This window comes from Dermacentor andersoni, chromosome 1, assembly GCF_023375885.2.
Source record: "Dermacentor andersoni chromosome 1, qqDerAnde1_hic_scaffold, whole genome shotgun sequence".
In the NCBI taxonomy this organism is placed as follows: domain Eukaryota; kingdom Metazoa; phylum Arthropoda; class Arachnida; order Ixodida; family Ixodidae; genus Dermacentor; species Dermacentor andersoni.
In genome coordinates this window covers 185,078,228-185,150,316 of record NC_092814.1, presented here as the reverse complement: position 1 = coordinate 185,150,316, position 72,089 = coordinate 185,078,228, and positions in this window count along the sequence as shown.

The following is a 72,089-nucleotide window of genomic DNA, read 5'->3' as shown; positions in this document are numbered from 1 at the left end:
CGGTCCACGAGATACCAGCATGGAGGCTCCATTCTCTATGGAAGAATTAGAAGCTGCTATGGCGCTCTGTAGGTGTTCGTCTTCACCAGGGCCCGATGGCATAACATATACTGCTTTGCGCCACCTAGGCCGAGAAGCACGAAGAGAACTCCTCAGCCTTTTTAATAGTTCATGGCAAGATGGTGTCGTCCCACAGGAGTGGAAACGCAGCCGCCTGGTACCGCTACTAAAAGCAGGAAAGTCGCCACTCGAACTGGCATCGTATCGGCCTATAGCACTTGCAAGCTGCGTCGGGAAACTCATGGAACGCATGATCCTCATGCGTCTCGAATGGTACCTAGAACACCACAAGATTTACCCTGATTCTATGGCGGGATTTCGACGAGGCCGTTCATCGATTTAACAGTCTCGGAAGAGAACAGCAGTTTACGATAGGTAGCGAAACACTGGAAGTGGTAAGGGAATACATCTACTTAGGGCAGGTAGTGACCAGGGATCCGGATCATGAGACTGAAATAACCAGAAGAATAAGAATGGGTTGGGGTGCGTTTGGCAGGCATTCTCAAATCATGAACAGTAGGTTGCCACTATCCCTCAAAAGGAAAGTGTACAACAGCTGTGTGTTACCAGTACTCACATATGGGGCAGAAACCTGGAGGCTTACGAAAAGGGTTCTGCTGAAATTGAGAACGACGCAACGAGCTATGGAAAGAAGAATGATGGGTGTAACGTTAAGGGATAAGAAAAGAGCAGATTGGGTGAGGCAACAAACGCGGGTAAACGACATCTTAGTTGAAATCAAGAAAAAGAAATGGGCATGGGCCGGACATGTAATGAGGAGGGAAGATAACCGATGGTCACTAAGAGCTACGGACTGGATTCCAAGAGAAGGGAAGCGTAGCAGGGGGCGGCAGAAAGTTAGGTGGGCAGATGACATTAAGACGTTTGCAGGGACAACATGGCCACAATTAGTACATGACCGGGGTAGTTGGAGAAGTATGGGAGAGGCCTTTGCCCTGCAGTGGGCGTAACTAGGCTGATGATGATGATGATGATGTAGAACAGCAAAAATCTTGGAAACGATTATCAGTAGCGCTCTTTCTGGACGTGAAAGGCGCTTACGACAACGTTTCCCATCAACCCATTCTAGACGCACTTTTGACAATTGAACTAGGAGGGCGAGTATATCGATGGATCAGAAACTACTTGACACAAAGGTCCATGTTCGTACGTACGGAAGATGGTCCCACTACCGACCACTACACATACCGAGGAGTTCCCCAAGGTGGGGTTCTAAGCCCTATTCTTTTCAACCTCGCGCTTCTTGGGCTGGCCGAATCCCTACCGGAAACAGTGAGTGTCTCAATCTACGCCGACGACATCTGCATCTGGTCATCAGCGGTCACTCGTCTGCAGGTTCGAGCAAGGCTACAGAAAGCAGCAACACAGGCATCTCACTACTTTCACACACAAGGCCTTACCATCTCTACAGAAAAATGTGCGTTAGTCGCTTTCACACGAAAACCAATGTCTCATTATCCAGTGTGCAATTATGGCCAGCCTATCTCCTACAAGAAAAATCATCGGTTTTTGGGTGTCATTGTGGACCGGGACCTCTCTTGGAGCCCTCATGTTGCCCACTTGAAGAAGAAGCTCACATCTATTGTTCATGTCTTCAAGTTTATCGCCGAGAAAACATGGGGATCCTCAGTGGGCTCCATGCTACAGTTATATCGAGCACTTTTCATCGGATTGCTACGTTACAGTTCTCCCGTGCTTGCTAAAACATGCAAGTCAAATCTTCGAGAACTACAGAGCGTGCAAGCACAGGCACTACGTGTTTGCCTAGGACTTCCGCGGAGCGCCTCAACAGCAGGAACCATTATAATGGCTCGAGACCATCCGATCGCGACTTACATTAGCATCGACACGCTTAGGGCCCATGTTCGTCATGTTTCACGCATGCAATCAAGCTCTCTTGCCTGCCTGCCAGAACGACGACCACAGGCGTCCTTCTCCAACGAGGTCAGCATCCATCGTGCCTGTCTACCATCGGGCTTCACACCCTCAGCACGTTCAACCTCAGCTTTGTGGTGTTTAGAACAACCTCAAGTGCGTCTCACGGTTCCAGGGATAAGGAAGAAGACCGACCTGCCTACCTTGGCCCTGAAGCAAGCAGCTCTGGATTGTTTGAACACTTTCTACTTTGACCGAGTCCACATATATACGGATGGCTCTTCCACTCAGACCAGCTCCACCGGCGCAGTGGTTATACCATCACGATCAATTAGCGTCCGATACAAGATTTCTCATATGACAACATCGACCGCATCGGAGCTTGTTGCCCTCCGAGGTGCCGTTGATTACATTAACAACCAACCCGCTAATCGGTGGGCAATATTCTGCGATTCGAAGGCGGCCTTACAATGTCTTCTGTCATCTCTTCGTCGCGGGTCGTTTGAACAACTAGTGTCGGAGATACGAGAAATGCACCATCGTATGATAGCGAAAGGACACGACGTCGTGTTTCAGTGGCTGCCTGGCCACTGCGGTATCTCCGGCAACGACCTCGCTGACGAAGCTGCTAGGAAAGCACACGAAGGAGCAACCCTTGTTTCTGTACCTTTATCGCGGACCGACGCAGCCCAACACCTAAGCAAGGTAGCACACCGTATGACATTAGAGAAGTGGCACACACCTGAATTCACCCAAGAACGATTGCATTCCCTCGACCCCTCTATGCAACTGCGGCTGTTACCAGGGCTTCTGCGAAATGAAGAAACAATGCTGTGCCGCTTACGCTTGGGCGTCGCATTCACCAATGCATATACGGTTTTGATTGGAATGACTGATAGCGCCAACTGTAATGCCTGCGGTGCCGAGGAAACTATAGAACATCTACTGTGCTACTGCCCATCTTTTCAAAACGAAAGACATGACCTCTGCACAGCTCTCAATCAGCTAGATAGAACACCGTTCACCTTGAAGAAGATCTTGGGTCCATGGCCTCGCATATCGCAGCTACAAAAGGCCACAAAAGCTCTGCTGCGATATTTGAAGGCAACTGGATTGAGTCAGCGTCTGTGATCCGAACTGAGTGACCGAATGATATACCCAGTGGACTTTCTCTTCTTCTTTTAATCTTTCCGTCCCCTTTTCCCTTTCCCCAGTGTAGGGTAGCCAACCGGGCTCAGTCCTGGTTAACCTCCCTACCTTTCCTTTATCATTTGCTCTCTCTCTCTTCATTACGCTTGTGGTGTCTTCAACAGCCTCAGGTGCGCCTAAGTATTCCGGGTGTAAAGAAGAACGCCAATCACCCAACAATAGCTCTGAAACAGATGACGCTGCCATTAATGAATGAGACCATACGGGGACCGAATACACATTTATACTGGTGGTTCGGTCTCACCTACCAACTCTTCAGGTGCCGTTGTTATTCCGGCTACGAAAACCACAATCAAATTCACACTGTCCCACATGACAACATCAACGGCGGCAGAGCTTGCTGCCCTGAGTGCTGCTGTCAAATATTTCCTGCAAGAGACACCTCAGAAATGGGTCATTTTTTTGCGACTCTAAGGCAGCACTTCAGTCTGCATTTTGCCATATATCATATGACTCATGAGCAGCTGACATATGAAATAAAAAAAGATCACCATCAAGCTATCGTTAAAGGGCATGAAATTATATACCAGTGGCTACCTGGACATACCGGTATTGCTGGTAATGACCTCGCCGACGAAGCCGCCCGGTCTGCCCATCTGGAAGCCCGACCAATTCCAATCCCCTTCTCAAGAACCGACGCTGCAAGAAAGCTTCATATTGTGGCTAAAGCTATGACACACAAATACTGGTCTTCTCCCAACCTCCTGAAGTGTGATCTTCATAGGCTGGATCCATCCTTAAAGCTAAAAGTGCAATCAAGAATTTCCCGCTCTGAGGCGTCAGTATTGTGACGCCTCTGGCTCGGAGTGGCATTTACAAAGGCCTACTCGTTCCTCATTGGAATGGGGATACGCCCATGTGCGACTCTTGCGGAACCACAGGAACGATTGACCACATCCTATGTATCTGTCCCCAATACGACGTCGAGCGCGAAGTTCTCCGGACAGCACTGAACCAGCTGGATTCTAGGCCATTTTCCGTATTGAATACCCCTGCACCCTGGCCCTTCGCGGCGATTACACAGAAGGCCACGACAGCGCTCTTAAAATACCTCAATTCGACAGGTCTTGGGAACCGTGTATAGACATGGTGCAAACCATCCGCTGTGCGCGAAAGTGTGCTCTCTCTCTCTCTCTCTCTTTCTCTCTCTCTCCTCATCCCCATACCCCCTTGCCCCAGTGTAGGGTAGCAAACCGGACGTGCGTCTGGTTAACCTCCCTGCCTTTCTTGTCTTCTATTCTCTCTCTCTCTTTCTCTCTGGGCCTACTTTTGAAAACGCTGCTTTGAGTACAATCCCCCCCTTAAGCAACGACGATCACGTCGCCGACGTCGTTCAGGAACCTCCAAAGCCTCTGTATCACGCGAGCCTCGTCCAACATCCCCACCCCTTCTGCCACCCAGGCCAAACGCAGTCGGCTCTAAGGACAAAGGAGCTTCGAACAGCACTGTAGCTGACGCTTGTCCTGAACTCCCGAGGCTACACGCACCTGCTGAGCGAGATAAGACTTCTACAGTACGGAACACTTCGTCTGTTCCTGATAAACTAACGTTCCAAAATCAACACATTGTTGTCATGCTCAGCTCTCTGGTAAGTGCTATTCAAGTTCTTCTGGACAAACTTAAAACACCAACAACAGCTCGAAGTGTGTTGCAAGTGCTGGATCTCATCAATCCAGTTCTGGCAAGCCTTCAGACTATAGGCTTGAAAACCTATATAGCAGGACCGTGGCTTGTCGACAACAGCGATCTTTCCGGGATGATGTCATAAGCGCCTCCATATTCCAATGGAATGCGAGAGGTCTGAGGTCACGTATTTCGAATTCGCGGCAGTTCGGGCTTGAAAAACCGCTTTCCTATGCTGGTCATCTGTGAACCGAACTCATCATCTACCATAAGAATATCAGGATATGAACCTTTAGTTTTAACCACGTGTAGCCACAGCAATAAGGTCCTGGTTTACATTCTCAAGGACCTTACGTACTTCACCCAGCCCGTGCCGCCAAACGACGTTAACCAAAACGTGTGTGTAACTGTGAAAAAGAAGCTGCATTTTACACTTATTTAGAGCGTCTACACATTTCCACAACAAGTCAATTTGATTGCATTGATTGCAAAAGAGTAAAAGATATTGTGGCTGCAACTCCAGGTCCTTGGATAAGAACATGGGACTCCAACCCTCCCCACCAGATAAGGGGAAGCTCCAGGATAAAATTAAGGCGCAGGTCACTTACCTACTTTGCATCAAGCCACAGCCTGTGTCTTCTAAATGACAGAAGCCCGACATTTCGGTGAGGAACAACGTACTGCAGCTGCCTAGACTTTACATTCGTGTCACGTTGCCTGATTTCAGGCGTGCAGTGGTTCACTGATATTGAAACCCATCAAAGTGATCATATTCCAACCTATTTGAGAATTGATATAGAATAGAAGCCTCATTAGCGGTTACCTCTCGCCAAATTGACGTTAAGAGACAGGAAGATCAGAGATCAGAGAGCAAATGGAGATAGCCGATATTCTAACTGCCATTAAGAGAAAAAAAATAGAGCTGGACAGTTCCTGTAATGCGTAGGTGAGATAACCGGTGGACCATTAGGGTTACAGAATGGGTGCCAAGAGAAGAGAAGCGTTGTCGTGGACGGCAGAAGCCTAGGTGGGGTGATGAAATCAAGAAATTCGCAGGCGCTAGTTGGAATCGGTTGGCGCAGGACAGGGATAATTGGAGATCGCAGGGAGATACCTTCATCTTGCTGTGGACATAAAGTAGGCTGATGATGAAATTGACTGGTCAGTCTTTGAAGATCTTGTAGAAGACAGACACATGCAAGAAACATATCGCACGCAGGTTAGAAGGCAGAATTGCAGACGCAATTCAAGATTGTACGCGTTACTTCACACATTCATCGAAGCGTACAGAGTATGATATCGAATTCGAAAGACTTCGTGCACTACGTCAGCAAGCTGAAAGGAGGTGCAAGCACACGAAGTCAATTCTCGACCTCAGAGTATCTCGGCGCATGTGAAAGAAGATATATCACCGAATGAATAAGCTAGTGAATCAAAGATGAAAATGCTTTTGTGAGTCGCTGGACCCCCGCAAGCCACTGTCCTGGGTGTGTGGCGTACCCTACGGGGTGTTCGCTCATGTCCCCAGCAACGACGCACTTTTAACGCCCTTGTTCTCCATCAAAACCGCCATGAAATAGACATTGCAGAGGAATTTGTGCGAAAATCGCCGGCGGCACAGTTTTACTCCCTGACATGGTTTCATGCGACAATTCTGGTCCATGAGAAACAAGTATGGACGCTCCATTCTCTATGGAAGATCTAGAAGCTGCTATGGCGCTCTGTAGGCTTTCTTCTGTCACCTAGGCCCGATGGAATAACATACACTGATTTGCGCCACCTAGGTCAAGAAGCGGGACGAGAACTTCTCAACTTTTTAATAGGTCATGGCAATTTTCGTTCCACAGGAATAGAAACGCAGCCGCCTGGTACCGCTGCTAAAAGCAGGAAAGTCACCGCTGGAGCTCGGATCATATCGGCCTGTAGCACTCGCCAGCTGCGTCGGGAAGCTCACGGAACTTATGATCCTCATACATCTCGAATGGTACCTTGAACAACAGAAAAGTTACCCTGACTACATGGCGGGATTTCGACAAGGCAGCTCATCGATTGACAATGTCATTATAGTGTCACATGCAGAGCAGCAAAATCTGGGAAGCGATTATTAGTAGCACTTTTTCTTGAAGTGAAAAGCGCTTACGACAACGTTTCCCATCAAGTAATCCTAGCCGCGCACTTTTGACAATTGAACTAGGAGGTCGAGTATTTCGATGGATCCGAAGCTGCTTGACACGCAGGTCCTTTTTTATACGTACGGAAGATAGTCCGACTACCGACCACAACACGTGCCATGGAGTCCCACAAGGCGGTGTTCTAAGCTATATTCTTCTCAACCTCGCACTTCTTCGACTGACCGAATCCCTACTGGAAACTGTGAGCGTCTCAGACTACGCCGATGACATCTGCATCTAGGCATCAGCAGTGACTCGCCTGCAGGTTCGTGCAAGGCTAAAGAAGGCAGTAACAGAGGCATCTGGCTATCTTTGCACAGAAGGCCTGACCATCTCGACAGAAAAATGCGCGTTAGTCGCTTTCGCGTGGAAAGTGATGACTGGTTATCCAGTATGCATCAATGGACTGCCTATCTCCTACAAAAGAAATCATCGGTTTTCGGGTGTTATTCTTGACCAGGACCTCTCCTGGAACCCTAAGGTTGCCCACTGGGAAGAAGCTCAGATCTATTGTACACGTCTTCAAATCCATCGCCGGCAGAACAATGGGATCAACAGTGGGCCCCATGCTATAGTAATATCTAGCACTTTTTATCGGATTTCTACGCTATAGTTCTCTCGTGCTTTCTAAAACTTCGAAGTCAAATCTTCGAGCCCTTCAGAGCGTACAAGCACAGGCACTACGCGTTTGCCTCGGCCTTCGGCGGAGCGCCTGAACAGCAGGAACAGTTATAATGGCTCGAGACCATGCGATCACGACTTACATTTTCACCAACACGCTTAGGGTGCATATTCGCCACATTTCACTGATGCAATCAAGCTATCTTGATTGCCTGCCAAAACGACGACCACAGGCGTCATTCTCCAAGGTAATCAGCCCTCAACGAGCCTCCCTACCATCGGGCTTCACACCCTGGGCACGTTCATCCTCACCCTTGTTGTGTTTAAAACAACCTGAAGTGCGCCTTTCCGTTCCGAGAATAAGAAAGAAAACTGACTAGATCCCCATTGAATAGATTCTGAGCCACGCAACCGTATGCCTGAAAATGAGACCACCGAAAGCAACTAGCCCAATAACGCAGACCGATACGGCTACTTCTCGTCCCTCCGCCAGCGAGGATCTCAGATTATCTTTTAGCCTGCAAAAACCACCTTCATCTCCAAACACGTACATTCATTCTCGCGTGTTCTGTGGTCATCCCTATAGTGTATTGACCACGAAAGAGGAGCAGAGGAGCTGATTTTGCGTAGGCTTTCTTTGAGTGTCGCACTATATAACGACCTCACATCATGGAAAGGTAGAGGCACCGAAGTGACCCTGATTAACTGAACCACCCGACCAGCCGGTGGCCCTTTTGCTACCGCAGCGATCAGCCGGGGGACGCACAACACATTACATGTACTTGCCAGGCAACCACCATCACTCACGCCGTGCCACCCAAGCCAGGATTAGCATTATAGATTAAAATGGCCTGAAAGAATGGCTAAATCGTCCATCATATCGCACGCTCCACTTCTACATACAGGTAGTCAATTTAAACTGTAGAGACGTACGATACCTTGCCCCATCCCTCGAGGTCACGCCTGTAAATAAATTCGTATTCACCACAACCACCAGTGTGGTTTGGCATACTAGCAGCCAAATCACGCTAGTGCACTATTAACGGTGAAACCGCCAAATCACGCTAGTGCACTATTAACGGTGAAACCGCCAAGTGTGCACTGCAACATCCAGCACTAGTGGCTCAGCTTAAAGGCGAAAACACGTCTTCTAGGATCAGTCACGCCGAATCATAACAATTAATATTGTTCGAAATTTAAAATTATCAACTTTCGGTTTCTCACACTTTGAAGAAGCCATATATGTCCTGCCGTTTCTGTTAGCGGTGCGGCTACCGCCGCTGTGCCGTAGTCGAAGACGTGAATTAGTATATAACTACTGCCGAAGCCAAGTCTGCCTAAGCGCAGCGGCTGATTTAGGCAGGGAGAAACGAATGTGTGAACTACTTGCGGCTGTGCCGAGCAATCATGCAACGGTCAATTGAAAGCCTGCGCTTCCCCGCTTTCCCCGTCCGCCGAAGCTCGCTAATATGCGGACCCGCATCGTCTCTAGCCAGCACTTGCCTAGGCGCCAATCGCTCGGCGTCAACTTGGTCGCAAGTACTGTAGTACACCGCAGACATGTCGGCAATACTTCCCCTGCCAAGTGACAAGAGGGACAAAAAGAACAAAAACATTCTCAAGTGAGAAACTAGTAGAAAGTATACCAGGAAAGGCAACGAAGAGAATAACGCATGTATGTACTTACATACAAGCGATATGGAGCGAGGCTCACAATCAGCCCAGAGCAGACGGTCGGGCTTCTGTGGCTTTGTCGTGCGAAGCAGGGGAGAGCGGTGCTGTTAGCGGCGTGCGCTTGCGGTCCGCTTTGGCAACGCGTCGCACGTACGCGCGTGATGTACATGACGAGCCACGAGACCCAATCACTCACGGCCGAAAACCGACCAGCCGAGTGAAGTGCCGCGCCTTTTGTAGCCTATCCGCGGAAGCGCTGTACGGCGGGCAGTATCAGTCCCGGCTTAGGCCACGCGGCTCGGGACGTCGGCGAGCGTAATGCGCTTTCCGCGCGGCGAGCCCTGCGCGGCATGCGCCACGCGTCCGCTGCGGCCTGTTTACGGCACTCGGCGGCCTACGAGCGCGCTGGCGGCAGGGTGCCGCTGCTCGCCACGCGATATCGCTTGACAATTACCGTGGTCGCTTAGCCTTCCTTTCTTCCCTCGCCGAGCGCTCGCCCGGCGAAGCGCGAAACGGCGCTGCCTCCCTTACAAAGCACACGTGTAACGCGCGGAAGCTGCCTTGTTCGCTCTATATGCGTAGTACTCGCAACCGTTGTGCCACGCGGAGGTGATATGTGCGGTGCGTGCATAAGAATCGGTATGGGTATGATCAGCAGGAGAAGCAAAACGATCCCTGCGATGGCGTCATATTCTTTTGGTGACAAAAAGAAAAGTTATGCACACTGCCAACTTGGGGTTCTTTTTCATTTCTTTGCCACAGTCACAGTGGACAAGATATGTTTCGAAGGTGTCGAACAAACCCTGTCACAAAGCGCCTGTCTGCCTCTCCCTAAATTAAAGTTACAAAGCGCGCATCACGGTTATGCACCCTGTGCGTGCTTAATGCATAAAACCGCGTGCCGTCATCGGAAAAAGTTGGCATGTAGTAAGCGAGGCATAAACTGTCACCTTCGAAAAAGCGCATTCACTTGTGTATTATAATAGTGCAGCATTCTCGCTAACCCAGGATTCGGAATCCACGAGTCTTTGTTTAAATAGGATCTTTCAGAACATGGGTGCAAAAAAGAAAAAAAAATGGAGCCTAAGTGACGCGGACGTTTCAGGCCAGCAGCACAAGAGCGATTTCTACACTCACGACCCATGATGGAGTGCACCACCAACCGTGCAACTTCGCTTGAAGCAGAAAGTAGGGAGCAATGCAGAGTTCAATGCATTGGCGTCCTCTTGAACGGCGAGGAAACCGAGGCGAGCTGTACCTCGTTCCTCCTTCACCCGAGTATTGTCCATGCCTGGGAACAGCTCGAGCCACTACTGGAATCGCACAAACTCCTCGTGGCATTCGATACGAGAGCAATTTGCATCTTCATTTGTTTCGTTCCATTGTTTGCTGGAGGGTGCTGCAACGATCGAGTATTTTCCGCGCACTGAGCGCGCACACAAGCGGTGAGCAGACACCTCACGGGTCTGTGTGGGAAGCCCTGGCGCGGCACTCCGCGGACGGACAGGCTCGTGCGTGAGCGAACGCCCGGCAGAGCGAGTCAGAGGGAGACAGCGGGCCAACGTGAAGGCGAACGACGGCGTGTCGCCGTTATCAACCGAAACACGCGCGCCGAACACGCGGCTTATGTGCATCGTACACCGCTACCGGCTTTCCAGTCGTGTGCGGATTGGGAGCAGGGGCGAGGGAGCGCTTTTCGCTCCTGGCGGCGGGGGACACAAAAGAGCACGGAAAAGGGGGAGGAAGAAGAAAGCGCGGGTAACACGGGCGCGCCGACTGATCTGCCAGTTGAACGCGGCATTTGCGGCACCACGCCGCCGCTCGGAAGTGCGCGCTTCGCGAGCAGCCGAGCGGTGGTGGCGGGCGGCGGTGGCTCCCCCGCCGCGACGTGGGCGACGACGCGCTCGAGTTGTCCTATCGCGCGCGGTTGCGGAAGAGCACTTCCGAAAAGTTTGCCACTTCTTTTTTTTTTTCCTTCTAGCTTTCTGTATTTCTATATTCGGCAAAGGAAAGGAAACTGGTAACCGGGGTCAAAGATAGTACGCAAATTCCGTAGACATCGTGTTTCTGCGTTCCGCGCGATATGTGCGCCTCTCAGCCTAATGTTCGTGATGACAGGCTTTACGTATGACGCCGTGTGTGCGCGTCTAAGCAGGGACGTGCAGCTACGTGCTTTTAATATTCGTTATACGATGGCGCGAAGCTAGTACAGAGGGATGTTTACGAGCCTAAGTTTTAACAACGTAGTTCTTTTATTTAAACTTCGACGAGGAAAACAAATACTGGCATTCTTTGCTTAGTCGCATTCAATATCTTCTATAATTCATAAACTACAGAAAAGAACGCCAATTATGCAATTTTTTAACACCCGTAAGTGCCGACCAAACGCGACGATGAATGTGCCCTGCGCTCCTTCAAGCATTACCTATTTGTATCCATCTGTACTTCATGCGTGTTGCGCTACTAAACTTGCTCCGACTCCCTCGTTATGCTAGCCAGTGCAGGTTTATTTTCTAGTCCTAGCGGTACGAGGCAGGTCCCGAAGGTATAATTTCGCCAAGTTATTTGTATCTGAAGGTTAATAGGAACAAGGAGCTCGAGTACATTTCAATAAGTGTAACAATTGTGTGTAGGCGCTTTATTGCGCGCGTAATCGTCGAAGCTATATATGTTGTACAGCCTTGTTTGCTCATACAAAAAATAAGAAGAAATAGGAAACCAATGAAATTTTCTTTCTTTGTTTCAGACAGTACGTTGTTATATCATTCCTAGATTTCCTCAGTTTTGAGACTAAATTTGATTTTATCGATGATTAGGCTTTTTGTGGCCTTTGCAGTTTAATATTTCATCGCAGCAGCGTGTATAAGGAGCAGCCGAAGTCAAAGAGATTGCCCATGCACATCCATGTCGTCGTTCATTCTTTGAAAACATGCCCCCACAAGAAATTCCATTGACCACATGCGAACATTTTATTCGTTTCATACTTTGCGAAGCCGCGCCAACTACGAGACAGTTATTCATACAGTACGCACGCGTCACCCATTCGCAATGCTAAAACAATGGAGCTTGCTGTAAAAAACACTAACGTTGTTGTATATTAACTGCAACAGTATAGCTACTGTCACAGCTACTGAAGAGCCCGCTATTCTAAAGACGACCCAGGGAAAAAAAATAAGAGAACAATATGCATCGAAAGAATACTATAATACAAACCTTATTTAAGAAACTGACATAGATACTAAGAGCACTATATAAAGCTGCTAATGCATATGCCTATTGTAGGGTTGGCGCATGACCTGTAATTAGAAGCTATTCGTACTGAAACGTTAATTTTATAGCAAAGCACATAGAAAGTCACTAACATAGAAAAGGTATAATCATGGCACCAAATTGAGACAAGGAAGAAACAAGCTCACACAAACGCAAACTAAATGTCACTGACAGAAGAAATTCATCGTGAGGTTACACTGAAATAAGAATTACGTCACCCAATTTAAAGAGTGCTGTTTACAATCAACTGATAAAGCCACTGCCCATATGGGAGTCGCGCCGAGCTTTCAGAGCTTTTCTTTTTTCATAAGGACAAGACCATGGTCCAAGAAATTTCTTTAGCGTTAAGGGACAACAATCTAAGACGTCAAGACGACCGCAAAGTGTTGCCCGATGGTGGTAATAGTGGTAATTATGCAGTTCAAGCGCCTCAACAGTGCTGCCTAGAAGCCTGACGCCTAATTTACAACTATGTTCGCTCGTAAGAGCTGCATGTCAATGGCCTGCCCCCTTACCTCCGCTATCACGATGGTCATTGCCTGTTCTTGCTATAGCCCCTCTATAGCCTACACCGATGCTTTGTGAATATAGGCCGATGGCACCTTGCGCAATCGCGTCCCTCAGTTTGCACTGAGGCAGTAGGTAGAATGATTATTTTCTATGTCCTCTGCATGATAATTTTGACGTAATTTTTAACACCAATAACAATATTCGAAACTATTCAAGCACATGTTTATGTGGAGCCCAGTTCGTGAAACTTCTTCCAAGATGTAGCACTGAGTCGTTTAACGGTTTCAGCGTGACATACTTGAATAATTTGACAGTTTGGAGTGCCGGTCAACATCATTGCGCACCTGGCCTCGAGAGATTTAGGCTTGTTTCCCGACAAAAGCGTCGACATTGTTTTCGGGTGGTGGCGTATGCATCGCTACCCACCGGTATACTCAGCCTCCCTCCCTTCGTATGTGTCAACATAGAGGTTCCTTGGAGTCACTAACAACAGAAATATTTCTTGGTCATCTCAAAAGAAAGATTGTGAAAAATCTGAGAAACCTCGCTGAGAGCCACTTCCTGCGTTCCGTTGACGTAACAGTCAAATTCAGCTTCAGCCCTCCCCGAAATTTTTTCGTGCTGTCCATGCACCGCTGACCAAAGCAACCCCCGGCGCCGGAAATCATTTTGGGTTTTGTCTAGAATGTCTTTTTCACGCTCGAAAAAAAAAAACATTTCACCGCGAGCATTGCGAACTCGGGCGCGATTTCACGACAGCGTCCATGCACCGGGAGTTACATAACGCAAACAGCCCCATCCGAGAACAAAGTTTCAAGGGCGTCTTGATGGCGAACGGGCTCGCCGTGGCATCTCGCGGAGGCCGCGGAATCTACGGAGCGCATGGATGTCAATTCCGAAACTTTATAGGTATATAGTTCTCATAAACTTTAGATGTGAAACGTGCATTGGCATTTCCAAAATTGTGCTTTCGATTTTCAATTGGGGAACTTTGTTTGTTTAATGCTGTTATAAACATTTGACGCCAAAGGTGTATTGACTTTTCTAAAGTCGTACATCGAAACATACAACAAGGCCACCAAATCAACACACTATCCGACAAGTTCACAAAGCACGCAGCGAGGTCCGATGAGGCGAAGCGTTGTGGTGGTTTATTTGTGCCCGCCATCTCACTCAAAAAATATCAACGTTTTTTTTTTTTTTTTTTTTTCACCTGCTCCAAAGCATCCAGTGAAGACACTAAAGCCAGCAAAGGTAGCTACGTTCTTATTTATTTTTTTCAACTTTGACTTTTATTCACGAAGGCACATTGAGCCTCTTCAATTTTTTTTGTTCTCGTTACCCTACCCACGGGTAGGCTGCCAGAGCCAGCTAGAACGCATGCGTTTTTCTCGTGTTGCCCCGACTAGCGCGCGGCGCACTTCGGTGCGCGTTCGGTTTCCTCTGGCCGAGTGGATTTTTGCCTGGAAGAGTTTGAGTCTCTTGCTAGCAGACGAGAAAAAAAGGAACAATGGTCGCTCGCCGCCATCACTGTGGGGACTTGACGGATTGCAGGGCGTTCGCTTGAGAGCAACATCTCCGGAAAGTCGTGTATAGCCGGCGTAGGATACCGAGTAGTATGCCTATGGTTCTCGGTGGACCAGACGTCTCACGTTTTCTTCGATATTCCTTCGGTAGCCACATTAGGGGCCCAAAGTAGGCATTCGATTGTGGAGATACTTTGCTTTGCGTTTTGTCATCTCGGTGCCCCCGCCCCACAAAAGAAAAAAAAAGACATTGTTGTGGCACAGCGAATTGTCGCATGGTGAAAGTTCGATTTTGTTACTTTTTTTTTTTTTTGCGGGAAGGAAAGCAATGGGCCACGGGGCGCTTCACTTGCCGGATACTCTTATGATATTATTGCGATAGCAATTATACGGACACTATCGATGCATTCCTGCCGTCGCCCTCATGTTTCGTATAAAGTCCAAGGGCGATAACATCAGGACCGCGCGCCGCATACTGTATGTGCGATTGAAAGCGTAGGGCCGGGGGGAGTGGATGGAATTGGTGTGGGATCTAGCATTCCGTGAATCTGTGATTGCGCAACATGTTTATTTGCCTTATTTGATGCATTATATACAGTGACTTTTTCTTAGATACGTAAATTTATTGGGGACTTATACGTATATTTAAATATCTTGTTGCGAGGTTTTGTGTATAAGTGCAGTGAACTTTGTTTCCAGTGACACTTTTCGGCCCTTTATGAAGCTGTACCTTCACATTTCTAAAGTAAGAGGGCGAGTCAAGTGAAAGTGAGCCTATCCACCCCGCGCAATAATGGTTCGGTTCATTATCTGCGAGGCATGCGCGTTTCACACAGGCTTCTCATTTACAAAATTGACATGCAGGTGTGAGGATAAATGTTCTTTATTGCGCTCATACGCTGGGTTGAACATGGTTGCGTGACGTAATCGACGCTCCAGAAGTTGAGCAGCGTGATGCCGTGAGGTTTTCGACAGCTGAAGGTGTTTCCCAAAAAGAAATTAGTCACCGTATGGCTGCCGTGTACATTGAACATTGCATTTCATTGGTCACTGCGAAGCGTTTGAACAAACAGTTCAAAGAAGGACGTGAAAGTTGCAAAGACGATCCAAGACCAGGCCAAAGCCACTGTGCAATCAACCACAACAAAATTACAAAGGTTGATGAGCTGATGAGACAAGAACGGAGGATAAGCATCGTTGAACCGGCCGAACGTGTGAACATTAGTCACGTTTCCGTTCACGCCATAATTCATGAACATCTCGGTTGTCGACTCTTGTGCGCGCAATGTGTGCCCAAGTTTTTGAACCACCGCCAGAATACGGATAAGTTCGGCGCTGCCTTTACTCATCTGATCCCGTATCACAATGAGGGTGACGACTTCTTGTTTGCAGTTGTGATCGGGGACGAGCCATGGTGCCACTACTACGAGCCTGACACTCGACGGCAAAGCTTACAGCGGAACATTCGCATTCACCACGTCCAAAGAAAGCAAAAGCCGTCATTTCCGCTGGAAAGGTGTTGACTTTTTTTTTTTCAATCGTCAGGAACCATTACTGACAGAATTTGCTAAATCTTGAGAGACTATCAATTCTTTCCAATATTCTGAAACGCAGGATCGGCTACGTGTCTAAATCAAGAACAAACGACGTGGAAAATTGACAAATGGGGTGAACTTGTTCCACGACAATGCCCGTCCCCACGTCGCTGATGTGGTTAATATAAAACTGGCGAAGTTCAAGTGGGAAACGCTGCAATATCCGCCATACAGCTCAGATCAGTCGCCTTGCGAATTCCACATTTTAGGGCAACTGAAAAAAAAAACTGCTCAAGGCAACCAGATTCTTGTCGGACAATGACGTGAAAGAGTCAGTTGCAGACTTTTTGGAGCAGCAACCCAAGCAGTTTTACGAGACGGGAGTCACGCGACTCGTTAGTCAATGGGGCAAATGTCTGATTGTTCATGGAGACTACTCCGTTTGTCATATATTCGCATTGGATCACTTTTATTTGACATGCCCTCGTATATTTTGCACAACTCCTGCTTTTTATACGTGCTCTTTGTTGCGACTATAATTTCGGTGCAATTACTTACGATACAGGACCGGTGACAGCTGCTTCTGCGTAATATATTAGAGCAAATGACAGCGTCATTGACATTTTTCACTGGCCGTTCCATGTGTGCAAGAATGTAAACAACGTTCTTGAATGACAGTTTCATTAACATATTTATTCTCAACTAGTTCATTTAATGGCCATTACACTTTTCATATCAGCGGCATGCAATGCTTTGCTGGTTTCGAACTGATATAGTTCTAAAGTTCGTGTGATATTTTCTTTACTTATTGAATAGACAAAAAACATGGAAGCATTGATATCAGTTACTTTGGGCACAATTTTTGGCACATAAGAGTATATTGTCTTATAAAAAACTAATTATTTTACTTGTTTTGACAGTGCGTAGCATTCAAGAACTCGTTTGCAGCATCTTTGGCAACGGCAATGCAGTTGTTGTTCATCTATTTGATTCCTCGACAAATTGTTTAAGAGGAAGCTTTAGCTCGGGCCCAACTTCGATTCGATCTATTCAGATACATGTAAAACGCAGAAATGCTTTTCTGAGATAACCCCTGGATCGATTCTAATGAAATTTGTTGCATTTGAGAGAGAAAGTTGAATTCTAGTGTCTGTAGGAAGCGGAATTTCGATTTGGGGCCTGAATTTTGAATCAGATCGAGGGCGTGGACCACGCGTTCTATGCCGACGATATAACGGTGTGGACGAACCGCGCGGGGTCCAACGCCTGGGCGGAGGAAGCCCTGCAGAGAGCGGCAACGACCGTCCACGAGTATGCCACGACCTGCGGCCTGAGCTGCGCTCCACAGAAATCGGAGCTGCTCATGGTACAGCCCGGAAGACCGAAGAAAGAGCCGCCGCCAAACATAATCATCACCATCGACGGCACAGTGATCAAACCAACGAAGCAGATCCGGATACTGGGCCTTCTGTTCCGCAGCGACGGCAAGGCGCACGCAGCCGTCAACAAAATCAAGACCACATCGGAGCAAGTCCTGAGCATGATCCGGAGAGTCACCAACCGGAACAGAGGAATCAAAGAAGAAGACGCACTGCGCCTGGTGCAGGCATTCGTCGTGTCACGCGTAACGTACTCCGCCCCGTACCTCCAGCTTGCGAAGGTGAACCGCGAGACGCTGAACACGACGATAAGGAAAGCAGTGAAACTCGCGATGGGCATCCCAGTCTACTCGTCAACGCAGAAGCTGCTGGAAATGGGTGCCCACAACATGGTGGAAGAGCTGGTGGAAGCACACCTATCCCACCAGAGAGTGAGGCTGAGCCGGACAGAGCACGGTCGGGCCGTCCTACGCAAGATAGGATGGCAAATTGAACAGCAACCGACAACGGAGCCACTCCCCACAACGTGGAGAGACATTATTAAGACGAAGCCTCTCCCCCGGAACATGCAGCCGGGGAGGAACGACGAGAGACGCTCTGCGCGGGCCAAGGCAATGGCTCGACAGCTGGAAAAGGACCCAGAGGTTCTCTACGCGGACGCCTCGCTTCCCAAGCACGGAACCAGAGCAACGGCGGTCGTCACCACCATCGATAAACTGGTCACAGGCGCGTCGATACGGACGACGAATATAGCCGAAGCAGAAGAAGTGGCCGTGGCCCTCGCACTCGCACAACCGGGAGTGAGGACCGTGGTCACAGACTCCCAGACCACCTACGCAAGCTACCGCAAGGGGAACATCTCTCCCGCGGCACTAGCGATCCTCACCAAATGCAAATCACCGGGACGGACCGTTGAGCTCGTTTGGGTCCCGGCTCACTCGCAAGTGGAAGGCAACGCACTCGCCGACCACTATGCCCGAGAACTGACAATCCGGGCCGAAGACGAGCCAGAGCTACCGCACCCCATGACAAGCTACAAAGAAATCACGCAAATGTACAGAAGTGGCAGATGTAGGCTTCCCCGTCCGCATCCGCAACTCAGCCGACAGCAGCAAACGATCTTGCGACGCACGCAAGCGGGGTCGCTAGCGCATCCCGTGCTCTTGCGCAAGATGTTCCCAACAGAGCATGACACTTTATGCCCTTTTTCAGACGGTCAAAAGGCACTCTAGCACACATCATTGCAGAGTGCACTAAGCTCAAGAACCCCCCACCATCCCTACCCCCTACCCTCCCCTGCCCCAACCCCCCCGAGCGATGGGAGACCTTGTTGTCCAGCCCCGACCTACCGACCCAGCTCGCGCTGGGGGCTAGGGGCCAGGAACTGCTGGACGCATATGGGACCTGAGAATAAGGTTCCACCCCATCTGGTGCCAGCGAGCACCAACCGTCACTAAGCGCTCAGTTCAAAAGTTGATTCTCTCTCTCTCTCTCTCTCTCTCTCTGAATTTTGTTTAAAATATTTTGAAAAATACGAAAGTCCGAAAGAAATAGAGGCACGATGTTTACAAACTAATAGTTCTGCATCAAGAACAGATATCGCCGTTCTGTAAAGACTATAACAGTCAAAGCGGACAAATCTGGTATGCCAGTTTGCATCTTACGTGAATTGGTTACGTTGTGTACAAGGGTTCTGCAAAAGCCGTATTTCCATAATACTAAATTTTTTTAGATTCATGTGTAACACAACAATTTTGTCCGCTGCAGATGCACTATTAGGTGCAATTCATAGAATTGTGATATCATTTTTTATTGTTGAGTTAGAGCTTTAAGCTTGTTAGTTTCCTTTTCTGAAAATTTGAAATTTTTGCTAATGTTTAATGAAGAATTGACAACCTAAATAAAATATTCAGAACAAACAGTCACTAGAATGTAAGTTTTTCTTTTAAAGGCAACAAACCTCGTCAAATCTGGTGCAGTAGTTGCCGAGAAAAACGAATTCTCCTTCTACATGTATTTTGATAGGAGCGCCAGAGCTAAAGCGTCCTCTTAAGGAGGAGGCCGAACTGCAACGTGAGCCCCCCCCCCCCCCCCCCCCCCCACCCCCGATCGAAATTTCTGGCTACGCCACTGCTTACAGGGTTTTACGACAGGGTCTTACAGGGTCTTACAGGGTCTGTTCGGTGAGCAACCCGCTCACCGCACAGCTCGTAGTAGAACCGGGACAGAATTATTCCTTCGTTATGCAGATGATTTTGTTGTAGACGTGTTCGTCCTATATCCTGGGCCTCTAGGCGTACGCTCGTAGTCGTTCCATCGTCGTCGTTCCAGCTTCGTCATTTGACTCTCGTCACGCCGTCGTCGTCACACCACCGTCGTACGATCGTCATCATTTTAGGAACGTTATCCCATTGTCGTCATGCCGCCTTCGTCGCTGCATCGACGTCATTCCGTTTTTGTTCATCATAATCATGCTGTCGTCGTTCAAACGTAAGCCGCCGTTGTCGTGCCAAAGTCATCACTACGTCGTCGCCATGCGTTCGTTGTCATACCGTCGTCGCGTTGCCGTCGTAGTCCTTCGATGGTCGTCATTCCAGCTTCGTCATTAGGTTCTCGTGATGCCGTCGTCGTCGTGCAATTATCGGCATGCCGTCGTCGTCACACAGCCTTCGTCGTTCCTTCTTCGTCAGTCCTTCGTCGTCACTGCGTCGTCGTCGTATGGTCGTCGTCGTGCAGTTATGCTTCTCGCCGACCCTGGCGAGTGAGTGTCATAGCAATGTGGGCCGATGCCGTTGAGAGTCTATGTCGCGCAAAGTCTAAGCAATGGAAATCTCAAGATAACCACTACAAATTCTAAATGAAGGCGCCTTCAGCAATACGCTTTGTCGCTACACTCGTCACGAGATGGGTTCTGCCGGAATTTTTTGCCCTCTCTGAAATCGGTCATTTTCTCGAAAACCTACAGCCGAAGTTCGCTTCATGTTATAAAAATGGCTCCATTTTTTGCCATCAGCACACGTAAATATTACTATTAGTTTCGCTCGCAAGGATTCCATTTACTTTTTTTTCCCACACTCTTCTCTTGATCCCCTTTCCACTCTGTATGCAGAGTAGCATTACCGCGGTCGTATGCTTGCACGCTGTCAAGAATCTATGCCCTTCAATAAGGAACTCCTCTCTCTTCTCTTGTATTTGCTTCTCCTTTAGGGTTGGGAAAATATCAGGATCCAAGCTGCTTTTCTTTGTGAAGCTTCTCCCCAGTGCAGGGTAGCAAACTGGATATCTATCTTCCGGCTAACCTCCCTGCTTTTCTCATCTCTCTTATCTCTCTTTCTCTCTCTCTCTCTCTCTCTCTCTCTAGTAAACAACAGCAAAGTTCCACTACATGGCATCTCCCACAGGTCCAGTGAAGCTTTCTTGTGGTAATGTGTTTATTATTATTATTATTATTATTATTATTATTATTATTATTATTATTATTATTATTATTATTATTATTATTATTATTATTATTATTATTATTATTATAGAAGCAGCATAAATAGGAGAACGAGGAGGAGAAAAAGGCTTTATTCAGGTCCTGTACAAGGTGTTGTCACCTGCCCGGCTAGTCCCATGTTGGGACCGCGAGGTCGAGCCTCCTAGCCCTATCACGGGCGTACTGGACAACCAGGACTTGAGGGATACGATCGTGGGATTTAATCCTTCCTGAAAGCCGATTCCGGGAAATGCTAGGGTCGAGCGACCCATACTCTCAGAGCATATGTTCAAGCGTACATATCTCCCTTTTGCAAGATTTGCATATAATAGTCGTGTCTGCAATGATATATCTTTCCTTCATTTGTGCAGGTGAATATTAGGACTGTCTTTGTAATTGCCTAAGCGTTACTGCTTGTACTCTGTTTAGTCTATAATGAGGGGGGTGCAAACTTCCTCCTTCCCATGTAGTAATGTTTTGTAATTTCATTGTAGGTCATGAGCGTATCTCTCTGTAGGTTTTCCAATCCAGCAAAATCAAAACCATATGTAAAAGCGGCCCGGTCTGTAAGTTCGCGGGCGACGCTGTTGGCCGATTCATTTGGATTGACGGGAATGTCATCAAGTGAACCAAGGTGCGCCGGGAACCAATAAATGTAATGTGTAACATTTGTTTGTCTTGTGTCAATTATCCTCGCAGCCTGTGAGGCAATCTTGCCTCTGTTGAAAGCTCTACTAGCCGTTTTCGAGTCACTATATATTTCTGTGTATCTATCGTCTGTTAGTGCCAATGCAATGGCAACTTGTTGAGCGACTTCAAGTTTGATAGTGTAAATCGTGGTGCAGTTGGTGCATTTGCCCTGGTAATGCGCTACCGCAGCCGCGAACGACTCAAAGGCCGCATTACAACAAGTATACCGTGGTTTGCCATCCCTCAAGTTTCCATGCAAATCACTAGCCATCGTGAAAGAACTCAACAACAAAGGCTTCACAGTAAAGTTTAAGTGGATTCCCTCCCACATTGGTATCTCAGGAAACGAAAAAGCTGATGCGCTTGCATACGCAGCGCTCTATCATCCTCCCAAAATCAAGGCTCCAAAGAGTAATCAAGTGCAAAAATCTGACATTCGAAATCACTTTGCGCCGCTTTGGGTTCCACCGCATATGCCCTGCGTAACCAAGAGATTGCACCGAGAGGAAGCCTCACTTCTATATCGAATAAGGACAGGATCTGCTAATACACCGGCCTGGTTATTTAAAACGGGGCGAATCAATTCTCCGAACTGTACGGCATGCAACGAGACAGGAGACATTGAGCCCTTTTTGTGGTCCTGCCAGCAATTCCAAGATGAAAGAGACACTCTCCTGAAGAATCTGCAAAACAAGGACCTTCCGCATGCGCGCCTGCAACACCTTATATTTCCCGAGGGATCAGTTATAGCCCGCAAAGAAACTTCACGTCTCCTCATCGAATTCTTAAGAGAGACTGCTTTGATGGACATATGGTGAAACCCTTCAGCGGTATTGTGCGAGACGCTCGGGCGGAGCAATAGCCGGCCTTGTTTGCCAGGCTAAACCCGCCTGTTGCTACAATTCACCACCACCACCACCACCACCACCATAGTTCTATCATTGTAGGCAGCCGAATCAACAAAGCAGGCTCCTCTGCCCACTTTATATATTTTATTGATTAACGCCCTGGCTCGTGGAATCCTCCTGTTGATGTTATACGTTGGGTGCATATTTCTGGGTAGTGGTGCGACAATTATGTTGTTTGCGAATTCTTGGTGAACTTTAGAGTACTCCTCTGGATCCGTAATGGGGTTGATCATGATCTTGTCTATGACTGATCTTCCCGTGCCGGTTGTAGATAGCCTCGCTATTTGTGATATTTCTTAAGCCTCCGCCATCTCCATGGTCGTGTTGTGTATTCCTAACTTGAGCACTTTTTCAGTGCTGGTTCAAATTGGGAGCCCCAATGCGCTTTTAACAACCTTCTTGATCTCCGCGTCAAGCTTCTTGAGTTGAACCTGCTTCCAGTTGCACATGGCAGCGGCGTATGAAATATGACAGAGTACGAAAGAGTTGATTAACCTGATGAGGTTATATTCTTTCATGCCCTTGTGTCTTCCTGCCAGGCGTATGATCATCCTGTACGCGTTATCCGTTTTAAGGGTGATTTTCTTGAGCTTCATATGGTTTCCACCGTTTGCATCGATGAAAAAGCCTAGTACCCTGATCACGTTGACTCGGGGTATATTGACACCATTTTCTGTAAGTGGCTGTACATCGCTTTCCTATAGAAGTTTCCATAAATAGTAATATTATAGTAATCGCAGTAGTAATTTTCCCTAAACTAAGTTTTCTTTTTCCTTCATGTGCGTACACACAAAAAAAACTTGAACGAGCCAGAAGAATTTTCTTAGAAATAAACCTATAATTAAATAAATAAATAAATAAATCAGTTAATTGATGAATTCATTCATTCAAAATGATAATGCGGCTAATCTTAATAAAGATTTATATTATTCAAGAAATTTGGCATACGATTGCTTGAAAAAGCAGCGCCACGCGTTGAGAGCTGCTACAAAATGCCAGTCCTTAATCTGCCCATAAGTTTTCACTCATCTGGCAACTCTAGCAGATCCCAACTCTCCCAAGGATTTGAATCCTAAAACGCTTGGTTGGACACCCACCCCCGGCGTACGCAAATTCCACTCCTACCCTACAATACCTCGTGGTGATTCACGTTGATTAATGTGCGAAGTGCGCAAACCACAAAGGTGATAAGCTCTGGGCTTGCGCAGTGCCTCGTCGAGTGTTCAAGCGTCCTGCACTCCTTGAGTCGTTAAGCCAGTCGGATTCCTCGCATCGCTGCAGTCGAAGCGAAAAACTAACCGCATAGACCCGGGAGATACGGTACATTACCCAGATGATAGTTGAAATTCAGAAATTTAAATGCAACACTTATCGGCTTGAGAAGGTTGGTACAGAGGTGCAGACACGAAATAATAGATACATCGGGGCTGCTGAAGTTCTAGAGCAACAGCAACGCATATAATAACGCTCCCTCGTATCTCATATAAAGCGTGCGTGTTTGTGTGTGTGTTGGGGGACGCGTGGGTGCGCACTTGCGCGCGCTTTCAGCAGCGGTCGGCAGCTGCTCACTTCAATGCCGTCCCTGCTTGTTTTCCCTATACAGGTTCTGCGCTACCGAAGCAATGTAAGCATGCAGCACCTTCAAAATAAGGGCGCTGCATGCCTTCTCCTCGCTCGAAGGAATTAAAGCCTCTGCTGCGCCAACTGCGCGCACGCGTGTGAGCGCTTTCGATCAGTCGCAACGGCGAGTCCATTGTGCCGTGCACGTAACACAGCACCCCAGTTACGCGAATGTCTAAACACCCCCGCCGCCTTCCCCTCCCCCCGTCATGAAAGGGCGCAGGTGCGGAAGCTAATTCGTCTTCCCTCCCGTACGGGGCTCACCATCGACGTGACTCAACGGTGCGCTATACACTGGGCGGCCCTGGAAACGAATCGTCACTAAATAATACAGGCGCCCCCGCTACTCCGCCTGCATGGCTTAGCAGCTGCTGTTCGTTCTCTCATTCTCCCCGTTTTATGCTTTCTTTTCTTTCCCTCAGTTGGTGATTCTGTTTTGCCAAAGTTTTCTCTTTCTTTTCTTTTTTTGCCAATGTCCCCGAGTTGTATCGGGAATGTGTAGTGTAGAGGTCAGGAAAACCGTAATTCAATAAAACACACACATGGAAATTAGCTTTAGACGGGGTTACTCATTGTCAGGAATCCGCACACAAGTTCCGTTACTTTTACATTTTTTTTTTTTTCAATGCTCGGTGTGTTCGCGCCACCATTCCCTGCAAGAATAAATGCAGGAAGGGCGATCATTCATCATTTATACGCATGAAATAATGAACAAAAGAATCGTTGTTAGCCTGTACGTGTGAATATTAATACAAATATATCACAACAAATTCCACCCGAGAAGGCAAGAACAAAAGTAACATTAAAAGAAACACATACTGGGCAAACCCTGAGGTTTTCGCCCATCTGCAATATATCTGGCACACTCGCATGTAATCGAGCCAGTCGAGCACTTCGCACGTTCAGAACGGCCCCAACATTTGTATTAGTTGCATCACCTTCTATGCATCGTGAAACACATCTGCATCACGTTAATCAGCTTAGCGAAGCGAGTTTTTCTTAGACAACGCGAAACGTACACGGTATGAACTGCGTTAGAACACAAAACTTGACAAGTTCGTAGACGTTTATAGTGAAAATGCAGCGCTAAACGACCAAGGACATAAGGCAAGAAAACGAGACATGCGCCGACACTCGTGAACGTTCTCGGAACCTGAGAGAACAAAATGAGTGAAATCAAACGAGGACACGTTAGCAGTGCAGCGGTTCTCATAGCCAAAGGGGTGAGAAAGTTGCTCTTTTCATCCAATTAAAGACGAAAAATGAGACTATGAGCCCCACGTGGGAGACATTACATCAAGTGTGCTAACGATATCAGTATAAGATCATTGGAAATGCTAGTTAATTAACGTGTTTTATAGTGCTGTCTACGCTTTCCTTGACGTTCACCGCCACTGTCCATGTTTTCCCTGAGGAATCCATTTTTCTTTTTCCGGAATCTCTGCCAATGTTCGCTGAAATATTCGGCATGTATTCAGCAAGAGACGAAACTTTCTTGTGGCCTAGGCCGAGCCACACGTAACGCGGCAACTGCCTGCCGTCGAAATCGCCGCCGACATACCCTGACGATTTCCGATCGGAATTGTGGATCGGAATCCACCGCCACACGGTGACGCTGCATCGTTTGATGTGGCAGACCGGCCACGTGACGTTCTTACCATATATTAGCAAAGGGTTCTTCGGGTCCACACGGCAAGTGTGCGTACCTGAGGCGTGTTTTCCGCCGGGGTCGGACAGCGCGCGGTGACAATTCGGCATTGTAGCGGACAAGTTGATAAAGTATCTCTGTCCTTGCATCTGCCAAGCAGTCCGCTTTGGTTTATAAGTTGTAATTAAACTGCGTTTCGTCTACGCTCCCGCTGCTGCCTCTTCCTGGAGAGGACTTCTGCGAGCCCTGCAAAAAAGCCAAGTCGCTTCACTGTCTATACCACTGTTCACTCGATTCTTTGCACTATAACCAATGTTGCCCGTTCAGTGGGGACATCGTCTCGACAATAGAGGGATCATTTAACCGTGCCGTAACGGAAATTTTACGCGACAAGAAAGAATCAAAATTGACCTGAATTATAAAACAAATTTATAATGACAACACAACACAAGAAGCGCAGAATAGCTGTGTCTCAGAATAATTGAATGTGTGGCACAACAGGATCGCACAGATTTCATACTAGATCTATATAGGACATGCAAAAGCTATAAAGGTATGAGGACACTTCTGAAATACCAGTTTTCTTTAAAAAAATTACATTTCTTAATTTTATGTTTTTATGAAAACTGGCAGACTCCTCTCCATATCGCACCTTCGGCTGTTCAAAATGTACAGGTTAATTTTTAGCGTACACCGTACCTGGGGAAACCGGTGTTCTCAACATCAGTACTATTTTCTGAAAAACGCAATAATTTACAATAGTTCGCTAATGTTTTGCTTAAAGCTCCCATAAGGTGGCGCTTCAACGGCTTGATTTGACAAGACCCGTAGGAAACATCCGCGTTCCAAAAGCTCTGTGACTCAAAATGGATGGAAGTATTTACTCGTCGGCATTCAAGATAAGCAAGGACTCTTGGGGTATTAGTGGAAACAAAGGTGGGAAGAGACTGCTAAAACCGTAGCCGTTAGAGGCACAGGTAACCGTGCAATATAGAGATAGAAGGCTTAATGAAGAAGGAAAACACAAAGGAAAGATAGGCAAAATGCTAGATTGCGATAGATGTAGGAGGAGGAGCAGGAGCGAATAAAGATAGAAGGCAGGGATGTTAACCAGAAGTGCGCCTGGTTGGCTACCCTACTCAGGGGGAAGGGAAAATGGAATAGAAAGATAAGATAGATAGATGGAGAGAGGGGGAAGAAAGTCGCGGTGAGCTCGCGCACGCACGCGGAGGGCATGAGCGCGTCAAAGGCGTTCACATACACAGGGGTAGTAAAACCTGATTAGATCAAGCAGGCGACTACCGCCACCACGTTTCAAGGGAACGCCAATCATAATAATCATCATTGGAAAAGCGTTCTAAAAACGTGTACGCGAGCCTACGAATGCTAAAAAATTTGGCCTCTTCATGTTGTTTACCATTTTACCTGCGGAAACCACGCAACATTACATGCCTTGCCGCAGACCAGAATTGAACCTGGTCCCTTCACTGTTAAGGCTTGCCATGTGAAGGACCACTTTCTTCTCATGAAGGCACCTTGCCAGTCGTCTGATAGAGTAAAGGAAGTCAGAAAAAAAAAATTTTGCTGATAAATGGCCAAAACACAACTAGGAGGAAGCTAAGGACAGGCTTGCTCAAGTCCGCAGAATATTAGTCAAGTGGCAGTTGGCTTTCATTTGCATTATGCAACTTGGAATCTTTATTCCTTTATTTCCTCAAAACGCAGTCTTTTTTTTCACTTTTGTGCAACGCTATTATTGCTACACTTTTAATCAGCGAAGATTTTCTCTTGAAACTTTGCAGGCGGTTTTATTAAACATATCTAGGCGTGCAATGAATTAGAAAAATTAAATTCCACTCATTATGTTTTCTATTATGGCCTGGTATTTGAGAATATAAGCTGGCGAAAAGGTAGTTTTTTTATATGTTTATAGGTTTTTACATATAATTACCCAAACACGCATCATATGCTTTTTGTTATTTATTCTACGATGCACATTTGAAAAGTAAGGGCCGTTTGGTCATATATATATATAAAAGAGATGAGAAAGGCCGGAAGGTTAAACGGAAAATAGATATCTAGTTCGCTACCTTGCATTGGGGAAGGGGTAAGGGGAGACAGAAAGGTCTTAAAAAAGAAGAAAAGAACCAAAAATAAAAAAGTGCATCAACATGAAAAGAGTGGGAGAGGGGAAAGAAATAAAATTAAAAGCACACACCCATACAAAGGAACGCAGGAGTGTCACAGTCGTTCAAGCAGGTTGCTTGACCGAGAAACCTCAGTAGCGCCTTCACCGCCTTCTGGTGTGAAAGTCGCATCAGCTGGCACTCCAAGATCGTCTGCTCAGAAAGCGGCCGGTCATCGAGGCGTACCAACGCCGTCACGAGCGACTGTCTCTGGGAGCTGCAGCGAAGATAATGACAGAGGATATGTTCGAATGTTTCCTCACTACCGCAACTATCACAGGCAGCACTGTCAGTCACTCCGATGCGGCAAGCAAATGCATTCGTGAAAGACACTCCTAGCCATAGTCGGCAGAGAACAGTTGTCTCGATTCGGGATAGTCCAGATGGAATGCTTAGTCGGAAGGATGGGTCCAGGCGGTGCAGTCGAGTATGTCGAAAAGCTGGCGTGTTCCACATGGATCGTGCGGCATAACACGCTAGTATGAGAAGCTTAGTTGCTGCGTCAGTTCTTGTAGGTTGTAGGCTGTAGGATGGGTTCCTTCATGGCATATTCGTGAGCCTTCCTAGCAGCTTCATCGGCGTTTTCGTTGCCCTTGATCCACAGTGGCCTGGGAGCCACTGAAAAGTGATGCCATGTCCTTTCTCTGCTAGCTGGTGATATGACTGCCTTATTTACAGTAGAAGTTGGTATTTTCGTCCGCGAAGTAGAGCGGACAGCAAACAATGCAGGGTTGCCTTCGAGTCGGTGAATATGCTCCATCTTTGTGGTAGATCTTCATGGATCATGCGAAGTGCGCTGCGAAGTGCAGCACGCTCCGCAGCAGTCGACGTTCTCGAGTGAGATGTTTTAAATTGAATGGTCACGACCTTTTCGGGAAAGATCCCAGCTCCTGTAGATTCGTCAATAGTTCTCGAGCCATTGGTCTAAATGTGAAGATGGTCCTTGTATGTCTCGTGTAGCATGAGTAGAGATAGCTGCTTGAGAGCTGGCGACGAAAGTCCTGTTTTCGTTCAATTTCCCGGTACTGAGAGTCGAACTTGTGGGCGAGCCAAACACCGAGGAGGTGCAAGGAGCCTCTAGGCAGGCGTATAATCTCTAGGGTCATAAAAAATACATATTCGTTAGGAAAAGTTTTTTATTGGTCGTATTAGTTTTGTACAAACCTACTCCCTTTTTCTACGTAATCACCGTTGACTTCTAATCGCTTTTCGTAACGCTGCACCCGCTTGCTTAATTTATCTGCGTATAAGTTCGCTGCCTGGGAATTGAACCAGTTGATAATGGCAACCTGGCGGTCTTGAGTTCCTCGTCGTCTTCAAACGGTTCCCCATCAAGCCACTGTTTCAAGTGCAAGAAGAGGAAATAGTCGCTAGGTACAAGGTCGGGACTGTAGGGTGGGTTCCGATTTCCAACCAAAATCTTGAACCTTCTTCTTGGTTTGGGGAGCGGTGCGAGGACGCGCGTTGTCATGGAAGTCTATTCCAGAAGACAGTATCGCGCGCCGTCTACTTTTGATCGCACGTCTCAGTTTGGTGAGCCTTTCGCAGTACACTTCGATCAGCTGTAATTGTCGTCCCACGTTTCAATGACATCGACGAAAAGAACACACTTTTCGTCCCAGAAAACGGTAGCCATCATTTTCGGACTCGAGCAGTAAGATTCCTTGAATTTTGTCGGTTTTGGTGAAAATGAGTCGCGCCACTGCATTGACTGTTGTTTTGTTTCTGCCTTGGTGTAGGATATCCACGTCTCGTCACCCGATACAGTGTGGGAAACAAGTAATATCTGTCTTGTCGATAGCGGTTCAAAAACACTAATCCGCTTGACATTTTTTGCTCTTCGTGTTGATCGGTAAGCATTCTTGGTTCCCACCTTGCACACAATTTGTGATATCCGAGCTTTTCTGTTACAATCGTGTAAATAGTGGTGCGTTCAACACGAGGACATTTATCAGCCAGAACACTAATCGTCGATGGAATCGCAGTTCTTGGTCCAATTATAGAACGATTTCATCGTTTTGCATGTACTGGGCCTGCCGCTCCGCTCTTCATCATGCACACTTGCGCAGAATTTTTGAAGTCTCGACACCATGCCTTTCGTTCGCTCAATACCGCAGGTCCATAAACCATCGGGACTTCTCAACCGAACAGGTACGCACGGCGCTTCAGAACCTAAACAGCAAGTCAGCGCCGGGGCCGGACGGCGTAACTAACAAGGCACTTAGAAACCTAGACGAAACCTCAATCGAAACCCTCACAGAGGAAATCAACAAAATCTGGAGGAACGGAGCACTACCCGAAGACTGAAAAATGGCCCTCATCGTGCTCATCCCAAAGCCTGGCAAGGCGCCCAACATCAATAACCTCAGACCTATCTCGCTGACGTCTTGCGTCGGCAAAGTAGTCGAGCACGCGGTCCTAAACAGGCTCTCGAAACATCTCGAAGACAAAGATATCTACCCCGCAGCAATGATCGGCTTTAGACCCGGGCTATCTACCCAAGAGGCCATGAAACTGCTCAACCATGAAATCATTGTCGCAGACACGAGAGACGCGAGAGTAATCCTAGGGCTAGACCTCGAAAAGGCATTCGATAATTTATCACATGACTACGTACTCGACACGATCTCCAACCTCGACCTCGGCACGAGACTCTACGCTTATACAGAATCGTTCCTGAGCGACAGAACGGCCACCCTCCGTCTAGGGGAAATCAAGTCCCAGAAATACAAGCCCGGCGGCAAGGGAACCCCGCAAGGTTCTGTCATCTCTCCGACGCTTTTTAACCTTGCGCTAGCCGGCCTAGCCAAGAAACTAGATCAAATAGAGAACGTCAAATACACGATATACGCAGATGACGTAACGCTCTGGGTCCCCGGAGGTAGCCTGGGATAAATTGACAGCGCTAAATTTGCAACAAGCGATCGACGCGATCGAGGAATACCTCGCTCCCACCGGCCTGCGATGTTTGCGTGCGAAGTCGGAGCTCCTCGTCTACAAAGCATCGTGAAGCGGTCCCAAGCCAAAGAACGAAATCAGAGACACACACGCCATTACTCTCAGAACAAAAGATGGAGGAACCATTCCACACGTCAGCAAAATCAGAGTCCTTGGGATGCTCATTGAGAGCAACGGCTCTAACGCCGCGACAGTGGAGAAGATCGTGACAAAGTCGAATAATGCCTTGAATCTCACACGACGCGTAGCAAACAGACAACACGGCCTTAAGGAAGAAAATCTCCTCAAGCTAACACACGCCTTTGCGCTATGCCACTTCACCTACGAGGCGGCCATGCACAGATGGAAGGTAGCGGAGAAGGAAAAACTCAATGTACAACTGAGGAAGCTGGTCAAACTAGCACTGGGAATCCCCAAGATCACCGAGACAGAGCTCCTGCTGCAACTGGGGGTACACAATACACTTGAAGAAATCGCCGAAGCTCAAGAACGGGCTCAATAGACAAGACTCTCTGGAACCAAACCGGGTAGAGAAATCCTAGCCAAACTAGGTCATGACAACACAGTAATCGAGAATCTATACGCGTAGTGCGCGCCGATGAACGCGCCACTGGTGGCGGCCGTGCGCGGAACACACGGGAGAGAAGCCAGCCGCGTGCCGTAGTTTGTTGTGTCGTTGATAGTGCTTCTCTGTCTTATTCGCGTTTTCAGAGCAAAATGGGCAACACCCTTCGCATGTGTGGAGTGGCCAAAGCTTCAAGGAATGTCCAAGAAGAATTGTTGCAGGGTGGGGGGCTCAAATACCGGCGAAAACGTGCCGGCGATACGGTTCTAATCATTTCCCGCAAAGCTTCATCAGCGGGAGCAATGGTAGCAATGAATCGTCGCTTCGGCGGGAAATTTCTTGTTCTCATCCTTTCCATTGTCGAGTCGGTGTTTTTTTCCATTCGATCATAGTTAGACGCGTAAGCGACGAAGTTCGTCTGCAGTGCAGCATGCGATTTAAAGGCATTTCCCTAAAGTTCGGAATGTCGCTTGCCGCTTATATTGTTTTCCGCTTCTTTGCCGCGTTGCGCTAGCTAGGCAGCCCGCCTGCACGAGCGCATTGTGTTGTATGTTAAAGCTACAGAAGTTTGCAAGAACTGAAATTGTTGGTTTTATGTGGCCCGGTAAATCCTCGCACCAGCTGTCGCGCACACGCGTATTTTTGCATCTATTTTATGAGTGGTTTTCGCACATGTTTAACTGCTCCTAGTTGCTTCATGCGTAACTCTTGTTGATTCTTTTGAGCTGCGAGGTTTTCACCCTGCCTCGTTTGTAAAGGGTATAAATCACGCTGTGTCTTATCGGAATGACACCAAGCAAGTGCTTCTTTAACAGCTTTATTCTTTGCGCTCGAGGGCATCTTAGATATTGAGGTTTTGGGGGGAAATCTGTTTAGAAAATAGGTAGTTTAGGGCGAGGATTGCAAATAGTTCCTGCATATGGTATTTTTGTTCCAGTTTCCACTGAAAAGTTCACGTCACGTTTGGGAAGTCATCACACCTCGATGCTGCCTGAGCAGACTTAACACGTCGAGTGATTTGTTTGTTTCACAACGTAGTCCATTTTGCATGTGCATTTTGCACTCAACTGAATTCTTTGTTATTATGCTTACGCTGCAGAGGACTAAACCCGACCTTGCTGCCAGCGCTCATCTACTTTCACTGGCACTGCTCTGCCTTAACTATATCATGTGGCACCTCTCTCTATATTAACATTAAAAATAAAGTACTGAAAAGTTAGTCAAACTTTAGCTTTGTACGTTTCCAATCACCTCCCTAGGGGAATTTAAAATTGCAAGAACTGCAGCAGGAACGGCTGTTTATCGGCGTATGCAGCAGAATTGCATCGGTGGTACAACGCTAACACGCGCTTTTACTAACCCGTGCGTTTGGTGACTTCGTTGACTAGGGTAAGCGTTTCCATCAATAAATTCGCAATTACTCTTCTTGAGCCGACTTTGACAGCACTTATTTGGCGATGTCGCATGTATTCATCGGCAGAAAAATCACAACGGCATATGCAGACATCGCACCATGTGGATTTGTTTGATATAAGTCTGCCCTATACGACGGGTGCTTATTATTGAGGTACAGAAGCAGCATTACGGCGAGGGTAGAATGTAAAAAAAATATGATCGAGACATCGCATTACTCAAAATTTATCGGCTAGTTAACATAAGCTCCACTTCGTGTAAATGGGGTTCATGGCGTTTGTCTGCGGGACGCACCTTGCACGTATGTGGACCATGTTGCCCCAAACACCGGTAACATCGTGTTCATACCCGCTCCCACAGAGGTCAGCGTCTTCCCTACAGCTGTCACCGTAGAAGAAGCAGTCTGGGGCCCGAACAAAGGAGAAATCGCAGCCGCGAACTTCAGCCATTCTTGCTGCAAAGGGTTGTCGTCTCCTACTGCTCCCGTGCGTACTGTTGCAAGCGTCCGCTAGTTGGCCATCAGTGGCGCCTCTATAGGCGGTGCACGAGACGTATATCAAAGCGTTCCGACGGACACACGAAACTCCTACACGGTTCGCCCACTCCCGCGGGACATGAACCCCGCGCACCATCAACTCAGAAGGCTGGCACGCGGATCGTTCATCCTGCGTGAAATACGTGTTAAGAAGATCCTAGTCTGTTTCGTGGACGCGGCACAGTACCCGACCAGGAAGGCCTTCGTTGCCACCACGATTAATACGCAAGGTCAAGTCACAAACGCTCTCATAGTCAATACCCACAAGTCCGAGATAGCAGAACAGGTCGCCATCGCACTCGCGCTCACAGACCCGACCACCACCACGTCTACAGCGATTCACGCTCGGCCGTCAAAGCCTTTCAAAAAGGAGCAGCTGCAAGCCAAGCTCTACAAATAATCAATAGATCCGCATCGCTGCAGCATCACACCATCTGCTGGTTCCCGGCACACCTTGGAGAGATCGAGGACGCCCCTCCCAATCTCAATGAGATGGCTCACAGGAGCGCGCGAGACCTAACCCTCCGCGACGCCACCTATTCTGGTCGTGACCATCCCAGCGAGAATCGGGACCCTCCCTCCACATATAACGAGATCACAAAGCACTTTTATCTAGACCGCAGAATATACACTACACCTCACAAAAAAGCTCACCAGGCCTCAAGCCCTCACGTTCAGAATGCTTCAAACAAACACGTACCCCACACAGAACAGACTACATCACTACATGCTTGACCTATACAAAACATCATATTGCGAAAATTGCCATAACACACTAGACGTACATCACTTGCCCTGGCCGTGTGGTCGGACCCACGCAAACAAGGATCAAGACTCCGCCAGGCTACAAGAAGCATTACGCAGCACGGACCTGGCGGAGCAGTTCTGGGCCATCCAGCGAGCCCACGATGCGGCCAGGGAGTTACAACTCCCGGTCCCATCGTGGGAGTAGCCCGCTGTATGGTACCTTGCGCCCCGTAGCTCGCAGGACCTTTCATTAAAGTTATTCCATCCATCCATCCATAAACTAGGCCAGCTCCTGATGAGTTCGGGAAGCTGATGATCCTTTTGCGCACAAAAAACTATATATATATATATATATATATATATATATATTATACAATATAAATACAGTTTTTGTCTGCAGAGTGTCGTCATACCTTAAAGGGGCCAGCAAAATCCATGCTGTGGTGAAGAAATGGTTCCATCCTTGAATCACTTCTAAAGCGAAGCTTTCCTTGCGAACCCTCCCGCACTTTCCTGACCATGGCTGCTGCTGCTGCTGCTGACTTGTCGAATAGCTCACGCTTTACACACACACACACAAAAAGTGCTGAAAAAGGTCACTCACCACGGGAGCCCGACGCCCTAACAATGAGGCCACAATCGCATGTACGAGACTTCTGCTATCGTGCCAACGCCAACTAGCACCTTTGAGATGATCGCCGCGTGTGTCACACTGCGTAACACGCGTGTGCGAAAGAGCACATGCGTGCGTGCCAGTTTCCTTTACGCCGAAGACACCTGAATAAAATGGGCAAATTCACAGCATTAGATTACCCGCTTCACGTAGATTCCAAGATGTGCGTTGGATCTGCATAATTCTTTTACAGCGAAAGCTGTATATTACTAACCTTCGGTAGTGTTTCTTTTTTTTTTTTGCGTCCGGCAACAGAAACGAACTTAGCGATTTCTAACAAACCCGCACACAACGGGTTTCATTGTTTGCTTTGTGTGTGATCACGTACGGGTGCAGTGCGGCAGCGCAGATGTCGAAATGCGGAACAGATTAGAACGCTCACCGTGAAAAATAGCGTGACGTCAAGGTTATCGCAGTATATAAGCAGGAAAGGTATCGGTGCTAAAAACAGCTGCGTTATCGATGGGGCGGACACGTATAATTCGTACACCTGAAGAACAACATGCGTACAAGGAGCGCCGGAGGGAACAGCAACGAGAATGTAAACGGCGCCGACGCGAAACGACCACCGACGAAGAACGTTCCCGCGATGCTGAACGAACAAATTACAACCATTCCACTCTGCGAAGATGGAATGACAGCAAAAGCACTTTGCTTTTCGTTTGAGAGTCTTGACTGTCGTCAGCTTTCGCTGCCGTTCCATCTTCCCAGAGTGGAATGGTTGTTATTTTTTTTTTTTTTGCACCATGTCATCGTGACAGCGCATATTTCACCAACAACTATCTTGCAGCCAAGTCACGCGCCTCCTCAAAGCAAAGAGTAATAATATTAATAACGAAGGATAACTGCCATTACAGAGTTTTCCGCATTGTGAAGGCTCAGGAGAAAACGCCCCTTTATTTTTCGCTAAAGAGTCTCTAGATTAAAAAATAACGTAACGTTGGCAGTGCTTCGCAGTTTACATAGTGAGCGAGCAATGCGCACGTGCGACAGCGAATCAGTGCTTCGTACCGGCGCTCTTCGCCGCGCCGCACCATCTGTAGTACGCTGTTGCTATTGTGGCCCCGTCGTCGGGTTAATGCGGGCCATTTGCTGCGCTCGCACCATTTGCACAACGACTCCTGTGGCAGCAAGTACGATGGGTGCAAACCAGAGCTGTCTTGGGGAGGGTGGTTAAAGGACGGGCATTTGCTGTCGATTAGTTAGCGTATGGTCAGTACAGAGACATTCAGAAGGTCTAGCGCTTAGGTTGTTGCTTCTGTTTCGTCTCACGCCGAGTACTCGTTCTTATAACTTTATTTTTGTCTACTTTTTCGCTTGTGTTATGCATCGTAGCCAAAAGGCAGGTAATAAGTAAGCATGCGTCACACACACATACAAATAAAAGAAAGAAAGCTGCATGAGAGCTTCTTATCGTTGCAACACATAGCCGAAAGAGATTTCTAAATTAACGGAACGGCACATCCTCAGATTTTTGCAGTGTGACAGGCAGAGGTAGAGAGCGAGACAAAAAAAGAAAGAAGAAAGCTTCGTTAATGCTGCTGGAGTCGTGGTTGTAAGTAAACTCAAGCTTTCATCGCAGCACAGAGCATACGCGACACCCGCTGCAGACACGCGCCAGCCGCTCACCCCAAGAACTGCACACTCGAGAGGCTCCGAACCGCGTGCGAAGTTTTTTGGGCTAACCGCGCCCTCGCCCAGGCGCAAAGTTTGGTTCAGCCTGTCGTCCGCGTTAATTTGCGCCATCCTCGTTTCCGCCCGCTCGTCTTGCTCACTTCAGGTAAAGGCGAGGCGGACACCCTGGGACACGCTCAACAGCTCCACTGCCACGTGTTTGTTAGCGCCCGTTAGACGCACGCGAATGAGTTGGCCGTAACGAATTCTCGACAAAGACATGTCTTACCCAGGGAGCAGTCATGCGTCCTCCGGTCTAGTCTCGAAATGAGAACGTACTGGCGCAAAGTGCGCAGAGCGGCTCCAGTTAGTCGAAATGTTTGAGAGCGGGCAAAAGTGGTAAAAAAAAGGGGGGGGGACGAGAGAAAACAAACTTCAGAGCCTTGATGGAAACTCTCATCTGCCCGGCAGTAGCTGTGAACTTCGAATGTCTGGTGCTTGTTGCACAAGTACAACAGGTCGAAAAAAAAAAGGGAGCCACACGTTTGTTTCCAAAACACGCCTCCCAAAGTGCACCAAAGCCAGCAATTTTTTTTTTACCTTTCGCTACCCACATACCTCAAAGAAAAGACACTTGAATAGTGCCGTGCGCGTCCCAGTAAACGTCCGACTGCAGTTGCGCATGGTTCGGTGTATGGGGCAAACTTGCACGTAACAAATGAGTTGTAATTATTTACATTTAATTAATTACATTTCTTTACAATGTTCTAATAAATCGATTATTTATTGTACGTGGCACGTGGTACGCGGTAATGTTCACTATACTTCAGTTGAACTCATGGACCGCATTTGAAATCTTGTTAAAATTTTATGCGGGTGACTTGGATTCACGGACGCGTGTCGCAAATTTTTGATCCGGGATGATAAGGTTACGTGAAAGTAAATAAAAAAAAGGTGTAAGCAAACTCATTTGGTCAGGTACTTCATTTAAGAGGCAGATTTTGACGAGCGACGCCGCCTCTAGCATTTCAATTTAGTGCTACCTATGGTAACTACTCTCTGGTAACGCCACCAGCCTCGTTGATGCGCATGTTCGCACAGCCAAGCCCCGACGTTCAGTATTAGTTCTCTTGTCATTTTGGCAGGTCACGCGGCTTTTATTATTTTTTTTTTGTCAGCACCACATTCTGTGTTTAATGTTTGGACCTTTCGACTACTTTCTTAGTTCGAAAATTGCCCCGTAAGATTGCCGCGATCATGCCTCGACGATTCTTAATGTTACTGAAAGTGCTACAATACACCTTCTTGGTGGGAGTTGCTATCTTTTCGCAGTTTTCTCTCGTATACTTGTTGCGTTTCGCAAGAAAACGAGGTAAGAGTACCAACGAAGGTTTTGAAAGGCAACTGTTAGTGAACATTGACAACGGATGAACAGCTGTAGAGAAAGCAGTAAAATAGGCAGGCCAGCCCGTTTTGTTTGCTGCGTACGTGCATTGTTAATAAATGTTGTGAGGACAGTAACATAAAAAGTAATCGATTACATTTTAGTTCAGTTAATTTCTCGGCACCGTAATTGGTTACTGTAATTCGTTACATTATCGAATGAATTAATTATTATTGGTTAACCAGCCGTGGTTGCTAAGGGGCTTTGGCACTGCGCTGCTAAGCAGGACGTCGCGGGATCAAGTCGCGGCCGCGGCGGCCGCATTTCGACACGTGCGAAACGCAAGAACTCCCGCGTACCGTGCATTGTGTGCACGTTAAAGGATCCCAGGTGGTCAAAATTGTTCCGGTGTCCCTCACGACACCGTGCCTCATAATCAGAGCGTAGTTATGACACGGAAGACCGCAAAATTAATTTTTTTTTAATTGTTATATATCGGTTATTATTTTTTCATTAATGGGTACTATCAGCATAAATTGAGGTGTAAATAGAAAGCGACTGATCATGACTTTTGTTCCGAGTAATTACATGAAAGTTCAACGTGTAAATGTTCTCTAGCCGGTTTCTAAGCGTACAGTAGTCCCATATGTGCACGCTTTGGCGCCTAAATTAAGCCATTGTTACAAATTCAGAGGAATCTGGGAGCGCAACAACGCATTCGAGTCGTTTTCTACTTGCTCGCGTTTTTGTTTATGCTGATAATACAATTCTGGTGATGGGGAATCATGACCATAGAGATGTCACGCGAAAACTCCCCTTACAAAAATGTTTATAGAAAGTCTATAGACAGTCTATAGACGTCTATAGACTGTGTATAGACTTTATATAAAACATATTGTAAGGGTCACTTTAAATTTCTAAGCATAATGAAACAAAACTTGGCCAAAGTATTGAGCGAGGGCGTGCTTTTGTCACTAAGCTCAAGCCGAGGCCCACGATTCGAATGAATCCCACAAACGGCACGCAGCAGCCATAAAGGTTTCACCTAGAAGCAGAGGCCGACAAGATAGTTATTTACCGAGATAAGCGATACCTTTCAGTAAGCTTCTATTAGATCGATCCATTCACGAGGTTTAACATCCCAGAGCAACTATGTGGCTACGATAGAAGCCGTAGCGAAGGGTACCGAATGTTTTATTTTTTTTTTTTTTTGCTATTGTTTTCTTCGATAAAATTTTCATGAACAATGGTTCTTTTACGTGCACTTAAATTAAACTTCGCAAGGGCTTGAGCATTTCGTCCCAGTGTAACTGCGGACGTAGTGGCCGGAAATCGAACACACGACCTCGTGCTCCGCAGCAGAATGCCATGGTCACTGAGTTACGGTGGCGAATGTACAGTCGGCGTCGCCCTTGTGTACTATAGAGCGCGGGAACGGCAGCTGCAGGGGCGCTCAGGAGCATGCCAGCGACGTCTAACGGTATAAACTGGGCCCAAACGTGCCCAGCAGCTACCGTTAGACGTCGCTGGCTGCCTCCGGATCGCCCCGGAGGCCGCCGTTCCCGCGTTCTACACAAGGGTGACGCCGACTGTACTTCACAACGAGGACTTTCCATCAAGAGTCCGTGATATCTCGAACATGCAGCAAAGGTCGTTCGCGCGTCTTAAGTTCGAGTGGGTGGATCATGCTCATATATCGTCGGCGTATATCAAGTACCATGTCTCTTACAAAGCGCCTGTCGTCAGGAAGCAGTGTCAGGTTGAATAACGCAGCTCTGTAGAACACCTTGGCCAGATGAGATCTCTGACATATAAAACGTGTCGTAGAGCACACTTCTTTGTCCCGAGGTCTGAACAGATGGGCATTGTAGGCATATTACCCGCGCATATAAGGTTCCCTGTATTCGATAGAGCTCGTCATTTCCAGACGAAAGAAAGCGATATTGAGTTGAACAATGGGGGAGCTGATGCAGTCATGTGGAACTATTCGGCAAGATGTGAAGCGTAACGCTGCCTTCTCGTGTCCTTGATGAAGAATGTGGGGCCAGCAAGGAAGGCCTCATGAAGGTGCATTCCTCGGTGGGCATGGTATCTAACGGAGTGCCTTCGAGGCTGGCTGAATAACTAACGTTATCAGCCCCTTTTTTTTATGTCGAGGATCAACAGGAAGCGGATTGGCTCCCTTTCACCGGGTCACAATATGCATATATGTCATATGTAAATAGGGTAACGAGGCAATCTTCAGTGCCCTATTTACACGAAATCTGATCTTAACCGCGTGGTCCCAGGTGAGAGTTTTGAGCCGCCAGCTAACGAGAAATGCGAGCATTCCCTCCGCTAGACTGCATAACATTGACGTCAAGTCGATTCAATATATTGCTTGTGTTGTCCAGGGATTTCTCGAATTTAGGTACACCAATTACCTTCTCGTAATCACATTTCTCTGACAGTGATCTGTTATCCCAGGCGACATTAATAGAAGGCGAAGAGTTTGATCAAAATATCTTCGCAGCACTACAGTGGATGCCTGAATTGAAATCAGTTATCTGCTGCATACGCATTGTGCTATATGCATGCAATGTGACTATAGAAATGTGTTCCTACATCCGTGTTGTATAAGCTGATGTCATGTGATGTCTTGTGCTGTCATGTGGTGTGACGATTGGCAGCAAGGTGCGACGAGATGCAGTGTCATTCAGTGTAGTACGTGTGCTCGCGTTTAATTAGTTATTTCTTTCAGGCGAGGCCTTCCCGTTCCGCGTATAAAGCATTTTTTTTTGCTCGCTAAACTAAAACAAATTGCTAACTTCAGTAAGAGGTTTTTCTCTTAGCTGAGCCTTTCTCAGCTAGAATAGTGCACACATGTTGCGCTGCACCGCTGGTACCGCTCGACAGAACAAAAACATTCAGTCTTGCAGCTGCATAACCGATGTATTAACCGCGAGGTGAATGAAGAAGGAGTATCATTGAGGGAACCAACTTTTACCCATAGGAACTTAAGACCTTATCAGCGCATAAATTTAGGCCGCGCTGAATATGTAAGGAAAACACAAATAACACGCGAATGGACAAGGAAGAACCTAAATAAACAGCAAACTTTGCAAAAAAGGAAAAGCACCTGATGCAGAACATAGAGAGTCGAGAAAAGATGCATAGAAGCAACACAGTATTTCATAATCACCTAGGAAAACGATAACTCCTTGAGCGCTGGACCGAAAACATCTCTTCCGTGGAAGCATGAAAAGTAACGGCAGGCCACAGCCCTCGTAAGTTGCCCGCACCTTGAGAAGTTTCGCCAGCGGTTAATGGATACCTCGCTGCTTCCTCATTTCCTATAACGGTTTCTCCTGTCGAAGCTGCATGCTTTAGCAAGATCAAGCAGGTGCGATCAGCGCCCGGCAACTTTACTACCTTATTTCTTTATACTTCCCCCTTTGATGCCTTCTCGTTCGCCATCAGCGACGCTGCTAACAGTCATTGAATTTCCTTCCCGCTAAACACAATTTTCACTCTTTTCATTCACGTTCATTGGCTGCCTGGCGCGGTGGTCGAGCGGCTTTGCCGATTACGAGTCGTGGCGCTCTTCGCGATGCATATGATCAGGAGTGCGCACGCCGAATCGAGTTATGCGCGAGTGAGGAATGGGACGCTATTCGTTGAAATTTGGACGGCTTGCGAAAAGCACATCTGGCAGCTTCCCGGCCGCTTCCACCCTTTCGTTATCTCTCCTCACGGCTGGTCTCCTTTGCGTGGCGAGCCCGCTGCTTTGCACGGGGCCACCATGGATAGCAACGGCTTGAGCAAAGCGTACAGGAGCCGGCCGCTCAGGGCTCGCAGTAATCCATATTCAAATCACGCGACGAGCCGAAGGTATCCACGCCTTTCACCGCTGCACGAGCGACGGTTGCACGATTAAATAATAAGTAACAACCGTTAAAGGGGACGCAGGCGAAGGGGCCGCGGAAGTGGTTTAGAAAGTAGGAAGGGCGAAGCGAAACGAGTAAAGTGCAAGCCCGCTCTCACACACACCGAGGAACGCTGAAATGCATGGCGAACGCACGTGCAGCCTCGCGCGGCAATTATTTAAATGAGCCTCCTCCACCCCGAGCGAAGAAGCCCCTGGAAAGAAGAAGAAGGTACGGGGCATCTCCAACGCACCTCCTCGGACGGCGTCTTTCGCGATCTCTCTCTCCTTCACGACAGCGCGCCTCGAAGAAAAGGACGAGGCGGCGTAAGGGGCGCTCATCCATCGGCAACACCTGCGCCGTCCATTCGAGCGATGGCGCCCCTTCGCGCCCCAGTCGCGTCTCCCGGCGGGCTTTGCTCGGCTCCTTTTTCACCGTTAAGCCGCCTGGAATGAATCGCAAACGGCCGCACGAAGCTACAGCGCCCCGTGTAGCTCCTATGTCTCGATCAGTTTGCTGATGCACATTTAAATCGCCTCATGTGGCCGCGGTTTTTCCGCCGCTGGATTTGCTCAGCGCGAGAGAAAACGTAAAGTGAGAGGAAACGCATTTTGTGGGCTTCCGCGTTTGGCGCGCGCGTAGAAAGGGTTCGGGACGGTAAGTATTGGGTTTCCTTTGCGAGAGTTACGCGTTATTGGCCGCTGAACACCAACAACGCATTCGTGCATTTGTTTCTTATTTGCTTTCGTTCACGTAGGTCACTCGATTCTTTATAGCTGTTAGTTCAAAATAAAATGAGCACTCGCCCAAGCAAGATGTTTAGGCCGCGTACTTTTGTTCTGTTTTGCGTCTTTGGGTATTCGTCATAATTTGGTATGCGGCGGTGTTCCTTGACACCTACATGATAACTGCGGACCGTTCGTCTTTGAAACCTAGACAATAAAAATAAAGGCCCCTCGGGGCTCAGCACTATATGGCGCAACTTAAAAACAAGACGCAAGGACCTTTATTTTCAAGAGGCAATAATTATCTGAATTTTATATGTACTTTCTTTTCTGTAGTTACGAGCAGAGAAGTATGCATACGCACAGTGTACGTATGTAGCAAAGTACTTCAGTCTAAAGTGCTTGCTCATGTATAGCATGCAAGCTTCAAAACTAAAGGATCCGAAGAGTCCTGTCGCCGCTGCTGTGCTGCAGAAGCTGTGCAAACTATTTCTGCACAATCTGTTCTTTCAGGAATTCTTTATAATTAGCGTGGGATCTACCGTACCACATCAAGCGCTCTTTGAGGCAACGTTTATCGCTTGTCTTCTGCACATTATGCGTTCTACGTTGCACGAGTAACCAGGCAATGCACTAACCTCAACCAGTGGACTGCAGTAGGAGGCTCGTATTGCACTAATCGTGTTCCGGCTAGGTTGGGTGACTTCCTGTTGAGTTAGAAGCTCAGTCGCTAACAGCGAGGTCATACTCGCTGTAGTGCATTTGCTATATTGTGAGCTGAGAATCAAGCTATAACCGCCGGCTTTGCGCACGAAGCTCTCCCTCTGAAGCCGAGAAAGTTAAAACTCGAGTCGGGCCATATAATTCTCGCAAGCATTACAAACAGCTAGGGTCTTCGTCACATGAACACTATATACGCAATAAAAGCTTTTATTAGATACATTGCTCTAATTGTTAGTGCGATCCTTTTAGTCGCCTTCCTCAACGTTGACTACAGCTTGGCTCCACAAGGCAGAACGGTATATCTTCCACTGTACCAATGACGCCTCTATGAGGACACGCTCGGCAGCATCAACTATGATGCCCCATCAGGCGACGTCCTTGTGCACAATTAACATGCGCTTGGGAGGGCTCTTCGGTAAGAATTTAATACGCTCACACGTGTGGAGAGCTGTCGGGAAGAGGTGTTACTTCCGTCTGACGTTACAACCCGTAATCTACTAACTAGTACGTAGAAAGGGATAAACCATTAGGTACCACTTTGCGGAGCTAACCACGCTGCAGCGTGCGCCATGCATGCATAAAAAGAAAACAAGCTTGTGACCAATTGTATGCGGAGTGACACTCTCGGCAGGTTGAATACACATTTGCTAAATTTCAGTATTCAGGTTGAACATTCAATGAGATTATGACTTTATAATGAACATGGCAGCCTCTGTGAATATCCCCAAAACGAACACGGGAAATGAAATCTATTTAGTTCTGGTAAGTCCGCTCTGCGAATTCTGTGCGTGTGTTAACATTGCGTTGTACGCAGCATGAATTTGTCGGAATGGGGCCCTCGCCTTTGGGAGAGTGATTTGGTAGGAAACGCTTGATTTGGACCATCTGTCGGTTCATCTTTAATGCATATTGAAGCAGCTGCGATGGGACGAGGACAAAAGAAAACCACGATCTGATTATGAGGCACGCAGTAGTGGGGGACTCCGGGATAATTTGGCCCACCTGGGTTTCTTTAACGTGCACGGGTGTACAATCTATGTACACGGGTGTTTTGTACACGGGTGTCTATGTACACGGGCCGGGATTCAATGCTGCGACCTCGTGCTTAGCAGCCCAACACCATATCCACTAAGCACCCACGGCGGGTGACGAGGGCAAAACACACACACGCACACACGCACACGCACGCACGCACGCACGCACACACGCACGCACGCACGCACGCACGCACGCACACACACACACACGCACGCACACACGCAATCACGCAATCACGCACACCTCAACACTAGCCTTAGTCCTGCTGTATGTGTTTTTCGTCCTCATCCCATGGCCGCTGATTCAATATTGTCACGTGGTGGTGACGTTGAATAACACAGTAGCAATACTGTGAACGACAAAACAAACTTTTATTGGGCGAACCTGTGCCCACAAAACAGGCTACACTTATAGCACAACGATAGCGGCGAACACGCTCGGCGATCGTCGAAAATCTGATCAGCGGGTCAAGCGCGTCGGCTTTTATACAACAGTCGTCGAATGTTCCAGACTAATCGTTGGGACCCGCATGCCTTCCACAAAGTTCTACAACATTCGAGTCACGCGATGAAATCAGATAACACAAGGTTCGGCGACAACAGACAGCGGATAGAAGCATCGATAACTTTCCAGAAACTTCGGATACATGCAGACGCGTCCCGCGCTGTGCGATAACATTTGTTACGCGGCGAAACGTGGTTGCCTGTTCAATATAAGTACACGTGTCAATATACTTTCAAGTGGTTTAGTTTAGGTCACTATAGATCAACGGAAGAAAGCGATAACGCTTACACTTCTTTTGCGCTCACTAATCTTGGACCTGGCTTCGAGAGCAGCCTGACGGACTTACTCGTTTTTCTTTTCACGGACTCTTCATTCCTCCTACGGTTCTTATTTTTCCTTTCGGTTCTGTTTCGTTTTATTTGCTTACTTTGCTATCGCGAAGCCTAGTCGCCTCGATGTTACTCCTCTTCCGTCGCTACTGTATGAGTGGCTGCAGTCTCATGACCACGCTCATGTTACACGCGACGAAAGCGCTCAAGAGGCAAAACAGTTTTCAGCTTCTGAGACCAAGTGCAGGCATCAGACCCCGTACAATAGTGCGATATCGACTCCGAAAGTTTATAGGACATGGAGCCCGTTTCTTTAAAAAAAAAAAAAAACAGCTCCAGCCAAAGCATGCATGCATGCGGCAACTAAAGGGTGTTCTTGCGACTGCCAAACCATAGTAAATCGGGTGCTAGAGAGAGAGACAGAATGAAGAGTAAAGGCAGGGAGGTTAACCAGATAAGAGTCTCCGGTTTGCTACCCTACACTGGGGATGGGGGATAGGGGTTAGAAGGATGACAGAGAGGAAAACGCTAAAGAAAGGAAAAAAAAGAAACACGCTCACATGGAGACACACACATACAAAAGGCGTTCCAGTTAAAGTAGTTCACACAGGACGGTAGAGTGCAAAAAGCGCAATAGCGCTTGCACGGCCTTTTTCTGTGACGGTAGGTCCTTTCGATGTTGTAGAATTCTTTTTTAGGAGAATGGTTGGTCGTCTAATTGTTCAAGTTCGTGGCGAAGGCATGCCCTCTGTGGACTGTACTGCGGGCAGGCGCACAAAATATGGTCAATTGATTCTTCATGGCCGCAGTGGTCACAGGTTGGGGTGTCTGTCATCCCTATGCGGAATGCATAGGCTTTGGTAAAGGCAACGCCCAACCAAAGTCGATATAAAAGCGTGGCGTCTCTACGGCGAAGCTGTGATGGCGCTCGTAGACTTAGTGTGGGGTCAAGTGAGTACAGTCGCGTATTTCTTAAATGTGGCTCATTCCATTGCGACGCGGTGCACTGCCAAGCAAGTAGGCGGAGCTTCCGTGCTGCGTCAGTTCTAGAATCAGGAATTGGGACGTGGCGCTCTTCAGTATGGGCTGAGCGGGCAGCGTGATCCGCCCGTTCATTGCCGATAATCCCGCAGTGACTTGGAAGCCACTGGAAGGTTATTTCATGGCCTGCATCACTTAAATGGTGTAACGTCTCTGTAATTTGGAATATTAGTTGTTCGTGCGGTCCACGTCGTAAAGGTGACAGTAGAGACTGCAGTGCCGCCTTCGAATCGCAGAATATTGTCCACTTGTGTGGCGGTTCATCACCAATGTGATGAAGGGCAGTAAAGAGCGCTGCGAGCTCTGCTGCCGTCGATGTTGTCGCGTGGGTCGTCTTAAATTTGATTGTTGTAGCTTTCGCTGGTATGACGATTGCCGCCGCGGAGCTGCTTGGAAGGACAGATCCATCAGTGTAAATATGCGTAGAGTCACGGTAGTTCTCGTACAAATGTAGTAGCGTGAGCTGTCTAAGGGCTCATGATGATAGATCAGCTTTTTTCGAGATACCAGGTATTACAAGGTTGATTTTTGGCTGAGCGAGGCACCATGGAGGGATCGAAGGTCTCGCAGCGGGAGTGAAACAAGCTGGCAATGATTCATCATATGCGGTCATCGTTTGGCTGAAAGATGTGTGTGCTCTGTCCGCTGGTAGAGAGGCTAAATGGTGACGAGGAGTCCTGGCTAGATGCCTTATACGGGTCCTGAGTACTTCAATTTCAATGTGGGTCTTGGCAAGGTGGTCTCTAGCGATTGCTATCGTAGCCACTGTTGAAGCACTCTGAGGCAGGCCTAGACAGATCCGGAGCACTTGACCCTGAAGACTTTGTATTGTGCGTAGATTCGTTTTACCTGTGTTGGTTATTGCTGGCAAGCTGTATCGCAGAAATCCTAGAAAAAGCACCCTGTACAGTTGTAACATGGCACTTGGCGACATTCCCCAGGTCTTGCCAACGAGAAACTTGAACAGGTAGCAGATGCCTGTCAACCGTTTTTTCACGTATGATACGTGTGGGCTCCATGACAAGTCTCTGTCGATTATGACACCAAGAAACTTGTGCGATCGGACCCGTCGTATTATTTGGCCATTTATCATTACACTGTAGCTTTCCATGGGTTTCCGCGTAAATGGCACTAGTGCGCATTTCTCGGAGGAAATTTCCAGGCCTCGATTACGGAGGTAGATAGCAGTTTGTGTGGCGGCTCTCTGAATTCTCGCTCGCAACTGTAGGCGTGTTACTGCAGACGTCCATATGCACATGTCATCCGCGTACATTGATAGCCTGACTGTAGTTGGCACGTGCTCAAGGAGAGCAATTAGTGTTAGATTAAATAAAACAGGGCTAAGTACACCGCCCTGGGGGACGCCGCGGTAGCTATAATGTAGACAAGTATGGCCTTCTTCGGTGCTTACAAAAAAGGATCGCATGGATAGATAGCTCCGTATCCATTGAAACATCCGACCACCCACTCCTACCTCTACGAGAGCAGAGAGGATGGCTTCATGCGTAACGTTGTCATACGCCCCTTTAACGTCGAGGAATAAAGAAGCGCAGAGACGCTTACGGCATTTCTCATGTTGAATGTAAGTGACCAGGTCGACGACGTTATCGATCGATGATCGACCGCGTCGGAAGCCCGCCATGGCATCTGGGTAGGTGTTGTGGTACTCCAAGTACCACTCCTGGCGTCCTAAGACCATCCTCTCCATTACTTTGCCCACACAGCTCGCCAAAGCGATCGGGCGATATGATGAGAGTTCCAATGGCGACTTGCCAGGCTTCAGCAGTGGAACAAGGCGACTTGTCTTCCAGGTTGTTGGTAGCGTGCCATCTCTCCAAGATTCATTGTACACCTCAAGGATAACTCCTCTCGCTCGCTCCCCCAGGTGACACAGAGCACGGTAGGAAATTCCGTCAGGTCCTGGCGCTGATGTGCGGCTACACAAAGCTAATGCTGCCTTAAGTTCGTGGATTGAGAATGGTAGATCCATCCGGTGATCACGTGGTGGCGGACAGCTGCTCGAAGGCGATGGAATGTTAGTGGCTGTGAGTTGGCCGGATAATCTAGCGCAGAAATCCTCTGCCACGTCAATCTCGGATCTCTTTTGAAAGAGGGCAAGCGCCTTGAATGGGAATCGCTGTACGGGGAGCGTCCGGAGACCGCGCACCGTTCTCCATAGTTGCGATAAAGGCTTGCGTGGATCTAGCGACTCACAGAAGGCAGTCCAACGTTGTGATTCGAGCTTGTCTAACCGGCGCTGTATCTTCTTTTGCGTGCGCCTGGCGGTTCGTAAGTCGTCCATTGTCTTCCTACGTCGGTATCTTCGTTCAGCACGTCGTCGGATTGCTCGAAGTCGTTCTAGTTCCCCATCAAATTCATTCAGTTTCGAAGTGCATGTGAGAGTACGAATAGTCTCTTGCACCGCGATCTTGATTGCCTCTTCCAAGTCGAAAGATGGATTGGCGTCGCAGTGTTCTTCCATAATAGACTGAAATTTAGGCCAGTCCACTCTTTGAATCGTATCCCGTATTTTGGAAGGGGACAATCCTCTGATCTTGATGTACGTGGGGATATGGTCGCTTCCGTGCGTCTCTATGTCCGCAAACCACCCTGCACGTCTGACAAGGCTTCGTGAGACGAAAGCCAAGTCAAGACAGCTGCTGTACGAGGAGCCACGTAATAACGTAGGACTTCCATCATTCAGCAGCCAAAGTTCATTACTGGAGGCGAAGGATACCAGAGCTCTGCCTCTTGCGTTGATCATCGGACTTCCCCAGAGTGTATGATGGGCGTTGATATCTCCAATGATGACCCAGGGATTGGAAATTGAGGAAAGGATGTCTCGTAGTCTTTTGTAATCAAATCGACTTGACGGAGATAGGTAGGCGCCCACAAAAGTAAAGGCCAAATTCTTTTTCCTTACGTTTAGGCATATATATTGATTATTGTCATTAGGTGGTACAGGCTGATGAGTGTAGGTGAGGTCACGGCGAATAAACACCAAAACCTTACTGTTTTCATAAACAGTTGACGACATAAATGATTCATATTCAGAAAGTCTGATTGTGTTCGATAAGTTCGGCTCGCAAATGACAATAATGGGAAACATATTGGCGTACACGAAGCGACGGAAATCCGAAAGGCGCGCTCTGAGTCCGCGGGCATTCCACTGAAAAATAGCTGCTTGTCGAACCTCTTCCCTAAAAGACCGTGGCTGTGGAGCCATGATCTACTCAAGGGTTGCAAGCACCGGACTCAGAGCGTCCAGTACTTGAAGCGCACTTCTGGCAGACGGTGTGTGCATGTTGCTTAGCAATACGCGAATGGCATTCATTAAAGGCCTAATTAGTGCTATGACTTGCTCATCTGTTTTCCGCGACTCCTCGGATACAGCACCTTGCTGTACTGGGGCGGCTTCTTCTGCGGCTCTTCTGGCGGTCGCTACGCGGAAGTGGCGGCCACTCCTTTCTAGAGAGAGATCTGCCAGTTTTCTCCCTTCCTACATCGGTGTTCGGAGTGCTGAAAACTTCCGCTGATGATGCTGCTTGACGAGTTGACGTTTCCTTAAAGCCTGATGTTTTTCGTCGTGAAGACCTTCGACGGTGACGTCGTCTTCGCCGTACTTTCACAGCAGCCTCATTGTGGGTAGAGTTGTCTCTCACCATTTGTTTAAGAATGGTGATCTCTTTCTTGATCTGGGGACAGTCTTTGGAAGAGGCGCAGTGATCACCCTGACAGTTAGGACACTTCAACTTGATTGCGCTGCAGTTGTCTTCTGAGTGGGGTTCGGCACATCGAGGGCACACGGCCGAATTTCTGCAGACACCCTTCACATGGCCAATCTTCTGACAATTGAAGCATTGCATTGGTCTTGGAATAAATGGTCGAACCTGGTGGCGAAAGTGGCCGACCTTCACGTAGGGTGGAAGGCAGTCGCCTTTGAACGTTAGTCTGACACAACGTGTGTTGCCGAGGCGACAAACATGCACAATGACGGTGCGTTCACTTGCTGGTTTTATAAGAACTGGGTGGTCTGCATTAGGAATTTCATTGTCAATGTCATAGATGACTCCTGTTATTGTGGCACCATTCGTTGGCACGATGGATCGGACCTTGATGTTTCCCAGCTGAGTTACATGTTGTAGTATGGTCAGCGCGTTCGAGTTCATCACATCGATTGCCAGGATGTTTCGCCTAGTGTTTATCCTAACATCCTTGATCTCGTTTGGCACGGTGTTTTCCAGATACACGGAGAGTGCTTGCCTGTTTAGGACGCGCAGGTTGTCGGTAGCGTTCTGTGGCACAAACAGGATGGAGTGAGGCCATCGTTGAGGCGCTGTTTTCACAGTGTTCGAGCTGGACGCCGAAGATGAGTTGATAATTCTTCGTTTGGCCTTGCGGTACTGGACAAGTCGAAAGCTGTCTTCCGAGGACTCGTCACCTGATGCGGAGTACAGCTCTGTGTCCTCGCTACCACTCGACGTATTTCCTCGCTTCCTCGAACCGATGTCCGCAGGTGAACGCGAACCGGGAGGATCCTCGGGGTGTTGTACATCCATTACCGCGATGGAGGGGGCGGTAGACCCCACAGGTGCAGTGAGAAGTCCAGAAAAGCACAGAGACGGGCGAGATGATGATGATGATGATGATGTCCTTAATGAGATTGGCGCTTACCCACTCGCGGGGATTGGCCAAGAGTCGGGCAGACTTTGCTTATGTGTTCAGAAAATGGAGGTAAAAATCTAAAATTTTGTTACATGAATTTAGGTGAGGGAAAATCGAAACGGTTCAGTAGATTGTCATGCTACGTAGAGGAAAAAAATATAATTATCTATAATATATCAATGAGGCAATAGAGGAGGAATGAATAGAATAGTACGGTCATCAATGAAATCGGTTTGATTCAATAATAATTTTTCTAAGGCGAAGCACACATTCCTGTGTGAGTGCCCAAGCACAGACGCTCCGAAAGACAGTAGTACCGAAGTGTTCAATGGCAGGCCAAGCTGTCGCACTGTAATTTCTAATGTCATTTTTCTCATGGAGGAGAAACGCCGGCATTCCAGTAGGTAGTGCTCAATCGTCTCTAATGCATTGCAAAAATGGCACAATGGGGATATTGCCAGACCAGATCGGTGCATGTAAAAATTTAGAGCTGGGACTCGACAACGTAGTCTCGTTAATGTAACTTCCGTTTGCCTTGTTTTGCAAAACTTCCTGCTCCAAGGGAATTGTAAGTGGCGTAGTTCCAAGGATGATTTGAGGTTCGATTGAGATGTTAAAAGGATGTATCTTCTGAACCTGGCGGACGTGATAAAGCCCATCGTTGGAAGAAGGGGAAGCACTGGGCCGCTGATAGAAGCCTTGGCCAAGCTGTCTGCCACCTCATTCATAAATATGCCTTTGTGCCCAGGTACCCATATTAATCGTAAACTTCTCAAATGACTTGGAGCCAGTGAGTACAAAGTTTTCAATATGTGTGTCTCGCCGGGAGCAGTAAGTGAGGTGCACAGCGACAAAGATGTGTTCCGCAAGAGAAGCACTTCGTCTTCTTTCCCAAAATCGGGTGCTAAACTTATACACAACAAATGGGCACACAGACACGCAGACAGTAAGGTGCTCGTTCGTGTCTGTGTGCCCGTCTTTTTTTTTTCGTCTATAATTTTCCACCACGCCGTCCCCTGCACTGCATACAGCCCTTCGCTCTGCGAAGTTCGGCTGCGGCTGTGCAAAAGAGCTGCGCCCAAATTTGGTTTTTCTTCGTTCCCTTGTTTTCAAAACACTTGCGGTCGGCTGTATTACCTGCTGTATTTTTCAGCATCGTACTCAGCTATATAAACAGGAGCGAAAGAAGTAATGACACGTTTTCACTTTCTTGCGAACACTGAAATTGATTATAGCCAACACCGATGAAAGTGGCTCCGGGGCTACATTCTGTAACGAGCCATTTCATTTCCACATTTGTTTGTTTCTCATCAGTCCTCGCGCCCTGTCTCCGATCGCGGTGATAAAGGGGAGTGTATGGCGTTGGAGTCAATGACGAGGAGGGAAAAACATGGAAAATGAAATAAAACGGGACAAAATACGCTCCCCGGAGCTGAAAGCGCAGTGTTCGAATGGTAACAAGGACTCGCCGCGGTGGCTTCATGGCTATGGCGTTGCGCTGCAAAGCACCAGGTCGCGCGATCGAATCCCGTCCGCCGCGGCCACTTCAATGGGCTCGAAATGGAAGAACGTCCGTGCGTTGGGTACACGGTAAAGAATCCCAGGTGGTCGAAATTAATCCGGAGTCCCCCACTATACGGCATGCCTCATAATCAAACCGTGGTTTTGGCACGTAACCCCAGAATTTAATCGTAACTAGGTGGACAATTCTATAACATATTAGAGAACTTTAGCATCGAGCAGTACAAGCGCAGACATGTACCGAAATATCGGAAGGCGTAGACACTAGTATGCCAACGCAGGTTGGGACATCCTGTGAAGCTTCATGTAACCAAAGTGCGCAAATCGCAATGACCGACTGTGCTCCGTTTATCTACTGGCGTAAAACAGACTAGAGAGGCGTAATCACATGACTGAATGTATGAAAGCGTGTGGGGATCGCCGACATGCCGACGATTGCTCATCGGAATGACAAATCAGCAGCCGCCTCCCGGGGACGACGTTGCGTGGATGGTGGTGCACGACTCGTCGCGTGATGTTCTGCGTATCTCGGGGCAGGCCCGCGGGGCCGCCGCATTCAACACGAAGAAGGACCCACGCTATGAGCCATAGTGGCAAGCGCGTGAGACCGTGCGCCCCGCCAGGGCCAAGGTTAAGCTTCCTGCAGCCACGACGTTGCAGGTGCCACGGGAAAGTTCGTTTTGTGAAGTTCACTTTGTTTTACTTGCCGCGCAGTATATAACGCTTTGTAAAGCTTCTCTATAAATTGCGTTTCATTCATGTGAACTGTTGCAACATCTTCCTGGTGAGCACGACTAGGAACCCTCAAAGAAGTCGAGTCGTTTCACCTGGCGCCCAACGTGCACAGATGTCAGCATGTATACGTCTTTCGCCACCGACAAATGCTCCCGAATCAGTAAAGCCAACACAAGGAGCAACGGTGCATGAGCGACAAAGGATATGGGCCACTACGAGGCTATGCAAGTTGATAGCCGTGCTCGAACGATTGCTGGAGACACAGTACAGGTACTTTAAATCTAGTGATATTGGCCACGAGAGCAAGCAAGAAGACAGCAGCTTCACACCCTTCATGTGGACATGGGATATGCACAGCCGGACGAAACTGCTTCAAATGCAGAATCGAACGAACATATTGGTCTCGGATTTTTTTAACAACTTTCTTTGGCTATTTATGCCACTTTGGATGGTTGGAGGATTTCGAACAATCAACCGTCTCGCATACCCAGTGAATTAAGTTGTCTAATATGCCAGTTGGAGTGGGCAAGGCGGCAGCAAAATTTGGCCTGATGTTCAAACGTTGTCTTTTCTTCGTGCAGCTTTTCACTGGCTTGGCTGTTTTCCCGGACAATACTACGAAGGCCTTCTTGGATGCACCACCGCTCACATGCATGTCATCACGTGCTGATGTTTCCGCATGCGCGCGATGACTGCCCTATCTACGTCCTGGAAGATAGTCATGGCTTGTTCACCGCGGCATTCGAAAGCTACTGACCACTGCTATCGGTGACGACAACCTGGATGGCCCGCTAATCCCAGTAATGACGCCTGCTCTATCCAGTATAAAAGTCTCGCCGCAGCTTCATCGCTTCTGTGGGCAAGGCAGCAGCAAAACTGACCAGGGGCGCTATAACGTAAAACTATTCCAAACTTTTCTATTCCAATTCTGCTATCAGCCCTCCACGATTGGTGAAAAACTTTTTTCGACCACCCCCACTTCACCTGTCTGTCACGCGACGTCACGAAAGCCGCGATACCTCCCCATCTGATATAACGTGTACACACTAATTATGCATGATTTGACAGAAAAAAGAAAAACAGTTATTTCTGATTCGACCCCTTTTCGCCATTAGCCATCGGCTATTGGTAAATAGTCTTCTGGCTGCACTCACTTCACCTGCCTGTCACGCGACATCACAAAACCGCAAGAACTCACCGCGTCAAAATGACGTGTACGCGATAAAGATACATTAATATGCCGAACAAAACTGAATTTTCTTTGGTATAGCCGCAGGTTGCCCCGTTCCGTAAGGAAAAAAAGATGGCTGCCGCCGTTCTCTCAGACGCTGGCTACTCGCACCTGCCGGAGAGCATGGGTGTATTTGCGTATAATAAAACTTCTTGCGTGGCCGTGTAACGTTTTCGAGCACTTTCGGCACGTTTAACTGCTCATTCTGCCAACTCTTCTTCGCTGAGGGTCCGTTTTAGCGTCATTCTTGAGCTTCCGTTGCATGCCGCCGCGATTTTCGACCAGCCACCGCAAGCTAAGTAAGGGAAAGCCGACCAATCGTAGACGCCGGCACCACCCTCTTCATCCGGTTATCGACTTTCAGTGCAGTGGCTCGGCCCCATCGAATCCCTCTCCACTTGAGCATTCTCCTCGCCTCTTGTCAGCCAATTAGATACGACAAGCCGCTCAGTGTAGGCAATGTGATTCGTTTTTCAAGCAAACAAAATTGACCTCCTATGAACGAGGGGAGCGTTTTATTGATCTGTTCAGACAACCCTGCGGGTGACCGCCCGGTGCGTGTGTTGGTGGTTACGCAAATTTGACGTCAGGAGATTGGAATAGAAACATATTGGAATAGTTTTACGTTATAGGGCCCCAGATGTTCAAACGTTGTGTCTTCATGCAGGTATGCTACCTTAATAAAGTTTATTGTATTCGATCTGACAACCGCTTCTTATTGCTGATGCCTTGCCCACATGAATGTATTTCTACATTTATTTCTGTATGTGCTGATTTTGTTTACAACATGACAAGCCTCCTACTGGGCTGTGATATTGAAACAAAACCGAGCCCTTCAAAACGCTCCGCCACTCAAATGGATGATTCTGGCTCTATGGTACCTGAAATGTTCCCTCAGATTCTTGCCGGGCAAAGTAAGACAACACAGGATATAGCAGAGATGCGAAAATCTATCGACGCTCGTTTTGAGGCCATCGAAAAACGAATAGTTGATATTGAGCAGTAGGCACACACGTTTGGCGCAGCACACTACCATAACCTGCGGATCCAGATTCAGAAAATGTCACCCACTATTAACAGACTTTCTTCCCAATATGATGATTTAGAATATCGCTCGCGTCAGAACAGCCTTATTCTCTATGGTCTAGCAGAATCTGAGCATGAGACTAACGAATCGCTGCAACTGCAAATTAGAAAATTTTTTTACTGGCGCACTCAAGCTTGGTTTTCCCTAAAGAATGATTAAGTGCCCTAAAGAATGATTATTAACTAAAAGGGTTCCAGTGGCGCATGTATGAAGATTTTTCTTCGAACATACGTTCCGTCCATAAGAAACTATGGGACGCTACAGCACCATTCCGTAACAATTCCGTAACAATGGTTCAATGGTAGACCTCAGGTACGCCCATGCGTTTGTTGATAGTCAACGTTACAATTGGGACGTTGTTCCTAACTCGCCTGTGAAAGCTCGTCATGATGTCTGTGACCACCATTTACCGCGCTCCCAAGGGAACAATCCTTGAACTAATAATGACATGCATGATAAACTTGGTATATTAAATTTTAACGCAAGAGGTTGAAACATGCCGACATATTTATCGCATCTTAACCCAACACGAGAAGCATCCATTAAACCTTGCGCTCACCGAAAGAAACAAAAGCAAAATTCACGATGTTGTTCGAGAACATAAAGCATTATTACCAAGATTTGAATTATGCAAAGTGGATGTTAGTTACCCTCCCTGGATGTTAACATACCCTAAAATAGAGTTATCGGTTGACGGGATTATATCTAAGAGAGACATGTTCATAGTAGCCGCACAGCAACTGGCACTCTTCCAAATTTACTCATTATACCCCCAGTACATCCACGTTTATACAGATGGTTCGTGTCATAAAAATTCCTCGACTTCAGCATTCGTCATTCCACATTTAGCGCTAGAGCAAACATTTAAATTATACCGGGAGACATCTTCCACCATGGCAGAACTATTTGCAATCATGTGTGCTTTGCGTTTCATAACATTAGAAAAACATTCGCAAAAATGGGTTATCTTTAGCGATTTGCAAGCCGCTCTTACATTTCTACAGAGCAATAAGAAAAATTCTTTGAACACTTCGATATTGTATGAGACGCTCAAAGAACTTACAAAAGCAAGCGCAATGAACCACGCAATTGCATTTCAGTGGATTCCTGGGCACTGCAATATTCCTGGTAATACTGCAGCGGACGCAGCTGCGAATCGAGCGCACAATAACGCAGAGACAACCAATCTTCCCCTATTGCGTAGTGAAGTCCGTCTGATCCTGAGACAGATTTCTTGTCGTCTCAGCAAAACTACCTGGTTTGACCAGCAAACTAAAAACTCGGAGTTATACTCTATAGACCCATGTATAAACTTATCAATGCCAGAAACTCTAAGAGACAACAGAAAATTTGAAACTTTGGTACACCGGCTGCGTCTTGGTACTGCATTTACGAAACACTTCTTGTACACAATAAAATGTAACTCTAGTCCGCAGTGTTCTTGTGGCCATCCAGACGAAGATGTGCATTATCTTCTTCTCGAGTGCTCGAAATACGATACACAAAGAACGGTACTGCAAGCTAATTTGTTTATATTAGACAGAAGACCATTCACTCTAAAAAAGATACTTGGCCCATGGCCAACTGCGGGCCTTCAAAAAAGAGCGCTTCTTGCTCTGAAAAAGTTTTTAGAGGACACCAACATTTTGGGAAAATATTAAGTATTGGATGATCCGAATACGCTAAATGAGTTACATAAACGTTGTTCGTGGTTCATAGTTGGTTTATGTGGTGATCGCAACTTTTACGCAATATGTATAATTCTGTCCTGTACTTGGAGTGTATTACAAGTGTTGTGTGTTTTGGCTGTTCAAAACATCGGACTTTATATATGCGTATGTGGACTGAACTAATGCACAGAACTTTGCGTCTCAAGTACTGTTGGACTGTAAATTTTTATTGATCCGGTGTTCTACTGAGTGTTATATTTAGTGTCGCTATTCTCCCTTTTTGGGCAAATTTGTTTCCTCTGGCAAGTGACAAGGAGTAGCCGGTGCCACCACATAAAGGCTCCAACCTCTCCTAACATTCACTTCAATAAAAAAAAAAGCCAATCTAACAAATATTCAAGCTTTGCCTCTTTCGTTGCATCACATTCCCTGCATGTTATTGGCCTCACTGAGTTGCACAGAGACATCTATGACTGCGAAATAACCTCCCCACGATATAACGTTTTAAGAGCAGACAGGAAAGCGGGCAGACGCGGAGGCGTTGCTTTGTTTTTGCGCACTGACCTACAGTTTTCGGTACTACAATCCTCACCTGAAATCGAGACGATCTGATGTAAGGTGCACATTAACAAAATGCATGTAATCATTGGTGTGTTCTATTGACCACCCAGACCCGCCTCAAACGAATTAGCGATCATTAACACGTTCATACAAGAGCGCGGTTTTAGCTCTACACATTTAATCTGCAAGAGGAAACTTCAACGTATCTCACATTTCGTGAGTTTCATTACCAATAACTGGTCATAACGTCTCTCTTTCTAAAGAGTTGCTTGAATTTTCACTGTCCTTTGGATAGTTGGTTAGTTAGTTAGTCAAAACATTATTGAGCTCTAGTAGCTGTGTTCTTCTGAGGCTGGGGCGGTATCTTCAAAGGTAGTCTCCCTCCTTGTGTCTGATCCTACTGAAGATTCCGCCAGACTAGATTTGATTTTCCTAAAGGTACCGCTCTTTACAAGTGGTTTTGAGTGTGAGATTACCGACGGTATTTCCGATCACAAAGCTGTTTTGTTACTATTAATCTTTCAGTTTCAAGGCGCCACTACGAAGATACCAACTTTTACGATTATAATCATGCGAATGATACGCCCATACTTGACACCTTAAGCAATTTACTTGACAGATTCTCCCAGATATGCACTACCATGTGATATCAATGCTATAGTATTCCATTTTGAAAATATTGTCAAACTTGCATAGAGCGCTATGTGCGATTCAAAACAAAAAAGAAAAACCCTGACCTTCCTTGGATGACAAGAGAAATACTGCACTTGAAGCGTCGTGTAGCCACAGCACACCGGACACGCCACAAAAATGCCGGGGAACAAATGCCCAGTTTCGCTTTATGAAGGAACAACTTCATCAAAAAGTTAATGCAGCTAAGAACTTCTATTATCAGTTCACTCTACCTAATATGATTAAAAATAACCGACGAAAACTTTGTAGTTCGGTTTTGCCTACGCAAAAAACCACTCCGACATTTCTATTAGATGACTCCGGAATAAGTCATCCTAGTGCTACAGTCCAGCCCACATATAACGAACTTGATCGTCACGTGGCATTTGTTCGTTGTATCCAAAGTTCGTACTAAGTGGACCACCTATAATACGGGAAAAAAGAGCAAGCGAGACGAAAGTTCACTTTATTTTTGAAAAAAGTCCGTGATGCATGTCTGCTTCTTCAAAGCTGATCGCATCACTGCCGTTTCTAATTTTTCCAGCGCGGTAATATGTTCATCGCCAAGGCCTGTGCTGCACACGCGATGTAACCGATCGCGGTTGAAGCGTTCACAGCAACCGGTGGTAGAGCAGCATCCTCGTCATCGTCCTCGTCGGTCTCTAGGCAGTCAGGAAGGGCTCGCACTTCATGCACAATAGCTTCGTCAGTGCATGGCTCCGCAATGTCGGCGTCGTCATCAGCAGAAACGAAATCGTCCCAGGCAACGTCAGGTCCGGCCAGCTGCGTGTCAACGATGCGTTGCCACAAGTCCTCGTGCGACCGGCCTTCCGGTGGGTGATCTATGGCGTCCTCGGCGCCTGGGCCCATAAAACCGCGCCACTTTCTCTTTCGTCACCGCGCGCGCGCGCGCATTTTCGTTTTCATTTTTCAACGCACGCTTTTTCTTTTTTTACTTTATTTTACCCGCAAAGGAGCGCCGGGGGACGCTTTGTGCGCTCTGTGTTGGCGTCGTGTCAGGGGAACACAAAGTGCGCTAAATTCGCCTGCCGCGGGTTCGCAGTCCAGCGAAACCGCACCAAACACCGCCGTCTCGGTCAACTACAGGGGCCCGACAGCTTCGCGTTCGCTCTAACCGAGTGTTGAGGCCACAACAGTTCGTTCTATGTGAGACACGGTGCCATTGCCCCAATATATATTTTGACGGTAGCACCGCCCTCGTTCGCACTAAGCGAGCGTTCATTATAACTGCGGCTGTTATAAGTGGGCTGGACTGTATTGCTAAAACGTTCAATGGCTATTTCCAGTCAGTATTTACGCAGGACAATGGCGAAATTCCTCCTCGCTCCGTGACAACTAACGTGTCCTGTGGAATTGACAATGTCACAATATCTAAGCAAGGAGTCGTGAATCTCATTTTAAATCTGGACGCCAAAAAGGGCTTCAGTTCCGACAATGTCAACAATGTGTTCCTTCGTCGTTATGCGCTTTGGGCGTGTCAATACCTCAATTTTCCAGAAATCAGTGTCTACTTGCACAGTTCTTGCTCATGGAAGCGGGCTAGAGTCATTCCATTGTACAAATCCGGGCAGAAACAATCAGACCCATTTCTTTAACTTTTCATGCATGCAAACTCCTTGAACACAGAATATATAAATACATTATCACTTTTCTCGAGTCTAATAACATTTTGTGCAGTGCTCAGCATGGATTTCGTATTGGTTTTAGCACAATCACTCAATTAACTGAATTTACAGATAACATCAGTTTTGCTTTTGGTTTAGGTTATCAAGTAGATGTGCTCTTCATTGATTTCTCCAAAGCGTTTGATACTGTAACACATTCAAAACTATTGCATAAACTAAGCCTTATCCTTAACAACCCTCTTCTTGTTGCCTGGATCCGTAGTTTTCTTTATAATCGTACACAGTGTGTTCCTTTTCATTCATTCAACTACCCTGACGCACCTGTATCTTCTGGAGTACCTGAAGGTTATATTTAGGGCTTTTGCTTCTTTTTGCTTATTGGTAATGATATTTCAAACTCTGTTTCGGTAAAAATTCAGCTTTACGCTGACGACTGCGTTCTCAACAATGTCATTTCTACACCTAAGGATCATAACGGTTTGAATAACTCTTTTATAAGTTTTTGTCAGTGGTGCGAACTCTGGCAAATGAACATTAACTTTAAAAGAACAGTTGTCATGTCCATTCAGAAGCATGCTAATTTCTCATGTTTCAATTACTCCTGGAACTCTACTTTGCTGCAGCGCGGCTCTGAATATAAGTACCTTTTCACTTCAAGGTTATCCTGGTCAGAACATATTCTAATAAGTTGCAACAAAGCACTAAAAAAATGTTGGTTACCTGACCCGAACCCTTCGTGTTGCCCGGAAAGAAACTAAACTCATAACATACAAAACACTTGTACGACCTATTCTTGAACACGCGGCTACCATATGGAACCCTTACGAAATTTCAGACATTAACATATTTGAATCTGTTCAGAAAAACGCGGTTCGTTTCATATACGGCCGCTACGGCAGAATGTTTTCAGCGTCATCTCATCTACACTGGCTTGGTGTTGCGCCGCTAAGCACGAGGTCGCGGGATCAGATCCCTGTCGCGGCGGCCACATTTCGTTGCGGGCGATATCCAATAACAGCCGTGTCCCGTGCATTGGGGGCACGTTAAAGATCCCCTGGCGGTCAAAATTAATTGGGAGTCCCCCACTACGCCGTGCCTCATAATCAAATCGTGGTTTTGGCACGTAAAAACCGACAATTCACTGCGTCCTGGTATCGTTTGGCATTGTGGTTGGCAACGAGATTTTCACTTCCTATGTCTACTGATGCACCCATGAGGTGCCCATGGCATGTGGATATGCACAAAGTTACACAGGAAAGCTATCCCTGACCTTAACCATCATCTTCAATAATTTTTGCCACAATCTTTTTTTGTCTTATGTTTCTCGAAGCCCTTTCCCACTGCCAACCTGAAGTTGAAGCCTCGACGCATTATCAGCCCGTTCCTGCTCTGAAACCGCCCGCAGCAAGGGTGTTGTTCTTCGTCTGGCAACAGACGTCCTCAGAAACGTCTTGGATCAAAAAAGAGTGCGCGGTACTTAAACCGCGTATCAGCGCCAACAGTTCGGGGCGTTACACCACACACAGCAAAATGCTCATCCATCTGTCGATCTTCCGCAGGTCAGTTACCTAGATCCTTATACCGAGTACCGGAGTAGCGACTGGTTCCTTATAGCGGGGTCGTGCTCCTACGACGATAAGCTGCGCGTTGCTTGTCAAGTATGTCGCGACCTTCTTGCGTTTCATCTGCTCTGCTAATTGATGTTTTTACTATCAGGCCATGTGAAACTAAACCTTGGACCACTTAAATCATGCGAGATTGCTCCACTTTGTGAAGCTATCAAACGCATTGAAGAAAATCAGACGTACGGCGTACGCTCAGAGCTTAAACAGCTGAAAACAACCCTGTAGCTCAAGACAAGTTGCTGTCTTCCCTGAAAGACAAAATAACCGTTCTGGAATCAACAGCACCTGAACCACGAAGTGCTAAAGTTCAAACCGAGGCAGAACCGGTCAAACGCGACGTCGCAGCTCCGCATGTTACGAGCATCAACATTAATAACCGCATGCGCCGCGATAACGTTTTGTTCCTCGGAATAGAGGATTCTGAAGTATAATCATGGCAACAATCTGAGCGCAATATTATTATTATTATTATTATTATTATTATTATTATTATTATTATTATTATTATTATTATTATTATTATTATTATTAATGCACAATTTGCACAAAATGCACAATTTTTCGATACGCCGATGACACCGTTCTGCTAGCAAAGCATTTATGCTACAAATCAGCAATCAATATGTTACAAAAAGATGTCTATAACGTAATTGATTGGTTTTCTAAAAATTTTCTTGTAATCAACAATTCAAAAACAAAGTTGCTTTGCTTCAGAAATCCCTTAAATATGACGTTGATAGATCAACACATCTTTTTGCACAATAAGTCATGTTCGCATTGTAGCTGTACTCCAGTGGAATATGTGCAGTCTATAAAATACATGGGCGTATTTTTTTACTCAAACCTGTCGTGGCAATCGCATTTAGCGTATTTATGCAGTACACTCCGAAGCATTGCCTGGGTACTCTATCACTGTAAAAGTATAGTTCCTTTTTCAGTCAGAAAAACAATTGTGAACGCTCTTGCGTACGGAATATTAAGGTATGGCATCACAATTTTCGCCTTCTGTTCTGCGCGTTGGGAGAGCCGGGTGGACGCTCTTTTAAAAAACATGCTCCAAAGTGTAGCGTACAATTCGCCTCTGCTTTCTTCTCGAAACATATTTACCGCCGTAAGTTTTCCTACGTTCCGCTCATTGTTTGTTGAAACAGTGGTATTACGTCATTTTTGGAACTCAGATTTCAAAGTTGAGCATAAACCTGTGCGCATGCTCCGTTCGGGCTTGCGTTTCACTGTGCCTCGTTCCGCAACGAGATACGGTGAGGCCCGGCGATGTGTGTACGTTCCTAATCTGTTTAACAATCTACCACAGGGCATTTTCACAGCAACTTCGAAAAGATCACTGAAAAAGATGATACGTGCTCTGTAGGCTAAATATGTTCCATATTCACATTGCTTTGCCTTCTCATCTCAGGTAACATTTATGAGGAAATTGTTTCAAAGATTCGAATTCTTGCATTTTGTGTTGTATGTTTTGTTCGTTTTATGTAAGCTTCAACTCTAGGCACTGCTGCAATAAATTTGCGCAGCCAAATGTAGTGTCGCGCGCTTTATGTAAAAGTGTCATTATTTTCTTTGATATGTGATTGTTTTCATATTTCAATGTATTGCCTTGCCAATTCTGCAGGGCCATGTCCCACAAGCCCTTGTAGGCTTAGACAGGCCTGATTATAATGCTGTATATGTGTTATGGCAATAAAGATATTATTATTATTATTATTATTATTATTATTATTATTATTATTATTATTATTATTATTATTATTATTATTATTATTATTTGTTTCGAAAACACGTATACATTTAACAGGAAAGGGAAAACGAGGAGCAGGCTGGCAACTGCCACCGGACGGTGCACAACACCTACCTGCTCTTCAGAAAGGAGGGGACAGAAACACAGAAATGGAAGATATGTCTTCCAACACACTAGACGTAACGCTAGATCCTGACCGTATTTACCGCACACACACATTTTGGTAATTTGCTTGAAACAAGAAACGACCCATAATGATCAAATTGAGCCATCTCAAAATAAAACAAACCCTATTAGCCTGTGGATCTAAACTGAAAGAAACTGATCTTGCGATAAGAGAAGAGTATGCCCCTGCAACACGCAATGCGCGGTTAATGTTGCTTCAGTTCGTATACGACCTCAAAAAGGTGCGTTTAAGTTGAAAATCGACAAGCTCCATAGGGGCAATAAATGCTGTTACTACGATACCGATAGTGAGGCTGCGAAAGCCCGTTCAAATGCTAGGCAAATCATGCCCGGATTATCCGGAAGCACAACACATAGCGATAAGTGACTTTGTTCTAGGCATAAACATATTCCTTCAAGTACACGCACACGCTCACATCAGACTTTTGATACACCGTCTTTACAAACATACATAGCATGTTTCCAAAACGTGATCAACCGCAGAGCCTTATCTGTGACTTTGATGACGGAAAAGTGGCTACAAGTAGATATAAGAAACTGTGAAATCTTTCCTCTTTGCTTCAAGCTGTATCGCCATGACTGCATTGAACAAAGGGAAGAAATACTTACTGCAGTCAACCAAATGCTATCGTCACGAGGAAGCTTTAGCTGAAGCCCAACTCGGATGCCGCCGATTGAAATACATGTACAACGGAGAAATGGTTTGCTGAGATAACCCCTGGGCCGATTTTAATGAGATTTGTTGCATTTTATAGAGAAAGTCAAATACTAGTGACTGTTTAAAACAAAATTTCCATATAGGTGCTGAATTCCTTGCGAAGATCTTAAAAATATTGTAAATTTAGAAAATAGAACCCCGAAGTTTACAAACATCTGCATCGCTCTCTCTGCATCAAAAACAGATATCTAAGTTTTGTTAACTGCAACCGTTAAAACAACCAAAGCTGACAAATTTGATATCTCAATTTATATCTTATGTAAATATGTTGCAATGATTACAGGGGTTTTGCAGAAGTCCTACTCACATATTAGTTGTGTACTTAAGAGCCATGTAGAATATGCTAATTTTCTATGCTTTAGATGTACTATTAGATGCAATTCACACAAGTGGGACATAATTTTTATTGCTTAGTTACAGAGTTGTAAACTTCATAATTCCCTTTTCTGATAATTTGCGATGTTCAACAATATTTACTAAAATATTGACGACCTAAATAAAAAGTTCGCTACCAACAGCCACTAGATTTTAACTTCTTTTATATGCAACAAACCTCACCAAATTTGGTGCGGCGGACCCGAAAGAGAAACGACGGCGCGAGATCAAATCTCGGCCGCGGCGACCGCATTTCGATGGGGGCGAAATGCAAAAACATCCGTGGTCCCGTACCTTGAGTGCACGTGAAGAGCCCCAGGCGGTCAAAATCAATCGGCAGTGGTGTGTGGCGTGCCTCATAATCATATTGTGGTTTTTCCACGCAAAACCCGAGAATTAATTTTTTTTTTAATTTTAACACGCTGTCGTCTTCATTCATCAGTCATGATGCAAACCTTGAGCTAACGTTTGTTTCCGTGCACACTTATCCAGTTAAAGCTGTCTTTGGCATCTCGTGCAGGCCTCCCGATCCCAACGCTCTCTTCTCTAATATTCTATTGAACGTTACAAGTGTCCTAAAAGATCAACTGTCAAATCCTCCGATATTTATATTCGCAGATTTCTATGACCCGCACATAAAGTGGCTGCTACTCGTAGCACAGTCAGAACTGTTCATTTATTACCCCTGAATAATTTCTTCATTTTATGCTCGATTTAAATCTTTGTCCAAGTGATAACATGCGCAATGAGAGGTGACAGCGCCCAGACAATATTCGACCACGAACTCCTGCATATCACCATAGCTTTACCCCTGAAATGAAGATTATTATTATTATTATTATTATTATTATTATTATTATTATTATTATTATTATTATTATTATTATTATTATTATTATTATTATTATTATTATTATTATTATTATTATTCGATATGGAAACATATAAGCACACAAAGGAAACAGGGATGCAGCAAGCTGACAACTGCCACCGAAAGGGGCACAACGCCTGCCTACTCTGTCAGGAGGAGGGAATGAAAAGAGGAGAAGAGGAGACGATAGGAAAGAAAATAGGAAATAAACAAATGACAGAGACACGGACAAAAGAAAGTAGGAACACGGAAAAAATGTCCATAGACGGGAGGCACGAAAGTTAGCAAGGCTCCATGGACATGGTCGCGTTGAGCAGCACTCTCTCTCGGAAACGGGCAATCGTCAAGTACGCTTGAGTCCAATCAGTCCATATTCCTTAATTAGCAGTGCACATTGCGTGACGAATGCGGGACGCTCCAATATATATATATATATATATATATATATATATATATATATATGTGTGTGTGTGTGTGTGTGTGTGTGTGTGTGTGTGTGTGTGTGTGTGTGTGTGTGTGCGTGCGCGTGTGCGTGTGCGTGTGCGTGTGTGTGTGTGTGTGTGTGTGTGTGTGTGTGTGTGTGTGTGTGTGTGTGTGTGTGTGTGTGTGTGTGTGTGTGTGTGGAGAGATAGAGAGAGAAGGCAGGGAAGTTAACCAGACGCACGCCCCGTTTGCTACCCTGCACTGGGGCAAGGGGTATAGGGACGAAGAGAGAGAGAGGACATAGAGAGAGCACAGTTTCGCTCCCACTTGAAGATTCGCACCGAGTCTGTACATGGTTGCCAAGACCTGTCGACTTGAGGCACTTCAACACTCCAATACAAGATGTTCAAGTGTCTCACAGGAGCCTCAAGACGTACACGACGGACCATCCACACGTCCTTCACGATACAAGCATTCGCGCACCAACTCAGAGCCAACTCTTAATTTCACTAACAGTGTTCTAGCACTACGAGACAAGCCACGGCCACGAACACGGGGAGGGAACGAGCCGTTTGCAAAACGGTGGTATGGATGTGGCTTTAGCCAGTGATCAGCTTTTCACCCACTGAAAAGCTGAACACTGACTGCAACCAGCTGACTTGAATGCCATTAGCAACAAACTGGCAGGTTTTCTACAGCACTTCTAATCTTCATACCTAACCCGCTCGTTAAACTCAAACTGGGAGCTATTCAGGAACTGCTTAATTGGCCTAAAGAATAAGTTGGTTCCCACAATACTCGTAAAATGAGATTCAAACAAACAACGGTTCACCAAACGTCTGAAATCTGTCCTCAAGGGAAAAAGATCGCATGTGCAGAGAAGTAAAACTAAATAATAACGCTGCAGCCTGGGAAAAGTATCACTCCAGTGTGACAGATTACTTCAAAGAACTTTCCGCACCGAAGGATAAATAGTTTTCTCCAGATTTACTGACAAGTTTCAAATTTAATCCCAACAATTCTAGCTTATCCTCTCAATACGGTTTGCATCTAACCAAATGAAACTCATCGACTCATCTGGTGGTCCAGTTAATGATGATCAATGTAATACGTTAACAACAATACTTAATATATACTTAATATATACAGACAATAGTAAATGACTGATTCAGATCAGTTTTTACCCCCCCCCGCCGCCCCTATGATCCAGATACAGAATCCTTATCTACTATATCTAAACCAAAAATGCCCGACATTGAAATCAATGATCAAGAAAAATTTCACCTAATCAATTCTCTTAAATTATCAATCGCGAAAGCTAACCAAACGCGGAAGCTAATTACGTCGTATGCCATACTTGGGCAAAACATTTGTTACGCCAGGATGCACATATTGTTAGAAGTCATCACTGATCGAGACCGCAGCTGGAGTCCCCATGTGGCGCACTTGAAGAAACGCCTAACGGCCATTTCACGCCTTTTCAATTTTCTTTGAGGAAAAACTTGGGATACGTCTGTACCCGCGACGCTACAACTCTATAGGACGTTGTTTCTCGGATATAGTGACCAATGCTTGCAGAAGTAACGTCCGCATAATCGAGAGTACTCAGGCAAAGGCACTCAGGGATTGTGTTAGATTGCCGCGCTGCAGATCAACAGCGGAAACCATTCCGATAGCCCAGGATTACCCAGTCACAACTCATATGACACTGGATGTGCTCAGAGCACACATAAGGCGCATTGTTCGCGCCCTGTTTCACCATCACGCCGCCCTGCCAGAAGACCGACCGAGTGCCTCCTTTTGCCAGAGGATATCGCGAGAGCCTCCCTAGAGATTATATGCCTGCCAGAAGGCTGCTGGCACCTCCTTGATGTTTGGCTGCAAGAGACATACAAGGAATATCTTCAGATTTACACTGATGACTCGACAACTGTGTGCGGATCTGCAGGAGCTGTGATCTTCCCACAAAAAGTCCCGATGATTTAGTTTAAAACCTCTCTCCGGACAACGCGGACTGCTGCATAGCTTGCTGCACTTCGCATAATTCATGATGAACTACCAGGAAGATGGAGCATATTTATCGATTCCAAGGCAGCCCTACAATGTTTGCCATCCGCTCTACGTCGCGGACCACAAGACCAACTAGCGCTGGAAACGAGACAGCTATATCACCAACTAGCAGAGAAAAGAAATGACATCACTTTGCTTTGGTTTGCAGGCCACTGCAGCATCATGGGCAACGAACATGCCGATGAAGCTACTATGATCAAGAACTGACGCAGCAACAAAGCTTCGCATAGTTGCGTGTGACGTCACACAATCCATGCGCAACACGCCAGGTTACCGGCATACTCGTCTGCACCGTTTGGAGCCATCCCTCCGGCTCCGGATTCTATCTGGACTATACCCCGAATCAAAACAAAAGTTTTCTGCCAAATGGGTCTTGGAGTATCTTTTGCGAATACATTTGCTTGCCGCATTGAAATGGCTGACAGTGCTGCTTGTGGCAGTTGCAGCAGCGAGTAAACCACCGAAAATGTCTTCTGTTATTGTCCTCGCTGCATGTGCGTGTGTGTGCGTGCGCACGCACGCACGCACGCACGCAACATTATTATCGCCGCGAAATATCGTCCCATATCACTAACTACTAAACAGTAAATTGCTAAAATAAAAGGAACGCTAACATGTGTTCGCTTTCTGCCAATCACTGCGTCATCTGTAACCCAATTCACACCTCACATGACTGCAGCACGCTTCAAGGAGGAAAGAGAAAAGTAGAAGGCAGGGAGGTTAACCAGAATAACGTCCGGTTGGCTACCCTACACCGGGCGAATGGGAAAGGGGAAACAAAGATAACAGGGAGAGAGAGAGGAGGGAAGGAAAGAAGGAAATTGCGGTGAATTCGCTGACGCGTGTGGTTTTACTGAAATTGCATTAATAGTCACAGATGGTCGCACAAACCCGTCGTCCTTAAGAAACACAAAAGCGCCTTCACCGCTTTATGGGCCGACGGGCGATGGGGGCGGTGTTCCAGCAGCACCTGCACAGAAAGCGGCCGATTGTCCAGTTTTTGGAAAGCTTTGGCAAGTTCTTGTCTCTCTAGGGCATATCTTGGACAGTGGCACAGCAGGTGGTCGATGTTTTCTTCGGTGCCACAGACCTCGCATGCTGCACTGTCAGTCACTCCAATTAATGTAGAGTATGCCTTTGGGAAGGCAACTCCTAACCAGAGGTGACAGAGAAGCGTAGCTTCGCGTCGAGGAAGTCCAAGTGGAGGTCGAAGTTGCAGGGAGGGGTTTAGTCGATGCAGTCGTGTAAGTCTTAAGTTTGGCGAGTTCCACTCGGTCACTGTGAGACTGCGTGCCAGGTGTCGAAGCTGCCTTGCAGCGTCAGTCGTCGAAAGCAGAATTGGAACGCTGTGCTCTTCTTGATGTGCTGTGCGAGCAGCGTTATCGGCGGAATCATTGCCACGCTTCAAAATGATATTAAGACTATCGCAACATGGCGCAGCAAACGGCTTCTAAATTTCTACCAATGTAAATTCATGTCATTCACCACGATCAGCCACGTGCACAGTATAATTAAACACCTCATAGGCAACACGACTTCATACAAGTACCTGGACCGGCATTTAACACCTTCGCTTACGTTGGTCACATACACTAAAACCCTTTGCGCAGATTCTTTACGGACACTAGGGTATACCCGTCTACCTACAACTCACCTGAAAATCCGCTTCAGTTCAGATTAAAAACTAGCTTATCAAGCGTATGTCGAACCGAAACTTGAGTATATGCTTCCTCCATTTGGCTTCCATCACAAGCATATTTAACTACAAACTTAGAAGCTGTTCAAAATCGCGCCTATCGCTTTATTGCATCGCACTACTCAAGAAACACCAGCTCCTAAGAGTACAAACGGACACTCTCCCTCCCGACCAAAACGTCTCGCCGCGCCGTCTCACGTTTGCTCTTCTATATTCTTTCTACTATCACCCGAAATCAAGACACGCCTTGCTAAAAACGCCACTTCGGACGTCCACACGCCGAATAGATAGTCATGCCATATCAAGCATTGGTGGCCACACATTAGCATTTATTTCCTCTCTCTTCCCTCAGGCTAGTATGCTCTGGAACAACCTACCCGACACCATTGTCTCATACACTGACCGCAAAATATTTCGCTTAAAGCGAAACGATTACCTTTGGTAGCACATGATAAACATGGGTGCATCGCGCATTGAGCACAAGTCACATACAGCGCATTCAATCTATTTGCTGTGTTACCTTTGTTACAGTTACTGTTGTATAAATAACCTGTTCTCAACTTACAATTTATACCTACTGTGAGGCTTTTTTCTTTACTGAATATATTGTTCTCGTGTTCTCCGGATCTTTCTAGTATTTTTCTATGTGTTTTTTGTTGAAACAGTTGATGTCAATCCCTGAACAACCCCTCCCCCCCCTTACGTACCCCGATGAAAATGGTCATTGCCTTTATGTTTCCTTTATGTTTCCTTCTTGTGCCCTATGTGACCTTTATGATTCCTTGTCCTTTGTGTGACCTCCGGGACGCCTACTTTGTGTGTACCAGATGTTTACTCATCCTAACGTATACCCCGAGGAAGTGACCTTTATTATGCCTCTAGGATGTGTCCTTTATGTTTACGGCAGGATGTTAACTGGGTGTGTACTATGTGTTACCTGAGTGTACACTTGAGTGCACATGTAGGTGACATAGAGTGCACATAACAACTGTCTGTACATATAATACAGGCAGATATATCTGTACTGTGTGACAGCCGTTGATACACTCTGCAGAGTCATTGCAAGTACTAAATCTTGACTTATCCTTTCCTTTGCCCCAAGAAAACAACCCTTATTATAATTATCGTAGTATGTGCCCTTTGTGTGTACGGCGGGATGTTACCTAGGTGTGCACTTCAGTGCACACGTAGGTAACATAGAGCATTAATCTAATGGTGCATGCGCACTCTTTATATGTTACCTACATGTGCACTTGAGTGCACATGTAGGTAACAGAATGTGCGCAGTGAGCATCTTTTGCGAATAGTACAGTTAGAGCTATCTGTACTGTATCTTAGTCACTGGCAGATTCAGGGAAAAGGCACTGCTTGCCCCCCTCGCACTAGACATGCCGACCGGCACTAATTGTGGCTATATTGTGCGGAAAATTGAGCATGCCATGAAATAGGATGGTGTATATAATGATTTATGCCATGCATTCTCTTAATATATAAAGTATTTCTTACTTTTTCAACCTGCTATTCTCCAGTAGCAAGTCAGATGCAGAAATTTGCAGTATTTAACCTAATATGCAAGAGTTTCATGAAAGTTTTGTGCCAGCTAGACCATCAAATATAGTGATCGTGTGTTTAAGACGCTTCTCATAGCAGGCGTCTTTCACATGCTCCGCTTCGCCTCCACTTTGAGAAATAATCTACTTAATTTATATATCTGGCTTATATATATATATATATATATATATATATATATATATATATATATATATATATATATATATATATATATATAGGAGCACTATGTTACCTGTGTGGGCACTTTATGTTATCTGGCTGTGTACTCCCTCGAGTGCACATCCAGGTAACATAGAGTGCGCCCAGTGATTATCTTTTTACACATGCTACAGATAGATCGTCTACCTGAAAGATGTATTAACTTTAACTACTGGCGTATCAAAGTAAAAAAAAATGGGGGGGGGGGGTGCACCTGCCTCCCCCTCCCTATCTATCTTGGCCGTATTGATATCACCATGCGCCATCAACAGTACATACGTACATCAAAGCCTCATGCAGCGAATAATCCCTCACGACAAATAACAATTGCGCGGCGGCTGGAGACGCGGTGGCACGACGCGCAGTGTTCGATGGCTTGCGCTACATGAACCGCAAAAGAGGCGGACGCCTCCGCGGCCAATCCGCCGGTTTGCTAGTGAGCGTATATGATTATACAACCACTTAAGTAGCTGTTCGCGGTGTTATATTGGTTTCATGATAGCCTCATTACACATAAATATCTAATACGCACATTACGATTGTCTCTATATTGCGCTCGTAAGATTTCTTTGCAGCCATAAGCGGGAAATGCAAGCGCGCGCTGCCACCTCCAAAGCTGAACTGGAGCTGCCGCTAACTTTCAGAACGCCTAGTTC